The sequence below is a fragment of the Arachis ipaensis genome, chromosome B10 (assembly GCF_059453495.1).
Source record: "Arachis ipaensis isolate K30076 ecotype BB chromosome B10, ASM5945349v1, whole genome shotgun sequence".
NCBI classification, from domain to species: Eukaryota; Viridiplantae; Streptophyta; class Magnoliopsida; order Fabales; family Fabaceae; genus Arachis; species Arachis ipaensis.
The window spans coordinates 141,057,844-141,129,932 of record NC_142435.1 but is presented as its reverse complement, the minus strand read 5'-3'; the positions used below and the strand labels follow the sequence as shown (position 1 = coordinate 141,129,932).

Sequence of the window (72,089 nt, the reverse complement as noted above, 5' to 3'; positions counted from 1 at the left end):
TTTTATTTGCATCAAATATATCTCTGAGAGTTATTTTTTCAAAAAATTTAAGACCAATCAAATAATAATACATGACAATTATATTTATTTGCTTGTGTTAAATATTATTCTTGTAAAATTATTATTGCTAGGAGTATATTTGATATAAATTGAAAATTTTTAATACTTTTAGCAAATTTTATCGACAAAATATACTTTATTAAAAAAAAATATAACATGTGAACTTGACTAGAAAACAAAATTTTGAAAAAGAAAAAAAAATATAAAGAACCTTGTAAAGTATAAAGTACTAGTTAAATAAAAGAGTGAAGAGACCTGCCATCCAAGGAACCTGCAATTATAGAAAGCACATCGATCAGCTGTTACTCTCATAGCCACAGCTTGCCCTGAACCCTTCCTTCCACCAAAAACAACCTCACACTTTTGTTATAAATTATAATCAAATTTCATAATAAACAAACTAACTTCATATTTATAATTAAAATTCTATTCAAATTCAGATAAAAAGTTTACTCGTTAAAAGCAGAGGAAAGTGATTACCTGAGGGGAAGAATTCTCGAAGGTAATGTTCTCAGCAATGAAGTCTTCACCTTCCACAATGGTGCTGCCACAACCAAACGTTCCTCCTCCTATCACCTTTTCACCCTGCAACCTCATAGTACGGATTTGTTGGATGCATGACATTCAAATATGTCCCAACAAGTATATAGTTGATATCCCTAGTATCTATGTTACTGCCCTAAGTTTAATGTGTCGATTAAGATTTAATCTCCAAACTGTTTGCTAAATTGTTATTATTCTTAATTACTATTGTGTGAGTTTAATTTTTTATGCAATGATAATGTAAAACAATCATAATCATTTAATTAGATTCATACGTTTAAATGACTTTTAAAGTTATAAAATTATTTATTTTTATTTATGTGATAAGATATAATTAATTATATGTATACTGAATCATATTATGTAGAGCATAAATATGAATAATATTTAATAAATACTATATTGAAATGAAAATATGCATCAATAAAGCTTATTTGAGGGACAATTTTAATGTGCCTTAAAATTTTTGGAGAGTTATTTATTTATTTTATTGATAGAGCTAATTTGAATGTTCACTCAAAAAATATATAGCATGAGTAATGCTATATATATAGGTACAAATTTTGTTGTCAACTAAATCCAACTAATTTAATCGAGCATCAATAAAAATTATTCTCATTATTTTTATTGGATTTGAATCTTCTAAAGTTTGAATTTCACTTTAGAGAGTAAAGTGTGACCTTTCATCATTAATTTTATAAGTGAGACAAAAAAAAAATATGAAAGAGGAACTATTCAAGGTAAAAGATCACACTTTCCTCTCTAAAGTAAAATTCTCTAAATCTATTTTTATTTGTCACTCACTCAAATTTTATTATTCAATTTGGTTAGACTTCATTTAGAAAAAAAAAAATGTACGGATATACATTTATTATATAACACATGATTACATGCACCAAATAAAAATATAAACTGCCAACGAATTATAGCTTAAATGATATAGTCTTTCTATATTCATGTAGAGGTCGTCTGTTCGAGACTCCTGACTTTGAAAAAAATTAAAATAAAAAATAAAAACATTACTTTGGGGTGTTGGATTCTTGTAGCAGTGTTATTCCATGTGAGAACAGTGTCCTCAAGAAATATGCCGGCAAGCGTGATGAACCTCTTTGTCTTCGCCACATAAACAGGCTGCCTGTAGATTCCCGGGGCCACCCGGATCACCGTCCGGCGAGTGTTGCCTACCGGCACCGCATCGATCGCCTCCTGCACCGTCCGGTAGTCTCCTTTTCCGTCCTGTGACACCGTTATAACCTTAACAGAATGCGAAGCCTCCATTAATTGTAGTAGCTTCTTCTATGCTCTATAACTCTTTCAAATTCAACAATTCTCTCTGGCCTTTTATTCAGTGAAAGTAGCTTGTAGAGAACGCAGAGAATCTAAAGAAAATTAAAGGACTCGCACTACACACAATATATATTGAGATTCATATTCTTGGTTGGTCTGTTATCTTAACTTTTTTTTAAATATTATTATAATAATAAGTTAATAACACTTGCTCGTTTAGTTTTGGGCAGAATATATATTTTCCTTATGCTAATAATAACTTGGAGTTATATAAACATAGACCTAATTCTCATATTGGTTCTTTAAGTTATATTGGTAGCTCAATATGATTTTTTTAAATTTTCAATTTATTCAATTTGATTCTAGCTATAACTTAATCTCTGTGACTCACTATTAGTTTTTAATTATGTTTTTACTTTTTAGTGCTATATTGAGATAAATTAATAATGGTCACGTTGGACTCTTTAATGATTATCTAATGTGACAATTGAAAATTGTTTTTAATCTCAATTTGCTTTCTAAAATGCTTTTAAAAACCTTAAGTAAAATTGAAATAAGGATTTTAAATATTTTATAAGGAGAAAATTAAGACAGACACCAATTTAAATATTAACTCTAAAAATATATATATAATATGATTATTTTGGTAATTTCAGTTTATAAACATGACTTGAGTGCAAGTAATTGCATGGTTCACGGTGTTCAATTTTCGATTGCGTTTTGGATACATTATTATGATGCATAAGCAATTCCATGCTGAATTCATGATGAAGAGAAAATCCTGCTTAGCAAACTCTTTCAACAACAACAACAATCTTTCATCAGCCAATAATGGTCTATTGACTTTATGCAGTTTATGGATTTCATTTGCCTTTTGTATATGATTGAAAACTATAATAATAATAAATTCTTTTCAGTGCATCAAGTTCTTTTTCCCCTTTTAATTATTTGGTGTTAGACACCTAGTGCCGAAGAATTTAAATTAGGTATTCCACCACTAATAGTTATTAGTAATTTTGTTGACACAAATTATTTGAAAAAATAAAATATAAAGTATATTTTTTGTTCCTAAAATTTACTAAAAATTTTAAAAATATCCATAAATTTTAATTTGTTTTAATTTTATTTTAAAAATTTTCGATTCACATCAATTCTGCTCTTTTAGTTAACCTCGTTCAAATCATTAATAGATGTTAGTGATATGGCAAAATAAGGTGTCTGATGTGACAAGGAGAGTGAAATGCCCAAAATACCCTTGTGTGAGTAACCATTTGTCTCTCCTTTTTCAAATGATTTATCAGATTTTCTCTCCCTAGCCACGAAGAAAACAAAGCCAGAGAACATAGTCACACGAACACGAACAGACTTGGAGGAAGGAGAACGTCGCGTCATTCTCTTCAATCCGCAGCGACGACGTTGCAGGAGGACGCAGGTGGCAACGTCGTCGACACTGAGCGACGATTCTTAACTAGGGTTCAGAGTAACTGTTACACCGTTCATTCTTTGACAACGAGGGAGCAGAGACCTTCATCGCCAGCGAGGAGCAGATGGCGAGAAAGATGGAGTAGAACGCCGATTGCGAGACAAGGGAGACACCTACGTAGCCAGCCAGCTACCGATCGCCAACGAAACAACCATTATGAGAGGTCGAGGTAGCGCCATTCTGATCAAGATTTCTAACGAGGTAGGCAACCATTTCATTCTAAAAATGCATTGTTTGAACGATTAGGGTTTAGGTTGTTTTTATCACTTTTGATTGATATTTAGGATTTTATTGCAGTGAGGAATTAAGGGTTTCAGTTGATAATGCTCTGTTTTTATGAAAATGTCACGTGTGGGCATGCTCTATTTTTTTTTTGAATGATTAGTTACTTTGTTTTGAAAATTTTTTTATAATGGTAGGAATGAATGATTTCAGTATTAGGGTTCATCACATGGATAGATTTTGTAGTGGTAAAGGGTAAAATTGAGTAGATTGATGGTTAGATGACAACAGTTGATTGGTGTGACAAAGATAGATGGAGTATTATGGAGTTCTTTATTATTGAATTATTTTGCCAATGACTTATGTTATTTAGGGATCACTTTGATTATGACTTTTGTTAATTAGTGATCATCTTGGTTATGATTTATGTTATTAAGGGATCATCTTGATAATGACTTATGTTATTTTTTGATAATGACTAATATAATGGCTTTTTATGCATTTTTTATTAATGCACTGTTAAGATCGTCTCTCATTACTTGAGTTTATTTGTATTATCTAAGATAATTGGTGACAATAGTGTGTTAATGCCAATTTTAAATTCAAACTATTTTAATCCTTTTAGGAGTATTTGAGTTGATTACACTTTTAAAACTGATTACAAATGCCCCCACTACTATTACTTCTGCTAATTTCAACAGTTCTAGACGTATCAATACCCAAACCTCAAATAGGTTTCATCATTCACCCACAAATAAAATATAAAAAGCACCATAAACCAACCTACAACACCAAAGATGACACCCACAAACAGTTTCCATTTAGCATAAGCTAATTTAGCTTTTAAGGTAGAAATCCTCATCTTCAATCTTGCAACGTCAGCCTCTTGTGTTTTTGTAACTCCATGTACGCAAGCAAAGAAAGTGCACTCCTTTCCAATATGCAACATAAAAAAAAATACTTGAATAAACCCATGAAGACATATCAAAATAAAAGCACTGAAACTTACATCATAGTATACGCAACCCCAAAATCTCCGACCGAAATTCTCTAGTGTCTTCGACTATCTCAATATAGGGGGTTCACTACAGCTGCATGTAAGTATTCGTCGTCGCCTACTATTTTTTTTTTTTGTGATGATGTAGAGCCTTGGGAAGTCATGGGTTAGGGTTTCTTCCTTGTTTTTATAGAGAGAAGAAGAAGAAGAAGTTTAGGGTTTAGGTTGGGATTTTTACTGTTTAATTTTTTTAAATGACTCAAATACCAGTTGCCACATTAGAACCCATTTTTTGCCATGTCACTAACGTCTGTTAGTGATTTGAACATTGTTAATTCTTAGGGGTAGAATTGATGTAAATAAAAAATTTGTGAAACAAAATTGAAACAAATTGAAACTTAGGGGTATTTTTAAAAATTTTAGTAAATTTTAGGGACAAAAAGTATACTTTACCCAAAAATAAATATCTAATTGTGAAATAAATAAAAATTGAACTTCCAAACTATTCTGAGAGTAACCTAAAACTAGGTTGCTTTGCGCCTGAACATGAAGTCCAAACTCCTTTTGGGGCAGCGTCCGACGTCTACTGGTGTCGAAGTGCCGTTGTCCGAGTTCCTCATGAGGAGGCGGGGGGTGATACCTACAAGGGACTCTGATATTTAAATTAGTAAGGGTTTTAGGCAGGTTTTTAGTAGATTGGATTCGAATTATACCTGAGGGTGTCACGATATTTATAAGTGTAGATATGGAGTCAATAATAATTTTTTAGAGTGGTTCCACCTTTTGGTGGTGGGTAGATATTTTCCTTTGGTTAGGAAGGTTGTTAAGATTTTCTTTCTAGAGGGATAGGGAAAACTGTAGGAGTCGGTTACTTGTTTAGATAAGTAGATTTGCACCTGTATTGTTGTGACCGACCTTCATGAGGTCGGGTGAGAGCTGATTCGCTCGATGTCTGTAGATTGGGCTTTATTCATTTTGGGTCTAGCTAAGTAGTGGGTCAAGGTATGAACAGTGCTCCTGCTTGAGGCCGAACTTCGTTGGATCGGACTCAAGCATTTTTAGAGATCAAGCTAGATCTCCATCACGTCGGGTAAATCGCCTTTCATAAGGTCAAGTTGGATACTCAACATGTTTTATAGAACTGAAATATTGAGTCCTTTCGTAATCATTTGCACGTTTCTTTCGATTACTTTGGTAACCGTGCACATTATTAAATGGGAGGGATGACTTTATTGTTTTGCCCCTAGAATCTTATATATACTCAAACCTTTTTCTCTTTCTTCTTTTTGCTTCTTCTTCTGGAACCTTTTCCCTCTTTCCCTCTTAAGTCTTTTTGTTTTCCTTATTGTGACCCCATCTTCTTCTCAAGATTTCTCTATCTTGGAATTCTATTTGGAATATTCGTTTGTGCTTGCTTGAAGGCTTTTGGAACGTTCGTGCTTTGCTGTTGTGTGTATTCCGTTACTCGATCCTCAATCAAGGTTGGTTTTTCCTTCGTTATTTTTATTTTCTGCAACCATGTTTTCTTGCTGGATGATGTGTTTTTGATACTATCATTTTTTATGTTTGTGCAAAAAATAATTTCTTGCAGTAATTTTCCTAGTTGTTTTATAGTAATAATCTGTGTTCTTTTTCTTTCTTTGAAAGTTATTCCCCTGTTTATGAATTCGCGTTGAATGTGGGCTTTGTTTCATGCCCGCAAATAGTGCTATTTTTTGTTCTGATAACGGCACCATTTCAAATTCCAATAGGATGGATTAATCGCTTTGTCCTTCAGAGGGTTTAGTAGTCATGGTGGTTTCTTCCATTTTGTTGAAGATAAGCCGACTTCTTGCAAACTGTTTGAATATTTACATTGTTGTTCCTGGTGTTCTGACTTGTAGTGATGATTTTCTTTTGCTGTTTTGTAGGTATAGCTTTCTATGTCTCGCTCAGTAATACTCAACATGTCTTCTAAGGTTCTGTCCAACTTAGACTGAGTAGATATTACTATTTTTTCTATTGTCCCCGTAGTCGATAATGAGTACGTCGAAACTTTCCGTAGACAACATAGGCTATGTAAAGATTGAGGGGGTGAGGATAAGCATGAGATTGTGATTCCTGACCCTGAGGAGAGATTTTGCTTTTTCCGACTTGACAAGTCTGAATGTCATTTCATGTATGTGTATGAGTGTTTTTTTACTAAGTTGAGGGGGAGTCTCCCCTTTTCTAATTTTGAGTTTGAAATTCTCCATCTCTGTAAAGTTTCTCTTCTCAACTTCATCTCAATTCTTGGGGTTTTATGAAAATTTATCAACTAATAAGTCGAGAGCTTAATCTGCCACTATCCTCTAAAATTTTTTTTATCTGTTTCAACTCGCCAAACCATTTAGTTCCAAAAAAATAAGGCTGGATTTCTTTTTGAGCTGTTCAAGGTAGGAAAGTTTTCTGTATTTTTGAAGATTCTTTTCATAATTTTAAAAATTATTTTTTCAAGATTTGATCTGCATAGGGTGTACAACCTTTCTTTCTGAGTGAAAAAGATGAAGCCATTTTTAGTCTGTACTAGGAAGAGTTCCCAAATATTATTAAATACAATCTTGAGGACTTAGATGAAGTAGAGGAGTGTATAGTGGCCCTGTTCCAAGAGTGTTGAAGTCAAGCTCCTAACCTTGACACAAAAAAATTTATGTTAGGAAAGTTGAGTTACGTTCTTACCAAGCTAGGTAGTAATCCTTTGCATTTTGTAATATCCTCTTGTATTTATTAAGTTTATATAACCTGGATTTCGTTTCTGGTTTTGTAACAAGAATGACTAATGGATTGGGCGCTTTGAAAAGTATTCGTCAAACATTCAAATTAAGGTTCTTCCTGAACCTTCACCTCCTCCTCTTATTCCTCCTACTGGGTCCAACATTCAAACTACTCCTCATGTGCCCCCCTTTTCTCGAGCCGAGTTCCAAAAAACACACAACTTCCTCTTTTGAATCTGGTAGTTGTGTGACCAAGGTTTTAACATTGTAGCCTATTTTGAGGAGCACATCCTTCCCCATAATTTTATAAGCATGGATGATGTTTCCATAAAAATCATCTTCTTGTGTTGGCTCGAGGAGGTATACGGACGGCTCGGATTTGCCCTGCTTTGTTAAACAACTTGAGGAGACTCCCCTTGGTGTCACTCAGTGAGTTTTGACCGACTTTAGAGCTGAGGTGGCATCTTTGAAGGAGGTTAAGGAGGAGTTGGATAAGGAGAAGGAAGCTCTTATTTCCAATCTGTCAAAGTCTCTCTCTTTCTCTCTCTCTTGAGAGAGAGAGAGAGAGAGAGAGAGAGAGAGAGAGAGAGAGAAGCAATCTGAGGCTACGTGTGCCATGGCAGAGGGTTTGAAAAAGAAAGCCGAGGAGAGTTATAGTCGGGTCTTCGGGGAAAAATTAGATTTGAAGGATGAGGTCGCCAAGTTGAAGGAGGATTATGCCACCTTTGTGGAGTCAGTGGCCTGAGGTATGGATGAAATCACTGAGAACTTGAAAGCTCAGTTCCAGGTTATTGCTCCCGACGTGGACCTTTCTTCTATTGATTCAGAGAAGGTTGTGATTGATGGGAAAATAGTCCTTCCCATGGACGATGATAGTCCTTCAGGAGACCCAAAGACGTCAGATGCCCGAACTGAGGAGATCTCTTAGAGCTTTCCGACTCGGATGGATGAAGATCTTCCCTCTTCTTCAAACCCTTTGGCTGAGGCTCTCCCTGCGACTCAAGATGAAGGTGCTGCTGATCTAACCACTGGTGAACAAGAATGTTCTTAGTTTATTCTCACAAACTTATTGATATTCTCTGGCCCAGTTTATGGGTCTTTAAACAAACTATTTTGTAATAGATGTTGATGGATATTTTGTTTTTGTTTGGGCTCGTCGGAAACTTTTTCCACAATTTATTTTATGGAAACTTTTATGTGACTTAACAAAATATATTTTTAATGTCTTCGCTTTATTTGTTTGAGTTGCTGTAGCTTTGTGACTTAGATAAAATTTTGACAAGTTATTGATGACTCTCTTTTGAACTTGATTTAGTCGAATAATTTGTTTTGGTGGTGTCGGCCGGTGGAGGTTGAATACTTAGTTGGATCACTCTTTTACGAGGTCGAAACTATGTGTTTCCTTAGTCGGGAAATTTTATTAGTTAAGTACCGACTTTAAATAGTCGATTTTATAAAGTTACTTCTGTGATTCATTTTAGACTCGCATTTTTTACTAACTTTCTTTTAAGTAGCTTTAATGAAGTTAGGCCACGATCTGCTTATATAACTTCGTACACTAATTTGGACCTTGTCGCTTCATCTTGCCGACCATCTAGGTCGGACAATAATTTTTACATTTTTTCGAGCTTAAATTAGTACGTGTGGTAGAACAATCAATGGAATAAAGAATAAATGATCATTAATGAAAATAATTTACAAGTGTTATTTGCTACTAAGAGTTTTCTTTACGTCTAACTTCTAGCCCTTGTTATGTTGCCTCGTTAAAATCCCCTCAAGGAAAATCCTTTTTGAGAAAAAACCATGAATTCAAAAAAAAAAAAAGTACATCAAGAAACAAGGTTCGCTTTCTAACTGTAGTACCTTTTTATGTTACATGTGTGCCATAACCTTGGGAGTTCGTTTCTTTGTAGGTCAGACACTTTGAAGTAACACTTTCCCAAGACTTGAATGATCTTATAAGGTCCTTTCCAGTTTGCAGCCAACTTTTCTTCGCCCGACTTCTGTATGCCGATGTCATATCGGATCAATATGTGGTCGTTAATGGAAAAGTTTCTTCTGATGACTTTCTTGTTATACCTTGTGGTCATTCTTTTGTTCAATGCTTTCTCCCTTATCCGGGCTTGATCTCGAATTTCTAGAAGGAGATCGAGTTCTTCCATTTGAGCTTGGATGTTTTCCACTTCATTGTAGAATCTAACCCTTGGACTTTCTTCGTTGCCCCCTATGAGAATCATGGCTTCTATGCTGTAAGCAAGTCAGAATGGAGATTTTTCGGTTGTTGAATAGAGATTTATCTAATATCCCCACAAGACTTGAGGAAGCTCTTCGGCCCATGCACCCTTTGCATCTTGTAGTCTGATGAGCGGATATTTTATCCACTTTTTGCCATTATTTTCATATATTATTTTTAGCATGTTTTGTTTAATTTTTATTAAGTTTTCATAGGTTTTAGTGTTAAATTCACATTTTTGGAGTCTACTATGATTTTGTGTGTTTTTGCGCAATTTCAGGTATTTTCTGGCTGAAATTGAGGAGCTAGAGCAAAAGTCTGATTCAGAGACAGAGAAAGCATTGCAGATGCTGTGCGGATCTGACCTCCTTGCACTCGGAAGAGCTTTTCTAGAGCTACACAAGTTCAAATGGAGCAGTCTCAACGACTATGAAAAGCTAACTTCCAGAGCTTTCCATCAATGTATAATGGTCTATACTTTGCTTCAGAATAGAAGGTCCAAAACTGGCGTTCAACGCCAGCCTCTTGCCCCAGTCCAGGCGTCCAGCGCCCACAAGGAGGAGACCAGCGTCCAAATGCCCAAAGAGGACCCCCTAGCCAGCGTTCAACACCCTAGAGGCCTTCTAGCACGTAGATCTCATCAAAGTTCAGCCCAAACACTCACCAAGTGGGCCCCAGAAGTGGATTTTAGCACTAAAAAGACTGTTTTACCTTTCTTATGTAATCCTTAGTCATTAGTTTAGTATTTAAGGGATTTTTTACATAATTATAGAGGATTTTAAGCCATATTTTGTTTATGATTGTATTTTCTATCAGTATGAGTTTCTAAACCTCCTAGGTTGAGGGGAGGAGCCCTGCTGAATTTTATGGATTAATAAAAGTACTACTGTTCTTTCTCAATTTATGTTTGATTTTCTATTCTAAGATGTATTTTCGTTCTTCATCAATATGAATGCGTTGAACTGGCATAAGGTTATCACATTCTACATGGGTTCAGAGTGAGTCTTTCATCGGACAATGATGAACTACCAGCTTGATTATACATCTCTTAGACGACTAATCCATGACTTCGTTAGGGACTTCTCGAGACACCAGTTCTGCCGAAGTACGGGGAGATTAGGGTCTCTGTGGTAGAGGCTAGAACCCAAACGTGCAGCATTCTCTGATCCAGAAGATCTGACCTTGTCTGTGATATTTTGAGTAGGATCATTAAAGAGAATAGACTGCAGGAGCTTCACCCTCAATCAGAATGGATCCGCACTAACCCTGGGGTTCAGATCTGGAGGAGAATTGGCGGCTGCTCAAACCAGCGTCAATCACATACAGCTTGCCATAGAAGAAATCATTCACAATTGTAGAAGACAGTAAGATCAGAGTTAATCCAGAAGGACAAAGTATCTCCAAGCTTTAATCACCTTCTTATCATATTTTATACGACTTTTGAGTTCTAAGTACCCTTTTTCTCTTTATCTCTTTTATGCAATTAAACAAACATACCTACATCTCTTATTCCCCTGATTAAGATCTGCAAGATAACCATAGCTGCTTCAAAATACAATCCCCGTGGGATCGACCCTGACTCGCTCAGGTATTACTTGGACGACCCAGTGCACTTGCTGGTTCAGTTGTACGAAAGTGTGGGAATTTGTGCACCATAATCTTCACTTGAACCCGGCCAGTATGACTTTATTCGCAGCTTCTGCTTGTCCATTGGTCTGAGGGTACTCTATCGACGTGAATTGAAGCTTAATCTTGAAGCTTGCCACCAAACTTTTAAAGGTTGAGTTGGTAAACTGGGTACTATTGTCCGTAGTGATGGAGTATGGAACTCCAAACCGGATAACAATGTTCTTGTAGAGGAATTTCTGACTTCTTTTGGTCGTGATAGTTGTCAGGCATTCCGCCTTAACCCACTTAGTAAAATAATCAATCCCGACTATGAGGTATTTCACCTTTCCGGGTGCTTGAGGAAATGGTCCGAGTAAATCTAGGCTCCATTTTATGAATAGAAAAGGTGAGGTGATGCTGATAAGCTCTTCTGGTGGTGACACATGGAAATTAGCATGTTTTTAACAGAGTTGGCATTTCTTATCAAAGTCGGCCGCTTTCCTTTGTAAGGTCGGCCAGTAGAAATCTGCTCGCAAGACCTTCTTAACTAGTGACCTAGCTCCCGAGTGATTTCCACAAATACCATTATGGACTTCTTCTAAGACTTCTTTTGTCGACGAGGTCGGGATGCACTTCAGTAAGGGTGTGGAGATTCCTCTTTTATAAAGTACATCGTGGACAAGAGTATAGTTCTGGGATTCTCTTATGAGTCTCCTTGCCTCTTTTTCCTTTTTAGAGAGGACATCAAATTTGAGGTATTCGACGATAGGGGTCATCCACCCTAAATTCAGATTTGTGATTGTTAATGCGTCCGACTTGTCAACTTCTTTGATTACTGATGGGGTGTAGAGAGTTTTCTGAATTAGACTCTTATTGTTGTCCCCTGGCTTGGTGCTGACCAATATGGAGAGGGCATTAGCTCGACTATTTAATTTCTGAGTTATGTGCCTGACCTCTACTTCCTGAAATTGAGCTAATTGTTCTAGTATTTTTTCTACGTACTTCTTCATGTTGGAATCTTTGACTTGATAATTCTTATTTATCTGAGAAGTTATTTCCTGAGAGTTGCTAAACACTATAATTTTTGCAGCCCCAACTTATTTGGCTAGCCTCAAGCCAGCAAGCATGACTTCATATTCTGCTTGATTTTTGAAAGCTGAAAACTCAAATTTTAGCAAGAGCTCTATCTGAGTTCCTTCGTCATTTTTAACAATGATTCCTGTTCCATTTTCAGCTTTTTTTTATGATCCATCTACATATAGATGTCAGGCTATAGAATCTCTTTGGGCTCCTCAAAGCATGAAATAATGATTGCAAGTCCTTTAACTTCACATCATTATGTTATGCAGATCTGGACCATGGCTTTCCAAAGTTACAAATTTTTGCACCACTATCACAGTGTTATAGTCAAATGATTATAGTTGTCAGATGATTATAGTTGTTAACCAAAAAGATTTTTTTGACCAATATTAATTCTTAACTTACCTTAAAACACATGTTATCCAAAAATAAAATGAATTTTTTAGAGAAAAGCAAAAATAATAAAATGAGAAGAGAAATGAGGTTCTCCTTAAGTTAACAGGGATGGGATGGGACACTAATGCGCTACAAGCTTCTTACTTTATCCACACCGTTTTCACACGTGGTGTGTTCTGTGTGAAAATCACTAGTTGATTTGACTTTTTTGTATGGTAGGTGACTAAGAGCCATCAAATTTAGAGGTTTCCCTTTGAGCTCGAGAACCAGTTTAGCGTGTTTAAGTCAGTAACGCAAAAAAAAAAAAACAGTTGTTATTGTGACAAAATAGTAGCTAGATAATATATTTTTAAAACAGTGACAATTTGTTAATTAGGTCTTAAAATAATAGTAAATAGATAAAAAATCAATAAAAAATATTATGGAAAAACAACCATTTGTACTCATAAACTTTGCGAACGCTGACAAAAGTACCCATCAAACAAGAAAACTAATGTTGTACCGATAAAAGAAGGGTTTCGTATGACAAAAATACCCAAACCCTAATTTTGTATTGACTTTTTAATAAATTCCCAAGTTGCCCTCCTTTATCTTCAACCTCAACTCTCTTTCTCTTTCTGTTTCTTTGAGCTTCTCTATGTCTCCCATGACCACTGTTTCTTCTTCTCAAAATTTTCAAATTTTCCAAACTTTCACCACCATCTCCTCGACCACATCGCCGCTTAGTACCACTGTCTTGCCCTCCTCCTTGACCTTCATTGTAACCCTTTCACCTTCACCGCACACGCCTTCTCCCTCATCCACGATGCCTGATTCATCCTCTCCAACCTCGCCAAGAAGGCCACGTACGACGCAGACCTTTGGTTACTCACCTCCACTCCTCCTCCAGTGTCGGCCGTGACTCAGCAGCAGCACCACCACCATCACCAGTATGTGCAGAATCAGACAGCGGCCGAGTTAGCTCGGCAAACTCGAATGGCTGTTGTTGCGGCCTCGAACGACGCGGTAGCAATAGAGTCGAGTTTTTGGACTTTGTGTGCTTACTGCTACGTTATGTATGAGTACCCAGGGTTTACGAGGAGTGCACCCTGCGGTGCCAGAGTTGCCACAAGGGGTTCTAGGCAGTGGTAATAAGGTTGCCGCCACTGAACGGGAAGGACTCATTGTTCTGCAGCTGGGGTTTGGTTGGTTGGTTGTCTTATGGTTCTTTTCTGATGTCTTTAGTTTGGTTTGTTCTGATTTTTTGAATGTTCTTGTTTTTGTATTGATGTTGTTCCTAACTTCTAATGGTGGATATATATATATATATATAGGCTTGCGTCATCCACCTTCCCCTTTGTTACTACTATTGGGGTGCCATCATCTTTCTCCACTAGCAGATCTAGAGTATCTGTGTCTTACTTTGTTGGAGTGTTAATTATGTGACATTGAGAATGGAATTTGAATTCAAAGAGAGGGAGAGAGAGAAAGAGAGAATAGGCTATGGAGGTTGAAGATAAAGAGAAGGACAATTTAGGAATTTTATTAAAAAATCAACAAAAAATTAGGGTTTGGGTATTTTTGTCGTACAGAACCCATCTTTTATGAATACAACGTTAGTTTCTTTGTTTGATGGGTATTTTTGTCCGTGTTTGTAAAGTTTATAGGTACAAATAGTTATTTTTTCAAAATATTATTAATGCACTGAAATCAATTATTAAAATCAATTACTTTATATTTGTTTATAAATACATTATAAATATATATGTCATTTAGTTTATTTTAATGTGTATTTTGTATTTTAACCAATGTTCTGAAAATCGATTCGAACCGGTCGAACCAAAAACTGTTAGCAAATACGGTTCGGGCAGAAGACAAAACCGTCAAATCCAAAAATTGGAATTGGACCGTCGAATCGATCGGTCGAATCGAACCGTGACCCGGCCAATTTTTGAAACTTTGCCAAACGTTGTGTTTTGACTTGGCTCCAAAAAAAGAACCCTAGTCTTTCACCCAGACACCCAGAGCACAGACCCACTCTCGAGCCTCCCCTCCAGCCCTCCACTCTCACCTCTCGCTATCAATTCCCACATCTCCAATCTCCACCTCTCACTCTCACCTTCGTCCAGCCACCGTCGCTGTCACAAGGTCCGTGGTAGTCACCCACCGTCGCAAGTTTCTTTCAGCCAGCTTTCCATTCGCGCAGCCAGCTTTCCTTTTAGCCGTCAAAATTGTAGCCACCGCCAACGCCAGTTGTCTTCGCGAGTGTCTTCCCGCCGGTGCCAGCTCTGTTCGACCCTTCCACCCCAGCCACTGTCCCTGTCGCTGCCAGCTCTGCATTCTTCCCTGTCTTCCACTAACCCTAGGTATAAATCTAATTTGTTGTAATAATAATTGTTGAAGTATGATTAATTGTTGGTTCTAACGTCTAAACCTTATTGTTATTACTTGAAGTATGATAATTGTTATTTCTACATTCATCATTTCATTCAGCAACACCATTCGTATATAGACTGGGTCAACACCCATTTGAAGCATTATTAAATGATTAATTGTTGAAGCTGATTGCTTTAAGCATGATTAATTGTTGAAGCTGATTGCTTGAAGACTGAAGCATGATTAATTATTGAAAAACTGTTTGCTTGAAGCATGATTAATTGTTTAGATGTTGTTTGTTGAGATTATTGGGTAGTGGGTTGCTGCGATATTGTAATTGGATTGTATTGTTATTTTTATTGATTCTGTTCTGAATCTGATTAGTGATTTTCTGGATGTGAAATCAATCAAAGAAATTAATTTTATGTTGTTGTCGAAATTATTGCTAAAAATGGATTTGTTACTCTACTGCTGCTGTTTTTTAATTTTTGAGCATGCTATTTTTTAATTTTTGTTGATAGATTTATTGATTTCAGATTTTAGGGTGATTATTTGTTGCTATGTTTTAATTTTAAATCAAATTGATGCTTTCAAAAAATTAACAAACAGCAGATGTCCCATGTTATTGATTTAGAGCAAGAAAATCATGAAGATGACGCTGTTGTTGGAGGTCTTAGGAGTGATTATGATGATGGTAGTGTATTTTTCTGATGCAGAAGACGGTAGTTCAAGCCACTCTCATTTCTAATGTTTTTTACTTCATTCTTTAACCGCAAAATTTGGTTTTTGATGCTTTTAATGCTGAATTTGATTGATTCTGTGGATATTTAGGCACCCTTTTATTTATGATTTATGTAATTGAGAATTGGATTGTTTGGTACTGCTCTATATGTATACTTGTTCTATGTCTTGGTGCTGAGTCTCACAAATATTCTCAATTACTTATAGCTATGGTTTCCTTCTTGAATGGGATCTTATTTTTCCAAAAAAATCATAGAGGATTAGGGTTGTGGATTTTTTAATTGAGTGATGAGTGTAAAGCTAAAAATGATGATGACAAAAGTGGAGTTAAACCCCAAAGTAGTCCCTGAGATTCACAAAATGCATCGATTTAGTCCCTAACTTCCCAATTGCACTAATTACGTCCTCCAGATTCCAAAAAATGCATCAATGTGGTCCCTCTTGAATTTTCCGTTCATATTTCTTGTCGGCGGGAGTGACGTGGCGAATGATTGCCACGCTGTAGACCCAAGCCATCATCCCCAACTCTATAGTTGCCGTCCCCTTCTATCCGTGTTGGCCGAGCAACTTCTTACCCTCCTCACCGTGATGCTGGTAGTTCTTGCCTATTACGGTACTTCTCGCAGTCTTTCTGTGTTGCTTTGCTTCTCGCCGTTCTCGCCGAAATTCTAGTAGGTGAGTCCTCTCTTTGCTGTGTTCTTGCTACGTTGTATTCATTTGTTAATTTGCTTAAGTAATTTCTTAATTTTTTTTGTTCTTGTTCTTCCGGCATTGAATTTTTTTCACCTTCCATCTCCTTGGTTGCAGGAAGCCACATGGAAAGGTGACACAAATTGAAGACAGAGAAGAAGGATCATATTGATTTGGCATAGGTTACTTTGTACTATCACTATTTAGCCCCTTACAGTATCGTCTTAGGCTTTTCAGAATTCTCAAGCTCATAGTTCATCGATATTACAAATTTCACAGCCAATAATCTCCAACCTCAGCAAGGTAAATCATTAAGCCACCTAAAATGGGAGGCCATGGCGGCCTCAACATTCTCCCGCAGAAGCGGTGGAACGTCTACAACTACGAGAACAGGGAAAAGGTCTGCCGCGACGAGGAGCAAGCCGCCAAAGACGAGTAGATCAAGTGCGACGAGGTCAGAAAGCGCGACGCCGAGCTCCGCCTCGAGCCCTTCTGCACCGCCAAGCGTTTGGCTCCTCTCGTTAAGGCCAAGGCAGAGGAAAAGAAGGGGGAGGAAGAAGAAGAAGAACCGGAATTGAAGAATTCGGGTGACAACAGACATATTAACTTGTTCGAGGGGATTAAGATTTTCGATCTTGTACGAGAAATCGAGAAGAGGAAGGAGTTGTTAGGGGAAAGGGAAGGGTGGAAGAAGGAGAAGAGGATGAAGAAAGAAGAAGGGAAGTCCTCCGGGGTGGTGGTGGGTCCCAAGGATGAGAAGTATAGGTTAGGGTATGGGGTAGCAGGGAAGGATGTGAAGATGCCTTGGTATCTTGAGATTTGTAATGGCGCCGATGAGAAGGGCGGTGGGGATGATAGTGATGGGGAAGTGAAGAATGAGAACAAGAAGAAGAATGAGAGGAAGACTTTGGAGGAGTTGAGGGAAGAGAGGTTGAAGAGGGAGAAGCACGAGAAGGAGCGGGAGAGGAATGATTGCCAATACGACGGCGTTTCCCATCCTCGTCACTCCCGCCTGCAAGCAATATGAATGGAAAATTCGAGAGGGACTACGTTGATGCATTTTTTGCAATCTGGAGGACGTAATTAGTGCAATTGGAAAGTCAGGGACTAAATCGGTGTATTTTGTGAATCTCAGGGACCACTTTAGGGTTTAACTCGACAAAAGTGTTTGAAAACATATTTTAAGAGTGTTTTAAAAAAAACTGAGTTTATAAATTGATTATAATTTTGGTGTGTTTATTTATATTTTATTTATTATTTTCTTATAAAACAATTTTTTCGATTTAATTATAATCGAACCAATTAAATTTATAAACTAATAAACCAATAAATAAAATAGTTCGATGATCGGTTTAATTTTCAGAACCTTGATCTTATGTAGGAATGGCTTAATTATAATAAATTAATAATGCCTAATCACGTTTTAACATTTAACTACAATTAATGTATACAAAACGTTAATGTCGATGTCGTTTCATCGATCTCGTTATCCTGAACCTTCGCTCCATTGTTTCCGCTTTCAATCAATCAAAATCAATTCAATAAAATCCCACTCATTCTTCTTCTATCCACAATCATCGTTCCATTTGTCCTGAGAGAGAAAGAACCGATCTGATCAACAAACACAATGTCGTACCTCAGTGGAAGAAGACGCAGCGGCGACGACACCGTCGACGACTGGGACGAGTACGATCCCACCCCTTACGGCGGCGGCTACGACATCAGCCTCACCTATGGCCGTCCCTTCCCTCCCTCCGATGAGACCTGCTACCCAATCTCCGGTTCCTCCGAGGCCTTCGACTACGATCGCCCTCAATACTCCTCTAACTCCGAACCCTCCGCTTACGGTGACGAGGCCCAAGCCACCGAGTACAGCAGCTATGCCCGCCCTAAGCCCCGTCCTGCCCCCGCCGGCGGAGCCTCTGGATACACCGGAGGATCGGGTTATGATCGGCCATCTCCAGACTACGGCAGAAGACCCGACAATGAGGATTCCGGGTCAGGATACGGATCCGGTTATGGTAGGAAGCCAGCATCTGAATACGGATCTGGATATGGTGGTAACAAGCAAGAGTCTGAATATGGATCCGGCTATGGTAGGAAGCAAGAGTCTGAATATGGATCCGGTTATGGTAGGAAGCAAGAATCTGAATATGGTTCTGGCTATGGTGGTAACAAGGAAGAGTCAGAATATGGATCCGGTTATGGCAGGAAGCAAGAATCTGGATATGGTTCTGGCTATGGTGGTAACAAAGAAGAGTCTGAATATGGTTCCGGCTATGGTAGGAAGCAGGAATCTGAATATGGATCTGGCTATGGTGGTAACAGACAAGAGTCTGAATATGGATCTGGTTATGGTAGGAAGCAAGAGTCCGAATATGGATCCAGCTATGGTGGTAGGAAGGAAGAGTCTGAGTATGGATCAGGTTATGGTAGGAAGCAAGAATCTGAATACGGATCAGGTTATGGTGGTAGAAAGGAGGAATCAGAATATGGTTCTGGTTATGGTGGTAGGAAGGAAGAGTCACAATACAGCTCTGGTTATGGTGGTAGCAAGCAGGAGTCGGAATATGGTTCTGGCTATGGTGGTAGGAAGCAGGAGTCTGAGTATGGATCGGGATATGGTGGTGGTAGGAAGCAGGAATCTGAGTATGGATCCTCCGAGTATGGATCCGGGTATGATGTCAGCCGGAAACAGGAATCTGAATATGGATCCGGGTACGGTGGTGGACGGAGACAGGAATCTAAATATGGGAGGAAGAATGAGGAGGAGAATGTCAGTTATGGGACGAGTGAGTACGAGGAGAAGCCAAGCTATGGTTATGGCCGCTCTGAGGAAGAGGGGTACCGTAAGCCCAGCTATGGCGGCGAAGAGGGCGAAGAGAGCTTTGGACGCAAGAAATATGTAAGTCATCAATCACATTTCATGAATTACTTGGTTGCACATTTAAATTTTGATGTATTGCAACTTTCTGATAATTGCAATTCTTTGTATAGTGTAGCTTGTTAGTATGTAGCTTATTAATTTCATAGACTCATAGGAGCTTGTTTTGCTTTATTGTTTGTGTTTCAAAACTTTAGTTAGATTGTTCTTTAACTGCATTGTTACTATGGAGTTGGTTGATTGCTTTGATTAGTTGATGTAATGCTGTTCGTTTATATTTTGGTGGCACTTTTGGAGAAGCTCGTAACGATTTGTATAACTTAATGGCGCAGTTTAGATATTGTATTTGTTCCATGGTTGAAATGATAACGCATTTTGAGCTTGAATGTGTGAATTTGTTCCTGTTTCCTATGAAGTAGAAGGATTTTGCAAGTATTTTGTGCTCATCATTTCATATTCTCCCTGTATAATCAATACTTGTTCTTGTTGTGCTTTCATAATTAAAAAGTCTAAATAATTTTAGCAATTTCACCAAATACTATTTTCTGTAGCTTATGCTTATTTATTGAAGGTAACTTTTGCTTTGTATTACCAAACATAACTGCTATAGCTTTTGAAAAGCAGCAGTAATCCCAACCGGTCACCGTAAATTTAAGTGGTTTTGTATTCAATTTCAAGACTCGGATATACATTTATTTAGATTTTACCTTCTTTATTCCCTTGTACCTTTTCAGGCAGATATGAGAATATGAGATACTATAATGGAGGAATGGGTTGTATTTTCTCATTTTCTGCTCTGTTTAGATGATTAATACTTTAGATGAACCCTTGATCTTTGTAGTTCAAACTTCAAAACCTCCAATTGTGATCATATAGTGACCTCTAATTCTCTTCAAACTTTCTTTATTAACTTTTCTCTGTTTGAATAAATTATTTAACTTCAATTATGAAATTTCCCGATTTTCTTTTGTAAAATAGTAATACCTGCTGTTCGCATTATTAGTTTACTCATACACTGAAGTGCTATACCTTATTTGGAACCTTTTAGTGTATACATGATGGAAATCTGTACATGTAATGGTGCAAGGCATCTATATGTGTATTCGTCGAGTTCTCCCCTGGATGTTTTTTGCAAAACATATACAGGTCAATTGAATTTTGTGTTCTGGATCTAGCATCATTTGTTAAAATTCCATGAAGGTTGGATTGTGCTTGGAACTAATTCCTTGGTATAGTTGGGTTCAAAATTATATCTAGTATTGGCAAACAATGTCCACCTTTATATGAAGTGATTTTCCCTATCCAAGTTATCTGCATTTTAAAATGCTTCCTAATAATTTGAAGCATTGACATTTTCTAAATACAGTTTTTTTCGATTCAAATTCATATTAATCTTGTGTTCATTTCCCACCATTGCAGGGAGATGACTCTGATGATGATGATGATGAGAAGAAGAAGCATCGCAACAGGCATCATCATCGCTATGGTGATGATTAAATCAAAATACCTGTGGTCACTTTGTGAATGGAGGTCATCCCATAGTTCTCTACTAAATAAAGGGTTGGCCCATTATTGTGTCACTTTTCAGTGTGTTTTGGCTGTTACTGTGATTTCTTGAGCTTTGAAGAATTGTTTCCCTATATTAAATGTGTTCTCTTTGGCTTTCTTGTTCTCAACTTACATATAAAATCATGATGATAATATATTATATAGACCTAATGTTTGAGTTTGGTGTTAGCAGCTTTCTATTTCATGATCACAAGTACTTATCTTTTAAGATACTATTCAGTTCAGTACTTCAGTAATGCACTTTGTATTTTTGTATAAAAACATCATTTAAAGACTACGTTAACACCCAAATCTTTCTAAACACTAGCTATTAACCTTTCTAAACATCATCTAAATACTAAATAAAAGAAAATGTATAAACAGTCAATATTTTGTTTAGAATGTAGTCATTTTTTTCCCATTTAATAACTCAGCATTGCTAGGGGGGATTTTTTTTATTTAAATTAAATAAATATAGTATTTACCAAAATAAATAAACATTGAAAAAATTATCAAAATACATCCTTAGTCACGTCTCGAGTATTGAAGGTCATTATCCAAAATGGCCACATCTCGAGTGTACTGACCTCGTGTTGTGATAGGGTGTCTGCGAATCATATCTCGGATACAACTGTGATATGAATATAAGCATATCTCGGATACACTGCACCTGAGATGTGCGTTTTCTGATTCGGGTCAGTGCATCCGAGATAAGGGGAAATTATCATGGTATTACCAGATTCGTCCTCTATTTGTTTACCCATTTTGGTGAATGCTTTTTTACGAAAATATTGTAACGTTGTAGATAAAAAATGGGCCCATAATATCGAAAGTAACTAGTTATACAGAAATCATGTTTCATTACACATTAAACACATTTAATAACAACCATTACATCAAAGTGACAACATTGAAACCAAATGGCCTAAACCCTAAATTGCATGCGTCGTCATGGATCCGAGTGGGGCGCATTGGGACACCCACGGCAGAGCCCACATCTCTTTCGCACGCTCAATGGCATCTATCTCATTCCGGATCCGAGTGGATACCGGCCTTCCCGATGCCTTCCTTCGCATGGCTGAGTTGGGTTTCAAGCGTGCACCGTACCCTCGCAGCTGCACATGCTGCCAGGGCGTGTCGACATGGGTAATGCAATGACTGGAACAGGCCGCAATCGCATGTACGCTCGGTCAGACGAACGCGATATGAAGTCTGTGACCAACCATCCACCGACTCTATCTCTTCCACGGATGCCCTACGATCACAATGGGTGACTTGCATATCTTGGGTGCAATGTATTCGAGATATGCTTATGTTCATATCACGGTTGCATCCGAGATATGATTCGCAGACACCCTATCACAGCACGGGGTCAGTGCACCCGAGATGTGGCCATTTTGGACAATGACCCTCAGTACCCGAGATGTGACTGAGGATGTATTTTGGTGATTTCTTCAACGTTTATTTATTTTGGTAAATACTATATTTATTTAATTTAAATAAAAAAAATCTTTACTAGGGAGTCAGCAATTTTTTAATTTTTGGGCCAGCAAAAAACCAACATTGGTATTTTTTACACCAAATAAAAAAAAGCTCAAATGCATATAGAGAGCGTGAGTACACGCTCTTCTTCTTCACAAAATCCCACTCTCTCTCTCTCTCTCGACACTCTTGCAATGTGCCCTCTTTCTTGCTCTCAATGTTGATGAGCACTCTCAATGCGAATCAATCTTCTTGAGCTCGCTGTCCATCGCCAGTAGCGTCTCGAATAAAAGCGGTGTAACTCTCTGCGACAACATCTCTCAGCTCTCTATACATTCACTTTCGTTTCTACTGATGTGTTATGCTTCTGCAAGGTTAAAATTTGTATTACTGAAAAATTTTAATATGCAGGTTAATTAGTTTTGATTTCTGTTCATTTATTGCTTTTTGCAACTCTTTGCTTCTCACTTTCATTTCTAGTGTATCTAAGCTTTGGTATATGTTTTGTATGCAGTGAACCAACTGGGGAAAGCTGCATCATGAAGTTGGACTCTGCAACCAAAACAGACTGGCTTAGCATCATTGTAATATTAATCTTTTTGTTTAACTCAAAATTTGAATTGTCATAGAACTACTCTTTAAACTTGGTAGGTGTAAAATAGCATATATATAGTTCTATTGTGTATTTAACCCTGAGTCTCTGTCCTAGATAATCTGTTCATTATTCGTGTCATCATTCTGTATCAATTCAAAATATGTAAGAAAAACTCATAATGGCACCCAAAAATATGACTTAATATTTCCTATCTATTCATGAAAATCTTTAAGCACTCTATCATAAATATCTTTTGATTTTGATTTTGATTCATCATATCTTGTTTATGAAACTTAGGTACTTTTAATTTATAAATCTTTGGAAAAATTCATTGTGCCATTATATTAGTTACTTAACTGGTAATTGACTTTTGACAATGGTTATTGTTGGCAGAGCTTTGTTGTGGCAATACTGGCAATCGTTACTGATGCGTTATGCTTCTGATCGGAAATGTACAATTGATTTGTAATGTGACTAGATTTTTTGTGTTTGTGTTAATAATATGTTTTATTGGTTATCAAACAATACATCAATTGACTATTAATCTTTTTTGCACCCAATCAATTGACTTATGTGCTTTCATAAAACATGATTAATATGCTGTGATTATTTGAAATGGAAAAAGATCCAGATATTAAGATGCCGCGAAAAAGTACAAATACAAAGAAATCTGGAACAGAAACAAGAAGGAAAATACAGCAGAAAGCTCTTGAAGAACTAGCATCTCGGGTACATTGTGTGTTTATTACTTGCAAAGTTATTGTTTTAGCACCTACTGAATTTTATCTATCTGATTTTATAACAGTTCTTTGCTTTTTTGTTCTCTTCAATAGTTCAATTTGTACTTATCTATCAGATAATTTATAACAATAAAGCTTTGTTGCATGATATGAAACCACTCTTAGACCTATTTAGGGTGCGCTTGCTTCTGATTATTCGGAAAGTAATTTTACAGTAAACTTGTGTCCTTATAAATGCTTAGATTTCTCATAATTAAGATCTTGATTATTAGTTGTGGTCCAGTTTCGTTGTTTCTGCTTGTAAAATCCGTAAAATTGGCGAATAATTAACCAATAAATTAAATTTTAATAAAAAAATTAGAAATATAAATTTTATAATAAAATAGAATAGAGCTAATTAAAAAAAGAATTTTGACACCAATTTTAAAGAATTTGGCCCAAGATTAGGCCGGATGGACCGAACCGGTTGGACTGAGCCCAAGGCCCAACCCAAGCCACCTATACCCATGAGCTTTAGCTCATTTCTCTTCCATTCACATATGAAACACGCTGGAATCAGTTTTGGGGAGGAAGAAACAAGAACACCAAACCTAACCCTCACTTAATCTTCAATCCTCCGTAACTTTCAATCCGGAGCTCTGATTGATGAGCCGTTTATGGCCACGCGTTCGTCTTAGAGTCCTCTTCAATTCTATTTGAACAAAGTGGTAAGTCTCTCTCCAATTCGTTCCCAGTTCTCTGTGCCCCTTTATGTGAGAAATTGGTTTGAGTTTTGAGTGATTTTAATGATTTTGGTGGTTTAGGTGCAATTTAACATTGGATAATTGTTGGATTATACTCCAATCATCAATGAGTAAGGTAAGGAAACTCTAAACCTTTGTGGTTCGTCTAATTTTGTGTGCCCTAGTGTTAAATTGTTCAATTGTATGAACTAGTTTGAGTTTATGTTGAATTAGAGTTGAAATTGTTAAATTGGAGCTTGATCGAATACATTGGAGACTTGGTGGAGTTTGGATGCCATTACTTTGGGGATTTTGGATTCTTGGAGCTGTATTTGGTTCCTCTTTGATGGTGTCTCAGGTAATACGTGGAAATTAGCCAATGTATGATTTATGTTTCGCATATTTAATATATAATGTTCTGTGAAAACTTAGGTTAGGCGACCATAGGATAGGTTGGAACGTAAATGAATGTTTAATGATTAGTATCCTTGTGATGATTTGTAATACGAGTTGTGTGTTTGATTGGAAGACTGCTATTCATGAAAATATTAGGATGTGAATTGATGAATTGATGATTATTGACTTGATGACATCAATGTATATGTCTAGAATTGGTGAATTATGATTTTGTTGATGTAATTGAGAGATTGATGCATGACTTTGTTGATTTGAGACATGGAAAACCATGGTGGTTGTTGTGGTGTCGAGGAAGATGTGTTGTGTTGAGGATTTATAAGTATGGTAAGTTGAATTGAGGTTGGTTTTTAAGAAAGTTGAGGTTTTGAAGTTTTGTGAAAAATTGATTTTTGGCTAAACTTCGACGAGTCATAACTTGGTTTTCGGATCCCCAAACTATTTCAAATCTATTTTATATGAAAATTAGGTCCGTGAAGTTGACGCCGTTCGAAGAACGGATGAAAAATGTTTTAAAACGAAAAAGTTACACGCGTCGGAAGTTTAAGGTCCAAAATGAGAATTCTGCAGCTTTCTCAGACTTAGTAAAATTTTTGGAAAAACGTACGCCCACGCGTATGCGTGACCTAAGATTTGCGTACACGACCAGTCGCTCGTGATGCGACCAACCTTTTCGGGTTGGGATTCTCGCGTACGCGAGCAGGGGACTTGTGCTCGCGAGCAAGGATTTCCGCACGCCCACGCATACGCGTGGCCCCTGTTTCAACAAAAATGGATTTTTTGTGTTTTTAAGTCAAATTTCAAACTTTTAAACCTCTATTTTCACTCTTTTAGCCCCAGATCATAGTAGTAACTCTAGTAGTAAGTTGAAGCTAAGAAATAGGGGTAACTTGGGGATGAAGTAAAGGTTAAAAGTGATGAGTTATGAGATTGTGTATGTATGACGGCTATATGATGTCATGGCTATGACGAATGATTATGTAATGAATGCGAATGGTTATGAATATTATACGGCTTATGAATTTAATGTTATCTGAGATATGAGTTTTCCTAGGTATAGAACCGTGGCTTACCACCACGTGTTCCAGGTTGAGACTCAATACTCTGTTGACCTTACGTCGTAAGGGTGACCGGGCACGTATAAATTCTCGGGAATGGATATCCCCCATTGAGTAAGTTATATATAAATGTATGAATGTATGAATTATGAATGAAATGAGAAAAAGCTATGCATAGACTCATGGGGATGTGCGACAAGGGACAGTCCAAGGATTTCGGACTTGTCGGGTTGGCTTGATAACCGACAGATGAGCCTCATCAGCCATAGGACAGGCATACATCATGTGCATTATGTTTGTTTGTTTGATATGCATTATTTGAGAGTGCCTAACTGTATATATTTTGTTAATTGCTATATTCGTTACTTGCACTACTTGTCTCCTACCTGTGCTTGTAATTGTCAGTTTGTCTATCTGTGCAAACTCACTGGAGACGGAGGAACGAAGGAAAGGTGGTCAGGTTAAGGTTAAGATTAAATTAAGATGAGTTTAGATTTTTCCTAGATACCTACCCCTTTTTATGGTTTCTGTTTAGTATTTTAAGCTTTATAATTTAAGTGTCAGCGTTCTAGGATTGTCTTTGACATTTCTAGGTTATATATTATGTGTGTGGTGTCTTTATCGTGCTGAGAACCTCTGATTCTTACCCCATACTGTGTTGCTATTTTTCAGATGCAAGTCAGGAAGCTCCTCGGTAGGCATCTGGACTTCTGAAGTGAAGTGGTTCTGGGTTCTTTTGTTGTTTAGCTTATGTATATATGTACTTAGCTTTCTCTCCGAATAACTTGTTTATTTTGTTCCTCTTAGAGGTTTAAGGAGAGTTAAGGTTTTATCTTTGTATTTTGGGTTGATGGGAGATGTATATATGTATGTAAATATTCTCCGGCCAGCCTTGGCTTCGCAGGCTGAGTCAGGAGCTAGTTATTTTATATTCTTGACTCTCTATTCTCACTTTCTGTTTACTTATACTTATGAACCTTAGTTTTATTCGCACGCAAGTAATCCCGTTTCCTGAGCGTTGCGCTTTTATTTTCGCGAATTTTGTTTCACCCATTTTTCAAGACTCCTAGTTTATTATATTCTTTTTGCTACTATATGTATATATCTTATTTTAGAGATCATAATGCCACACCACCTCTGCTTTACGGCTTAAGTGGCTCTGTGTAGTAGGCTGTTACATTGCTACTGCTGGCTCAAGTTGTCTTGCTACTTATAAAATTTACACAAAAATATGAGAAGTGAGAATTGATTTTTTTGTCAGTTAAAACAAAAAAGAAAAGTTGAGTTTTTGTGAAAAGAAGCAAACCAAAGACCCCCTTAATCTATGCATGGTGTGACTAAGTATAATCTTGAATTACATTAAAAAATTAGATAGGTAAATTCGTTGGTTTAAGTTTCAATTATTTGGTTTTGACATGTAATTATATGTATGCTAGATAGTGTGTACGTGGAATTTATCCGTGCATATGTGATGTTCATAACTTTTGAAGTAGTTCATTAGTCATACTTTTGCACCCAATTTAATGAGATTTTGCATACCTTACTCAGCACATTTGGCACCCTTCTTAATGAAATTTTGCACACATGAATCAGACAGTTTGCACTCACTTTAATGAGATTTTGCACACATGAATCAAATAATTTACAGTCACTTTTATCAGATTTTACACACATGAATCAGACAGTTTACACTCACTTTAATGAGATTTTGTACACCTTACTCCTCACAGTTTGCACCCAATGTAATGAGATTTTGCACACACATATATAGACAGTTTGTACCCAGTTTAATGAGATTTTGCACACATGACTTAGCATAGTTTGTCCCCTTTTGTATCTGTATTTGAATGCGAGTATTATTATTATTATTATTATTATTATTATTATTATTATTATTATTATTATTATTATTATTATTATTCAAACAAATCATGGTTAAATTGGGTGAAGATTTTTTACTTTATGTTTGCAGAAATTGATAGAATGTCATTCTTCTCCCAATTTATTTTTCACCAAATCATAAATTCACTCACAAAAAAGCAAAAACTTCAAGTTGATAAAATGAAATTTTCATCCTTGAAGACTATTCAAAATTGGAAAGTTGATAGGCGATTATTCCTCGCACTTGCTAAAGCATATAACACAACAACAAGCAAACTAGAATTAGAGGTGGGGGATATCGATGTGACAACAGACAAAATTGGGGCAGCTCTAGGATTACCTTCAATTGCTAAAAGCTTTCCGAAAGAAGAATGGGCTTCAGAGCAAGAAAAATTGGTTGCCCCGTTCAAGTCTGTAAGAAGCCCATGGCTACAAGAAATATTATATTCACAAATATTACATTCAAGAGAATATAATGTTTCAACATCTAACGGGAGAGATTACTTTAGGAGAGCATTTACAATGTTCATTATTAACTCATTTTTTGCACCAACAAGTAGCCCTGTCACATCCCCAAAGTACTTACGTGCCATTGTTGATATAGAGAACATCACAAGATACAATTTGACAAGATTTGTGCATGATGAGCTTATGAAAGGGGTTGAAAAATTCAAGGAAAAAATACATTAAGTATTGATGGTTGTCTTTATATTTTGATGGTAATCAATTTATTGTACTTATCTTTTTTTTTTCTTTTTCGATTTCTCTTTTTGATGATAATCATTACATTTACTATTTTGTTTGTAGAGTATCTATTACCACAAAGGCGCATTTGGAGATAAGGAAAATTATATGGGACCTCCACCACCATGGGTTGCTTATTGGGGGATAAAGAAAAACTTGACAAGAAGTTGATACAGGAGTCATCAAAACAAAGTCCAACGGTTTGTTTTATCCATTCTATCTTGTTAATTTAATATAGGTTTTTTTTATCTTGTCACATTCTTCTCTTTTCTTACAAAACATTTATTTGTGTGACTATTATTGTTACCCTTTTAGTTAAGTAAGGTGTTGATGTTAAGTTTGCAAAGAATACAACAAGAGCACCAACTAATTTGGCTAAGAAAAGGGAACGAAGGAGCTTAATAAAGATGATAACACAATGAAGGAGAAGAAAGAATGGTAAATAAATAAAGTTGTAGGGTGTTATAAATGAAAGGGCTGAAGCCTATGAGTTTTACAAACATTCTTTACCACTAATTAAACTTTTGGTACTACTAGATTTTTTTAATATTTTGCTATTATTTTTATGATAGCTTCAAAGCGCAGTAATTCTTGTTCTAAGGTCACCTTTAAGTTTATAGATTTGGACTAGTTTAATTTCTTATTTATAGATTTGATGAAGAAAATAATTACAACAAAATGTCAAAGGAAGAAGGCAATGTGTCAAATGAGCAAAAAGATAAAGGAAGGTAAAATTAGTTTTGATTTATCTTTTGTGATAAAAGAGAATGTAAAGTAAAATATAAAGTATATGCTTCTTTCTAGTGATGCAAAGCAAGATGTCAAAACAAGATAAAAAATAGTGTATATGCTTCTTTATAGTTATGATTTCGTTTTTTATTTGTCGTTGTGCAAATCTAATTATTGTTTGTATTGATTTAATAGGGAAGAAGAAAAAGATGAAAACAGTACGAGATCGCCAAATTAAATTAGTTGAAGAAGTTGAACCAAACAAATTAATGACGCCTAGCAATATGGGTATAAATTATAGTTCTTGGTGTTTGTTGTTTCTTATTTTGATTTTAGTGTAATTTTTGTTACATAATACTATTTGTTATTATAAGTATTCCACGCTGTTTTGGCAATGATTTATGTGAGTATATATGAAATTTTGCAACTACTTTAATAAGATTTTGCACACCTTACTCAGCATAATTTACACCAAATTTAATGAGATTTTGCACACATGAATCAGAAATTTTACACCCACTTTAATGAGATTTTTCACTTTAATATTCTGAGTGAAGTGTGCAAAATCTCATTGCAAAATGTTTGATTCATGTGTACAAAATCTCATTAAATTGGGTGCAAACTCTGCTGAATAAGGTCTGCAAAATCTTATTAAAATAGTTGCAAAATCTCATATATAATCACATTATTCATAGTCAAAACAGTGTAGAATACTCATAATAACTAGTATTACATAACAAAAATTACATTGAACTATCAAAACAAGAAACAATACACTATTGCTAGGCATCATTAATTTGTTTGGTTCAGCTTCTTCTACTAATTTTATTGGCGATCTCGTGTTGTTTTCATCTTTTTCCTCTTACCTATTATATCAATATAAACAATAATTAGATTTACACAACGACAAATAAAAAAAAATTATAACTATAAAAAAAGACATACACTATTTTTACCTTGTTTGGACATTTTTTTTCTCATCTTGCTTTACATCACTATAAAAAAGCACACACTTTATATTTTACTTTATATTTTCTTTTATCACAAAAGATAAATCAAACTAATTTTTACTTTCCTTTATCTTTTTCCTCATCTGACACATTACCTTCTTTCTTTGACATTTTATTGTCATTATTTTCTTCATCAAATTCATAAACAAGAAATCAAAATAAAACAAATCTATAAACTTACAGGTAGCCTTAGAACAAGAATTACTGAGCTTTGAAGGTAGCATAAAGATAAAAGCAAAATATTAGAAATCTCTAGTAGTACCAAACGTTTAATTAGTGATAAAGAGTGTTTGTAAAACTCATAGGCTTTAGTCCTCTCATTTATAATACCCCAAACTTTATTTATTTACCTTTCTTTCTTCTCCTTCATTGTATTATCATTTTTATTAAGCTCATTCGTCCCCCATGCTTTTGTTGTGTTCTTTGCAAATTTAGCATCAACAACACCTTGCTTAATTAAAAGGGTAATAATACCGTGCAATAATAGTCACAAAAATAAAGGTTTTGTAAGAAAAGAGAAGGTGACAAGATAAAAAAAATCTATATTGAATTAACAAGATAAAATAGATAAAACAAACCGTCGCCCTTTGCTTTGATAACTCCTGTATCAACTTCTGGTCAAGCTTTTCTTTATCCTAATAAGCAACCCATGATGGTGGAGGCCCCATATAATTTTTCTTATCTCCAAATGCGTCTTTATGGTAATAGATAATCTACAAGCAAAATAGTAAATGTAATGATTATCATCAAAAGAGAAATCGAAAAAGGAAAAGAAAGATAAGTACAATAGATTGATTACCATCAAAACATAAAGACAACCATCAATGCTTAATGTATTTTTTTTCATTGAATTTTTCAACCCCTTTCATAAGCTCATCATACACAAATCTTACCCAATTGTATCTTGTGATGTTCTCTACATCAACAATGGCACGTAAGTGCTTTGAAGATATGACAGGGATACTTTTCGGTGCCAAAATTGAGTTAATAATGAACATTGTAAATGCTCTCTTAAAGTAATCTCTCCCGTTAGATGTTGAAATATTACATTATCTAGAATGTAATATTTCTTGTAGCCATGGATTTTTCACAGACTTCAACGGGGCAACCAATCTTTCTTGTTCTGAAGTCCATTCTTCTTCTTCTGAAAAGCTTTTACCAATTGAAGGTAATCCTAGAGCTTCCGCAATTTTGTCTATTGTCACATTGATATCCCCCACCACTAATTCTAGTTTGCTTGTGGCTTTGTTATATGCTTTAGCAAGTGCGAGGAATAACCGCCTATAAACTTTCTAATCTTGAATAGTCTTTAAGGATGAGAATTCCATTTTATCCACTTCAAGTTTTTTCTCTTTTGTAAGTGAATTTATCGTTGTGAAAAATAAATTGGGAGAACAACGATATTCTATCAATTTCTGCAAACATAAAGGAAAAAATCTCCACCCAATTTAACCATGGTTTGTTTGAAAAATAATAGCAATAACAATAATAATAATAATCATAATCATAATAACAGTAGTACTCGCATTCAGATACAAATACAGATGGATGCAAACTATGCTAAGTCATGTGTGTAAAATCTCATTAAATTGGGTACAAACTGTCTGATACATGTGTGCAAAATCTCATTACATTGGGTGTAAACTGTGATCAGTAAAGTATGCAAAATCTCATTAAAATGGATGCAAACTGTCTGATTCATATGTGCAAAATTTGAGTAAAGTGACTGCAAATTGTTTGATTCATGTGTGCAAAATCTATTAAAGTGGGTGCAAACTGTATGATTCATGTGTGCAAAACTTTATTAAGATGGGTGCAAAGTGTGCTAAGTAAGATGTGCAAAATCTCATTAAAATGGGTGCAAAAATATGAGCAATGAACTACATCAAAAGTTATGAACATCACATATGCACGGATGAATTTCACATACACACTATCCATATCCAGCATATATATAATTATATGTTAAAACCAAATAATTGAAATTTAAACCAACGAATTTACCTATCTAATTTTTTAATATAATTCAAGATTGTACTCAGTCACACCAGACATAGATTAAGGGGGCCTTTGGTTTGCTTCTTTTCACAAAACTAAGCTTTTCTTTTTTTCTTTAATTAACAAAAAAATCCGTTCTCACTTCTCACATTTTTGTGTAAATTTTATAAGTAGCAAGACAACTTGAGCCACCAATAACAGAAACAACAAAATTGGACTACAACCAATAATCAAGATCTTAATTCTGAGAAATTTAAGCATTTCTAAGGACACAAGTTTACTGTAAAATTACTTTTCAAATAATCAGAAGCAAGCGCACCATAAATAAGTGTAAGAGTGCTTTTATATCATGCACCAAAGCTTCATTGTTATAAATTGTCTAATAGATAAGTACAAATTGAACTATTGAAGAAAACAAAGAAGCAAAGAACTGTTATAAAATCAGATAGATAAAATTTAATAGGTGCTAAAACAATAACTTTGCAAGTAATAAACACACAATATACCTGAGATGTTAGTTCTTCAAGAGTTTCCTACTGCATTTTCCTTCTTGTTCATGTTTCAGATTTCTTTGTATTTGTACTTTTTTGCGGCATCTTAATATTTGGATCTTTTTCCCTTTCAAATGATCACTGCATATTAATCATATTTTATGAAAGCACATAAGTCAATTGATTGGGTGCAAAAAAGATTAATAGTCAATTGATGTATTGTTTGATTAACCAATAAAACATATTATTAATACAAACACAAATAAAAAACCGAGTCACATTACAAATCAATTGTACATTTCCAACTAGAAACATAACGCATCAGTAACGATTGCCAGTATTTTCACAACAAACCTCTGCCAACAGTAGCCATTGTCAAAAGTCAATTACCAGTTAAGTAACTAAGATAATGGCATAATGAATTTTTTCAAAGATTTATAAATTAAAAGTACCTAAGTTTCATAAACAAGATATGATGAATCAAAATCAAAATCAAAAGATATTTTTATTATAAAGTGCTTAAAGATTTTCATGAATAGACAGGAAACATTAAGTCATATTTTGAATGGATACAGAAGGATGACACCAGTAATGAACAGATTATCTAAGACAGAGACTCAAGGTCAAATACACAATAGAAGTTTACAGTTACCAAGTTTAAAGAGCAATTCTATGACAATTCAAATTTGAGTTAAACAAAGAGATCAATATTACAATGATGCTAAGCCAATCTATTTTGGTTGCAGAGTCTGACTTCCTGTTGCAGTTGTCCCAGTTGGTTCACTGTATACAATATATATACCAAAGCTCAGATACACTAGAAATGAAAGCGAGAAGCAAAATGTTGCAGAAAGCAATGAATGAACAAAAATAAAAACTAATTAACCTTCACATTAAAATTTTTTAGTAATACAAATTTTAACCTTGCAAAAGCATATCGCATCAGTAGAAACGAAAGGGAATTATAGAGAGCCGAGAGATGCTGTCACAGAGAGTAATGCCACTTCTATTGGAGACGCTACTGGCGATGGACAGCGAGCTCAAGAAGACTAATTCGCGTTGAGAGTGCTCATCAGCGTTGAGAGCAAGAAAGAGAGCGCACTGTAAGAGTGTCGACAAAGAGAGAGAGTGGGATTTTGCGAAGAAGAAGAACGTGTGAGGTAAAGAGCATGTACTCACGCTCTCTATATGCATTTGGATATTTTTTTATTTGGTGCAGAAAAATACTAACTGGTTGTTTGCTGGCCCAAAAAATACAAATTTGCTGGCCCAAAACAAGAAATGTATGCTATAAAAATATTTCATGTATAACTTGGCCTAAAATATTTTAGATTATATGTATATGCACGCATGCTCAAATTAAAGTAATTAGAGTCATAATAGTATTAACAGTTTGGAATTTGGTAGGAAAAACATCATATTTCATGTTCAGATCACACCCTATCCCCTGGTGTTAGAAATTCTTAGCAGCACCTAACATTTTGGTAAGGTTCTATTCAACACTCATGTAGCTTACTAAAGAAGCTGCATCAGTTAACTATAAAGTACAACTGATTATCCTTTATATATACCTTAAAATAGTAATTTTTACATCAAAAGTCTATTTAAATAATTAAAAAAAATAACATGGCTAGCAAAATAAATTCATAAAAAATAGTATGTCCATGTGTCTTTTTTACCTCTATTTCCATCATGTTTATTCTCCTCTTGATTGAATTGTCCTTCTTGCAAGGAGTGCCTTGACATGTATTTGATTCACCCTTCAGATGTTAAAAAAAAAAGTAATCATTATTTGGTTACTGCAGCAAGAAGTGCCATGCATGCACTACTCATCAATAAGAAAATGGTAAAGTAAAATTTTCATTACAATTATTTCATCCAAAAACAAAAGGCAGCTCAAAAGTACTACACACATTATTACTATCATCACATATACACTACCCTTATTAAAATAATAAGGTTGGAGAATTCTTTTTCAATTAGATAGCTTAGTCAAAATCATCGGCTTCAATTCAGCATTGATGAACTTATACATTGATGAACTTGGTCAAAATGTATCTTGGAATTTCTCTCACACGTTCATGCCCTAGGACAACCAAGCTATGACAGCATAATATACCTCTTGATTCAAACATTTGACACTTGCATGTAATATCCTCGTTTTCGCATTGTAGATAACTTCATAAACCTTCTCTTTAGAAGTAGATACATCCTCCAAATAGAATAGACTTTAGATGTAGAAACTAGTTTCATAATGTGCAAAATACAATTTACTTTCTTTCTAAATTGCTTTTGTACTTCCTTAAACTTTGCATTAGTATAGACACCTTGAAATTGCTTCTTTATTAAGGAATTAGTGGCACAAGGTATTATTGATTTATAGTCTTCAACATCAGCCTTTCTTTCTTGTTCCTCCTTCCATCCAAGGCAATTGTCATACTGTTTGACAAATTAAATCAACAAGCTCTTGTTATTTAAAAATTTATCAAAATATGAATGCATACTCCCACTTCGTTGTGTGGATTGCATACCAACCCAAAAAAAGTGGTAAAAAAAATTGGAACCCATCAATGTCTTTCTTCATAGATATCTATGTATCATAGTAAACAAATATACATAAAAAAAATTCTTGTGAGCAAACTTAACAAAAGTGGATGCAAATGTTGCCATAAACAAGTTAATAACACATTGAAACTTAGAAAATATTAGAATAAGAAAATTATACTAGAGGCACATTGAAACCTGTTAGAATTCTAGCAAATAGAATATGATAGCCACTTTATACTTTCAAAATACTGATATACTAATTCCTATGTGCAAAATATAAAAATTCATGTGTAGAGAAGTACCTGATAGCCATTTGTTATTGTCTAGACCATATTCAATCAAAAAATCGTCCCATTGACTTTGAAAATCATCTTCTGAAGTACACTCCCAAACAATATTATTTAAATCACTTTGTAACTCTTTATATCTCTTGTATCCATTGAATTTTTTTGGAATCTTTTTCAAAGTGTGTCAAATGCATAACCTATGACGTGTCCTGGCATCACATTCTCAATTCCAGCTCGCATTCCGAGGCATTGGCTTTTAGGCGCCTTTCCATGCATACATCTAAGCCAAGCATTAAATAACCAAGTAAACGAGCCGAAATTTTCCTTAGTCATTAAACCACACCCAAGAAGCACTAAGTTACCATGGTGATTAAGCCCCACAAAGGAACCAAATAGCATATTGTAACGATTAGTTTTATAAGTAGTATCAAACGAAACTACATCACCAAAGTACTCGTATGCTGCTCTACTTCGAGCTTCAGCCCAAAATATAGTTTTGAAACGCTTGATTTGATCAAGTTCAAGATTAAAATAAAAATCAGAGTTCATATCCTTTATCCGTGTAAAATACTTCAACATCTTCCTAGCATCCATTTCTTCCGTAACATTGCGTACCTTTCTACTGAAATAGTTCCTAACATCTTTTTCCATTAAGCTTATCTTAGAGAAATCTCCCATTTCATCCACCAACACTTGAGATGTTTTGCTTGGTCTCACGCCTGCTTCATCATTCCTCTCAATGACTCGACACATGTACATATTCATCTCTCTATTAGGTGTCAACAATTTTGCCATCTCCGGATCACAAGGATGTGAATGATCCAAACACACCTTGGATATAACCCAAAGACCCTCCTTATTCAACCTAATAGAAATCCTCGCGGGGAAATTGTAGTTGGTTCTAGAGTTGGTCTTTTCTATTGGTGAAACTCTAGACTTGCGTTTTCCTTCCCTATTGCAAGTGATCATTTGATTCTTAGGAACCTTATCTTTACCAACTCTTCGGGTAAACCTTATCTTAATAACAAAACCAACGCGCTTGGCATAATTCTGATAAAATTGATTTGCATCATCAAGGGTTCCAAAACACATGCCAACCTTGGGCACATCTTGTACAAAAGTAAGCATACATCAGATGGTAAAGCAAAATCTCATTAAAGTGGGTGCAAACTGCCTGATTCATGTATGTAAAATATCATTAAGGTAGATGCAAATTGTGCCGAGTGAGTTGTGCAAAATCTCATTAAACTTGGTGCAAACTATCTGATACATGTGTGCAAAATCTCATTAAAGTGGGTGCAAACAGTTTGATTCATGTGTGAAAATTTTCATTAAGATGGGTGCAGACTGTGCTGAATAAGGTGTGCAAAATCTCATTAAAGTAGATGCAAAATGTAATGAGTGAAGTATCTCAACTACTCTTAGGTATTGAATCAACAAAACCCTTTTGCTTAAATAAGAATCATTAACAAACTTCTATGATCTATCATAACCAAAGATTTAAGCCAATTAAAAATTTATTTATCATTAAAACTTCTACGATCTAGTATAGCATCATTGAATTTCATTCATTCAAAATAAAAGGCCAACATCAAAGTGTTGATGCTTCTCCATAAAAAAATAAGAGAAAAGAATGGGATGATCAACATAAATCCAAAAAATAGCTAAACAAAACCAAACAGAAATATCAACTTTCTTAGCATAGTCGGTAGGATGGGCATCAAATGCCACAATGGTAAAAAGAACCAAGAATGCAATAGCATAATTTACTTTTTCTTGGATTTAGATACATAGAGAACACAATACGTGAGGATGTATACTACAGCAATCCTTTTAACAAATGACACTAAAACTTAAAAAAGGTGAAGATTTGAATGTATGTACATGGAATGATCTGCTAACAAACATTCCTTCATGACCAAATCTGCCTAGTTCTGAAGATTTGAATTTCATAATTTGGGAGAATTCAACAGTATAGTAATTATACTGAAAAATATTTGTGCCAACAAGTGTAGGGAACTAGTGAGGTGTGAACAGGAGAAGAAATAACACAAAACAAAACAGAGAGGAGCTGCTTCCAGTTTGCACATCCATTGAATTGTTACAAATTTGATGCTTCTACTTCTACTTCGGGTTCTTAGCAGCTAAGGTTAGATCAGTTTCATTGAGCATGCATCTTGTCTTATTATCTATGTTCCTTTCTTATTTATTTCTATGCTTATTTCATATAAATTAATAAATTATTATGTTGTTAGGAGGCCAAACTAGGTGAAACACTATTTGAAGGTTAATGTATAACTCATAATTGCATGTCTCATTTTTAATATAGAAATTTTGAATTATGGTTAAATGGATGTAAATTTTCAGTATGTTTGATGCTTTAACATGGTGTCTTACACTGAAATGTAGAAAGACAACCGCAGTACATAACTGAAATTACAGTGAAAAATCAAAACAAGCAACAAACACCACCATTTTTTATATTTTCTGTCTTAGACATTTCATCAAACAGTTGGTTTGCGTGAACTGTGCATTGTTGCATTATGAAAACCAAAATCGAACAATGTATAATTTGGATTTTATACATTCAATTTAAACTCTATTATGAAAAACATAAATAACATACTTTGCAAGCTAAAAAATTCATAATCATAATCATCATGGTGTTCATTGATGCAATATGAAAGCCATTACAAAAATCATGAAATTAGAAGAGGGAGAAACTGCTTACTTCAATATTCTATTCTTCTAAAACTGATTTCACCATTGACATGGAGCGAGAGAGTGAAATTCTGAGTTGCTCTGCAGTTGAGAAGGAATGAGCGATAGAGAAGAGAATTTCTATGCAAGAGTAAGAAAGTCAACAACCGGTGAGAGTGTCACATCCTCCATTAATCGAGACCTTCATTCTCCTCTTGGAAGAGTGCAAAACACAGCGGCACCGATGATTTGAAAATCGGACAAGTCAAGTAAAGGAGCCGCGATCTTGAAGAGGTAAAGCTTCATAACCTTCGTCAATGGAACTGCGAGTGCAGAACCATGTTAACCCTCATCAAAGAGGCTAGAAGCTGAGATATCCGCCTAATGCCTTGGAGAGGAGCGTGAGAGAGATTCGTTTGTGTTATCGTATCGAATCTTTTCAACAACGCTCGTGAGGCTTTCCGTATTATGATGGTATAAAAATACTTGCTGGCTGAATGATGGTTAGGTTTTTATATATTTGCTGGTCCTGAGACTTTTTGTCAATAACTAGATGGATGATTGGGAGGACTGAGTACAAAAATAAATAATTTCTCCTTACATAATACAATTTGAAGGTCATAATATATGTACCAGCGGCTGCTTACATTACCTTAACAAACCAGATCCTGGTTGTCAATTAGCTTCTGATTTTAATAAAAAAATAATAATAATAATAGTAACTGTTGATTTAACTGAAACCAGCTCTGATTGATTATATATTATGCAATATGCATAGTATATTCAAAATATGCACCCTACCGCTGTATCAACAAACCCTTCACGCCCTCCCATTGTGTGGAAGAAAAACTCAGTAGCAGACAATCCACTGTAAAAAGAATTGGCAACAAAACCTTTAGCCTGCATCAACAGTGACATACCAGTTTTCGATGTCAGAAAACAGAATATGTAATGCACAATAATAGCAACAGCTACACCAGTTCTGGTATCAGTTACAAACAAATAATATTAAATGAAAACAATATTCTACAATAGTAGTTTACTACTGTCCCGTCCTGATAATAAAGTGAAAACAATTGCTTGTGACGACAATATATGACAAAGCTTCGAAGTCATCTACGAATTCCAAGATAGCTTCTCATGTATAGGTGTGTTACATAAATGTGTATGCAATACTCTGTTTGTTGTTAATTCACAACTGTGAATCACTTCAACATTAATATTATCAATGAACAAATACAACAGCAGTATGGATGAAAAAGAAATTAACTGGGAAATTGAGTCTCTATGAATATTAAATAAGAATAGAATTACAGAAATTAGACTAATTGGTAATTGCTACAACTAGGAGATTTTACTATAAAGAGATTTTAAACCTACAAGTATACTTTTATGGGCAACTTTAAAATATATACACTAGTGGATCAAGGGATTAACAGGTATATCTCACCCTTCCCCAACAATCCTACCAAGCTCCCATCCGTGCTGAATTCACCAATAGTCAGAGCAAGAACAAGAACCTTGCTTGAAACTATGAAACCGATATCGATCTCGGACCACGATTTCGCGGTTGTATACATAAGATGCAATCTTCATAGCAGAATGACAGTCTTGGCAAATCCTTAGGTTCTTGAAAATGTGTATTGGAGAACCTGATGGAGTGCTTGTTAGGCCAAAAGCAAGTGCAAGCTTCTCACTATGAGTGAACAACACTTGTTCTACCTCCTCCAATGCCTCAGTGCAATCATCCCTGGTGGAACAACCAAACAAAACCTGAGAACTTGTATTGGGAACATAGCCACCCAACCTCAACCGGTGAATCATGTCATCTAGCATCATGTAAATCCCTGCAGTTTGCGGGTGAGACTTATCGCCGGCGATGAACTGATGAAGCTGGCCACCAACATACATTGAGCTCGTTCCTGGCACCTTTTTGATACCCCTTTTCTTAAGAACCTTCCTGAAGAAATTTGCCTTTTCCTCTTTCCCAGACAATGCATACATGTTGGAAAGCAAGACATGATACTCAGTGTTATGTGGATCCATCTGAACCAACTCTCTCATAATCTGTTCCCCAAGCTTCACCTTCCCATGTGTGTAACAAGAGCCAAAAAGAGACCCCAGAACAACTTCATTTGGAGCAAATGGCATGCTTTTAATAAAAGCTTCGGCTTCTTCCAATCGTCCGGCTCGACCAAGGAGGTCCACCATGCAAGCATAATGCTCCATTTCCGGATTTATCCCATGAATGGACTCAAGCTCGTTGAAGTACTTCCAACCGAGATCAACCATACCCGAATGACTGCAAGCACTCAACAAGGCCAAGAAAGTCAAAGCATCAGGGCTCACTCCTTCTCCGATCATGGAATCAAACATATCCACCACATCCTTTCCCTTCCCATGCATGGCCAACCCACCAATCATGGCATTCCACGCCACTACATTTCTCCTTGGCATGTTCCTGAACACAACCAAGGCAGCACCAATCCTCCCACACTTTGCATACATGTCAACCAACCCAGTCCCCACCATGACACCCACATCCCACCCAATTTCCTTCACAGCATACCCATGAACCCACCTCCCCAAGCTCACATCCCCAGACCGCGAACAAGCCAAAAGAATCGAACAAAGGCTCACACCATTCAACACAAACCCACACCCAAAAATCATCTCCCTCAAGCTCATAAGCCTCCCTAGTCATCCCATTCTCAACATACCCCACAATCATCACAGTCCAAGCAACCTCATCCCTCTCTGGCATTTCATCGAACACCTTCCGCCCATTCTCCAAACCCTCCCCTTTCACCACACCTTCCAAGACCACAATCCAAGACACCACACTCTTCAACCCCATATCCTCGAAAACTCTTCTAACCCCATCCACAAGCCCACACTTCACATAAACATCCATCAAAGCATTGCAGACTCTAACACACCCAGAAACCCCAAGCTTCACCACAAGTGCATGAAGCTGCAAGCCCGTTTTGACGCAGCCGAGATGGGAGCACTTAGTGAGGACGCAGAGTACGGAGACGGGGTCAAGGGGGAGGGGGAGGGAGCGCATTTCGGAGAAAAGGCGAAGGGCATGGTTGGGGTTAGTGGCAGAGATGAGGGCAGTGTAGTCGACGGAGTCTCTGTGGGAGTTGGGGATTTGATGGAAGAGGTGGATGGCGTGGGAGAGGGAGAGGGAGAGGGAGGAGAGAGAGTAGAGGTGGAAGAGGGCGTTGAGGAGGAAGTGGGGGTCGGAGGAGGTGGGTGGCAGGAGGCCAGAGATGAGGGCGGCGGCGTGGAGCTGGGTGGCGGGGCGGAAGGAGGAGGTGCGGGCGCAGCTGCGGAGGAGGGCGCGGAGGTGGAGGGCGGGGGTATGGTGGGCGTGTGGGAGTGTCCTTGTCATACCATTTACGGATTTACCACTTCAATCAATTTTCGAAGTGTGTACGTATTAATAATTTACTATTAAAAAATTATACCAAATTCAGTCATTAAAATAAAATATAAAATATTAAAAAATTTATTAAATTTATTATTTTTTTATCGAGAATTAATTATTAATATTTAAAAATATAAATTAAAAATACATTATTAAATTATTAAATTAAAAAATTTAAATTAATAATTAAAATAATTAACAAAAAATATTTTAAAAATATTTATTAAAATATAAAATATATATTAAAAATAATATATTCATAGATAAATATAATATATATAGTATAGGTTATAAAAATATGTTATAAATAAATGTTAAATTAAAAATATTTCATCTAATACATAAATTTTTTATTATTAAACTAAGATCATTAATTAATAATTTATTATTTTTATTTATATAAAAATCAATTCTATTTTCCCAAAAAACATCTACTCTACTAAAGCATAATAGCATTGGAAAGCTTTCACAAATATCCAAGGTTTTGAAAATTGGACCGAACCGGCCGGTTCGATCGGTTTAACCGCGAACCGACAACGTAAACGGTCTGGTCCTCCTGTAGAAACCGTCTTGGGAAGAACCGCCAAAGAACCCGCGAACCAGTCAAAAATTGGCCGGTTGGACCGAACTGGTGACCGGCCGGTTCTGCATAAACGTCGCCGTTTTATTGTTTTTTTTTAAAAAAATCCTAAACCTGACCCGACCCGTGGAGCACCCTGCACCCCACCCCCCCCCCTTTCTTCCCCCGAACCCATTCACTCATGATTCAGCTGATTCTGAATCATATTCATCTCACAGTGAGAGAACAGAGAAGAGTGAACCCTAGCCGCCCAAATCCTAACCTGCCACCGCGCCCTCCTTCGTCGCCACGGTCACCAGTCATCAGCGCGACTGCCGTCGCCTGGTCGTCAGCCCAAGTAACCCTCCTTCTTCGCCTGGTTCCTTGCCCAGTAGCCCTCCATCTGCGTCGTCTTCATCTTCTCAACACCAGCAAGCAGTAGCCCGTCTCATCGTCTTCATCGTCACGTGGTCCTCAACAGTCAACACCAGTAGCCCTCCGTCGACCCCAGGTGAGTGACTCGTCCTCTGCTCATCTTCTTTGTTCTTCGCCTCTGTGAACTTCTTCTGTTTGTTGGTTAGCATGAGAAATAAATAATTTGTTTGTTGGTTAGCAGATTTCTGTTTGTTGGTTAGCATGAGAAATAAATAATCTGAAAATTAACTGGCTGGTTTGCAGATTTTTGTTTGTTGGTTTGCAGCTCAATTTCTGTTTGTTGCTCAATTTTTGTTTGTTCCTCAATTGCTGGCTTTGTTTGTAATTGCTGGGTGAAAGTTTAGTGTTTTGTGATTATTGGTTAATGTTTTGGTTTGGTGTTCTCTCTTTTTCAGATTTTCCTTCTCTTGTATTTCTGCATGTTGCTGAATTGGTAATCAATAAATTTGCCTTTTTGCTATAAATTGGGACTTTACTAGGATTTGTTAAATTTGTTGCTTGTTGCTGAATTTGTTGCTTCCCAGTCACAGCATCAGAAAAGAAGCCGATGAATAAGGTTTTAAACTGTGAAATCATGTGTTGTTGCTTGAATTTTAGGAGAAAGAGCAATGTAATGTATTCCTATTTATGATTCCATAAGACCAAGGTTAAATTAACAATTCAGGTGGAGTTGAGTTTTGTTTATGAGTAATTAAATGCACGAAACAAGAATAGGATTGCTAATTAAATTTGGAATTTCTGATTAGTGACTTGTTAAGGTGCTGTTGTTGTTATGCTGCTGTTTTGTTATGGCACTGTTGTTGTTATGCTGCTGTTTTGTAATGATTGTTGCTGAATGCTACTCTGTTTTCATTGTGTTGTAGTTGCTGGTTTTGCTTTGATTTGTAGTTGCTGGTTGTGTTGGTTTTGCTAGCTTTGTTTGTAATTGCTGGGTGAAAGTTTAGTGTTTTGTAATTGCTGGCTTTGTTTTCTAATTGCTGGCTTTAGCTGAAGAAATTGGAGGGGCTGGATGAGGAGACATTGATGCCTCAGAAGACACCACCACCATCAACATATTAATAAGATTATATGAATTTGATTGATGACATTTAATGTAGTTTTTTAAATTTGAAAACTATTTTAATATTTATGTTATACTATAATTAATTAATTATATTTTAGCATGTTTATTTATTATTTTATTTTAAAATGATTTTTTTCGGTTGAACCACCTGTTAGACCGATTAGACTAGTAAACCAATAAACCAGTAGCTAGAGCGGTTTGATGACCGGTCCGATTTTCCGAACCTTGCATATACCACACCACTTTAGTGGAAATCTGCTATTCCATGTACGGTCCGTTTTCAAGTTAATCATTTTTTTTACTGTATACGGAAATTACTAAAAAATCCCTAAAATGATACCTAAAATGACAAAAAAGACTAATCTAATAAGCGGCTTTCATGATACCCTGAATTGAGTCTGCGGCGAATTGAGCCAAACTATTGTTCCAATGGCTTGAAGTTATTGGATAGCATTTCGGACTTGTAGAGCTGGACAAATCCTGAAAAATTTATTGCAAATTATTTGGCCATAATTTTACCATTTTTTCTCACTTGTGCCCAATCATAATTTTTCTACAATACAGTTATCCTCCAAATAAAATTCAAAAAAAATACTAAAAAATTATTAAAATTTATTATTTTTTATTATTAATTAGTAGAATAAAATATGTTGTTGGATTATTAAACTAAAATAACTGAATTGATGGCTAAAAATAATGACAAAAAACAATAAATTTTAATATCGCTAGGGAGTTAGTAGGTTTTGTGATTTGTAGTCATTATTAGCTAGGGTTGTCCATAGATCGGATCATATCCGCAGATCCGCGGTATTTATCCGCATCCGATCCGATAATTGCGGATATGATCCGATCCGCAGACTGATCGGATCGGATAGGATCCGATCCGCACCTATTAAGGATCGGATCGCGGGTTTCTGTGTTGTATCCGCGGATCCGCAGATCCGCACAAAATAATTAAAAAATAAAAAATAAAAAATATATATACCTTAGTTACTTTGTGTTGCAGCCACCTAACCTAACCCTAATCTCATTTTCACATTTTGCACTTCACGCACGTCTTCACCCTTCGTCCCTTCCCTTCCTTGTTCCTTCCTTCACGGCGCTGAAATGTGAAAGCCTAACAAAGTGAAACCCAAAACTCCAGACCCCCAATCTCACCCATTCACCCCGCCGTTCACCCCGCCGTTTACCCCCTGACCCCTAATCTCTCAGAGTCTCACCTATTCTGCCGTTCACCCCGCCGTTCACTCCTGACCCCCAATCTCTCATACTCTCACCTATATTCTGCCGTTCACACCGCCGTTCACCCCCCCGTTCAACCCGGTGTTCACCCCCGCCGTTCTTGCCTGCGCTGGTCGGTGTTCTCGTCAACGTTGACGACGATGTTCAGATCCTTGAGCAGGCTGTTATGGCGTTGAATCTTGGATCTGGATCTGGATAAAATCGAAGACGGCGAGCTCTGGTGGAAAACCTTGATGCTCAAGAACCAGAGCAACACTAGCAGCAGCTGGTTGGATTCTCTAGTGGAAAACCCCCCAATCTCTCACTCCTAGGCCCTAATCTCTTCAGTCTTCACCGTGTTCATGACTTCAGGTAATTTTCATGAGTAACCTGCTAAATTGAAATGCTCTATTTCTCTGTTCTGTATTTGGACTCAATTTTTTAACTTATTTTCAATACATAATAGTAACCTGTTGTAATTACCCTTACTGTTATTGTGTTTCTTAAAGAATTCTGCTCATGTTATTGTTTATATGAAATAAGCAGAAGCCACTTGGGATACTACCTGTTAAAGCATTATCCGACAGAACCATAGTTACAAGATGATGTAGTTTGCTGTTAAGGAATGTCAGTGATCCAGAGAGGTTATTTCTGGACAAGTCAAGCTTCTGCAGCCGGCTCAAACCATTGAGTTCCGAAGGAATTTTGCCATTCAATTTATTTCCAAGCAAATTCAGGTATGTCAAGTTTGAAAGAGTACTCAATGATGAAGGGATTGAACCAGATAAACTGTTATTAGCCAAATAATGAATTCTGTGAGATGCTGGTGTTCTATTCTATGTTTGTATGATTTATGTAATTATGTTAGATATTTCTTGTAGGATTGTGTTGCTTGAAATGGCTGATAAGCAAGCAGTTACAAACAATACAAGTGGATCTGAAGTAGGGAGCATTCCTACTCCACCAAATGTTGCTGCATCGACACCTTCTGAGTCAGCAAGGGGAGGGGAATCAGTGACTAATCCAGCCTCAAGTGATGCTCCTACTGCTGGGACAGAGACACAGACAGGCCAGCCAGGTAAACGAAAGGCTAACAGGCCCGCTTCTATTGTTTGGGATCACTTTAAAAAAAATGCGGAAGAAACTAAAGCTCAATGTAAACATTGCTTGAAATGGTTACAATGTCATAGTCGTAGGGATGGCACTTCTAATCTAAAAAAACACATTGGAACTTGTGCGAAGAACCCAGATAATCATGTTGATAAAAAACAAAAAACCCTTGTGTTCACAAATTCTAATTTAGATGAGCCACCAACATTGAAGGCAGTAGACTTTAACCAGGAGCGGTGTAGGCTTTCACTTTGTAAGATGATAGTAATTGATGAACTCCCATTTAGGTTTGTAGAAAATACTGGATTTAGGGACTTTTGTGGTGAGATGCAACCTCAATTTAAAATCCCGAGTCGTCAGACAGTTGCTAGAGATTGTATGCAATTGTATATAGAGGAAAAGACCAAACTTAAATCCCTCTTGGAGTTGAACCATCAGATGATTTCCCTAACCACTGATACTTGGACTTCTGTTCAAAACATGAACTATATGTGTGTAACTGCTCATTACATTGATGATGGATGGACATTGAATAAGAAAACATTGTCTTTTAACTTGATTGTTGATCATACTGGTGCTACCATAGGAAAAGCGTTAGAGAAGTGCCTGAAAGATTGGGGTATTCGGAAGCTTTGTACTGTAACTGTAGATAATGCTAGTGCCAAATTTGTTGCTGTGAATACTTTGGTTAAAATTATGCGAGAATGGAATGGTTGTACTATGTTGGATGGGGAATTTGTCCATCTGAGATGTGCTGCCCATATTTTGAACTTAATTGTTTGTGATGGTTTAAAAGATTTAAGCTCTTCTATTGCTAGGATAAGAACTTCTTGTAAGTTTGTTAAGTCCTCTCCATCTAGATTAGCAACTTTTAGGAGGTGCGCACTTGAAGCAAACATTACTAGTCGTCAAATGATTATTCTTGATGTGCCAACTAGGTGGAATTCTACTTATATGATGTTGGAAGTGGCTGAAAAGTTCGAAAAGGCATTTGCTCGTCTTGCGAGAGAAGATGCTCATTTTGAGAGATATGTTGATGATGAGGGGGGCCTCCTAGTGATGAAGATTGGAGTAGAGCTCGTATTTTCATGCGATTTTTGCAAATTTTCTATCATGCAACTCTTTCATTCTCTAGTTCTTTGAATGTTACTTCAAATACTTTTTTCCATGTATTGTGTAAGATATTATGCACTTTAAATAAATGGATTGTAAGTGATGATTTGGTGTTGCGTGAGATGGCATCAGCTATGAAAGCCAAGTTTGATAAGTATTGGGATGATTCTGATCACCGTTACTCTTCTTCTTCTTCTTTCACTTCAAGTGACAAAGCCAATAAACCATCTTTAAATTATCTAGTGCTTGTTGCTGTGTTCCTTGATCCCCGTTATAAGTTGGAATATATTCAGTTCACTTTGTCTGAGATGTATGGTGAAGGTGAAAAGTCTTCAAGGATCTTCAAAAAATTGAAGGATATTATTACTAAATTGTTTGAGCAATATACCTTATGGAATCCTCGCCCCCCTGAAGATACTCAAGATACTAGCTTTTCTTCCGATACTACACCAAATCCTAGTTTAGACACGAGTGACATTGATAGCATTATGATTGAAGACCCTATGAGCAAGTGGAAACAAACACAAAGGATAAAGTTAAGTGAGCTCAAGAAGAATGAGATGGATAGGTATTTGGAAGATGAAGTGGCAGAAGATTTTAGTGGATTTGATATATTGAGATGGTGGAGAGGAAAGACTCTGAGGTATCGAATTCTGTCTTGCATGGCTAGAGATATATTAGCCATTCCTGTTTCTACTGTGGCGTCTGAGTCAGTTTTTAGCACCGGAGGTCGTGTCCTTGACCCTTATCGTAGTGCTTTGAGTCCCACCACTGTAGAGGCTTTAATTTGTACTCAAAATTGGTTAAAACCTGCTAAGATTTTGGTTGAGCTTGATGAAGGAGATGCTGCGGTTGATTCAGGTATATAATAAATTGGTTCATTTATTTTTCGTCATTCTTTATTCTTTATTTTATCCCATTGGCTTTGACATATTTGGTTGTTTAATTGAATAGAATTTTCTGGAGTTACTAGTGCTGGAGATCCTGAAGTTCAAAGTCAATTACATCCTCTTGAACCATCTTAGGTATTATAAGTTTATAACTAAGTACTTGTATTAGTGTATAATAACTTAGACTATTTTTTTGTTCAATTTATTCTAACATGTTTCACTAATTTTTCAATATGTATTATTTTAATAGGACTACACGATTCATGGTTGCTGCTGATGTCTGCTGCCTGCTGATTTAAGAAGGGATGGATTAAGTTGTTTTATTTTTAAGTAGCAAGAAACTTCATTCTCAATGTTCTTTCAACAATCTTAGATTTTAGTGTGTTATAATCTTGGATCAAGTTGTTTTATTTCTGCTGATGGTTGATAAGCATTTGCAAATTGTTTAGATTTTAGTGTGTTATAATGTTGCTGTTTTATTTTAAATGAGGCTTTTAGTATTTTAGTGCTTGTTGTTTTCACTTATTGGAAGTGTTTGTTGGAATGTTTGTTATTATATTTACTTATTTGTTAGTTTGTATGTTTTAGTTAGTAGTTGTTAAACTTGTTATTTATGTATTGTATTGTTTTATTTGTTATTTAGAAAAAAATTGATTAAAATTATTTTAGGAACAAATAGATTTAAAAGTGTGAAAGAAATATTTTTTATTGAATTTTTTACTTAAAAAGATAATAAAAAAATGAGCTTAATCATGCGGATATATCTGCAATCCGATCCGATCCGATCCGCAAATGTGCGGATCGGATCGGATCGGATCCGACACAAAAAAACGCGGATCTTGTATCCGATCCGATCCGATAGGAATTGTGCGGATCGGATCGAATTTTCATCCATATCCGATCCGATCCGATCCGTGGACAGCCCTATAATATTAGCAAGGTTTCGAAAACCGAACCGGTCAATAAACCGATAAGGTAACTGGTTTAACGGTTCAATGGTTCAACCGAGGTTCAACCAGAGTTCAACCGGTTTAATTAAATATAAAATATTTTTATAATCAGCAACCATCACAAACATAAACACAAACTTGCACAAATTAAATACAATTAACAACTAAATATGAATTATTAACAGAAATTTATACAATTTTTAATCACATCAACAAACCAACATACATGCAATTTCAGAACACATTAACATTTAACAATTACATCCAAAAATTCAGAAGCAAACTCAGAAGTTAAAACTTAAAAGTTACATGCAATTTCAGAACACAATCAACATTTAACAATTACATCTAGAAATTCAAAAGACAAACTCAGAAATTAAAAGATACATGCAATTTCAGAACACAATCAACATTTAACAATTACATCCAGAAATTCAGAAGACAAATTCAGAAGTTAAAATCCATTACAATTGGACAATAAAATCAGAAATCAACAAAAAAATTAACAAAAAACCATCAACAATCAACAAAATTATTTCAGAAAAATTAACTCAAAGCTAGAAAAATTAACTCAGTCAGAAGGACAGTGGACTTCAACAACTGTCGGAGGATGAAGGTGAAAGCAAGGGTTGCTACTGTGAGTAAGCAACCGTGGAAGAGATACAGAGAGCTTGAAGAGAGAGATGCGACGGTGAGAAGAGCTCTGAGCACGGCGACGGCGAGAAGAGGGCCGATCTGAAGAGTGGATGGTGGCTGGGTGTTGCTGTGGAAAAAGGATTAGGGTTGGGTTCAAGATCTGAGAGTGGAATGCATTCTCTGGAGACTCGTGTGCAAGGCCTTGAGTTTGCGTTGGATGAGATCTCTTATGATTTGGCCGTATCAAGTGGAAGAATGTCTAAACCTGGTGCTCCTAGGTATGCATGTTGCTTGCTACCAGGTTCTGAAATTTTAAGCGCTAAGTTCTGGAAGAGAACACAGAGCCGGTATTCATCCTCCCAATTATCTAGATCTGACGGCACCCAATTGCTTGCCGCAGTCCTCCACCAAGATGACATGAATGCTGAAACTGAGTTGAGAAGCCATAGACTCAGGCTTCATAGCGATGGAGGAAGCTTCATAACCAATCCTCTAGCAGAGATTAATACTAATTCCAAGAAGATATCTGGTTTTGCAAGAGCAGAGCCAAATTAACAAAACAGAGGGAGGATGGTGGCTGTGGCTTCCAAGGGGGTTTGGGGCTGGATTCTTATCCAGAGATCAAATTTCAGAGAGGAAGAGAGGGGTGGGATGAGGGTAAGAGATAGCGGCTAGGGTTTCAATCTTCAGGGTATTTTTGTCATATATATAACACTAGAAAGCGCCGTTTTGAGTGTAGCTATGAACCGGAAATCCCTTAAAAACCCGGCCGATTCTGGCGGTTCACCGGTTAACCGTCGGTTCGGCCGGTTTTCTGACTGGTTTTTTGCTAACCGGTTTTTAGAGTTAACCGAACCGACCATATGACCGGTTTTCAGTTAACCCAGTTGAACCGGCCAGTCCGGTTCGGTTTTCAGAACCATGATTATTAGTCATTATTAATATTTTTAATGGTGTAAAATTACATCTAATAATCTAAGATTACTCACTTTTCTTTTGTTAATTAAGTACTGACTAAATTTTAATAAAAATACTAACCTCTTAAACTTTCTCAATTACACTCTAACAGTCTAACAATTTTCAAAATTCAATACACATTATTAATACAGTACTTTTATCATCTGAAACAATTAAAATAAAAATTTAATTAACTTGTGTTCTAAAAAAATAAGGACACATTTTAAAAAAATAACAATAGAATTTTTTTAATACTTTTGATGTATTTAATGCATTAAAAATATAAAAATAAATCATTTTTGTAATAATTTTTATAAAATATATATTTTTTAATTTTTATGGTATGCTTAATTTATGTTCTTAAGGCACAAGTTAGCAAAATTCTTAAAATAATACTACACAAATAAAATAATAAAATTTATATATTTAAGGTGATTTACATAAACAATTTAAATGCACTTTAATATTACATCAATGTTCTAAAATAAAAAAGGATAATTTTCTATATGTGATTTGCTTGTAAGTTTTATTGGATATGCTTTATATATTGTTTTTGGATAACCCTCCCAACAACTAAGAGATCCATTCGAAAAACACAGAGACTAGTTGAAGTAATGAGCTCCTAATATACCAATATTGGGGCTCATTACTTCAATCGAGATAATGAAAAATTATTTCGTCTTTTTAGTTGGAGCAATTACTTAGAAGTACATTTTTTGAAATAACCCTTCCTAAAAGATCCCATGATCTTGAACTGATCTTACCTGAGATTGCAAATCCCAAGTTTATCTAGAAAAGCAGATATAATTATATTAGTGTCTATAATGATTTTTTTTATAATACTAATCGATAGGGCCTCGTTGATAATTGCTACAAAATCTCGTACATTAGAATCCATAGTTATGGTTATGTATCCGAATCCATTAGTAGGGAACATTCTCCTTTCCAAGTGAAATCTCCTAGTATATGAAAGAGTGAAAAAGCACTTTCGTTGTTGTAGAATAAGAAGCCTTCGTATCTTAATGCATGTATTTAATTTATTCGGAGCTATTAGAGCGGGATTCACTTTTTAGGGAATATGAGTCGAAACAATAACAAGAATATTTCTAGTGGAACATCTTTCATAATTGCTAGAAAGATAGTTCACTAATAAATCAAAAGATAAGTAATTTGACTCATTCACATCTATTGAATAATGGAGATGCAATAACCGTTGGTTGATTAGGACATCCTAACTTTAGAAATAAAGAGGGGCATAAACTTTTTGTAAGATATATGCTTAATTTTTTTGAGATATTTTCAGTTGTTTTAGAGCCAATATTCCTTTTCGAAATATAGTATTAAACAAGTGTAATTGCTTCTACAGAATAAATGTAAAAACTAAAAAAGAATTAATTTAATAAAACGTAAATTATAGTATCATAACTATTTTTTTCTCCACACCCATAAATTTCTTTAATTTCTATTCATATTTTGTACTGTTGTGAACATACATTTTTATTTATATAATTTTTTTATGTTTTTAATATATAAATATTATAATTGATTGAATTTATTTGACCTAAAGATATTTTTATTTTTTACTTTAATTTTTTTTATGATATTAAAATGATTATTTATTAGATATTATTAAACGAGTATATTTTACATACTCTATTCAATACTTAATAAAACAAATTAATTAACAAAAAATAGAAAATAAATATTTTTATATCTTATAAGAATAAAGATAACTTCTTTATTTGACAAAAATTTATTAATATCTTTTAATTAAAAAAGACTAATTATTATATATTATTAAATATATAATATTATAATTAATTGTAAAAAATTTTAATTTTCAATCTCTTTTCTACTAAAATTTTAGATCCATCCTGTCCAAAACTTTTTTTTATAGATAAATTGTGATAAGTGGCTGGATACTAAGTTTATCATAAAGATTCATAGTAGTACCAAAATTTAATAACACAAATTACACTAAACCAATTATCACCATTTAGTAAGAAAATAGAAATTTTAAGATCTAATCAATCACCAAGATTTAGTAAGAAATGACAGCCACTAAACTATAGTAATAGATTCTCATTATTTAGTATATTTATGTAGAAAAATAAATATATACAATGATTCTTATCGAATCAATCACTTACAATCATTTATAAAATCTTTATATATTTTATTTGAGATTAGAGATGAGAGTAAGTTAAGCCAAACTAACCCCAAAATTCAAGTTCAGGTCATCAAAAATTCACGATCCGAACTTAAACTCACGAATTGATTAAATAATAATATAAATATAATCAATAATTTTATATATAAATAAATTATAACTTATATATATTATTTATCTATCAATTATAATTTATTTCTTATTTTAAATTATACGTGAAAAGATCGATGACTATAAAATTTTATATCAAAACATTAATTAAATTTATTACGTTTTAGTTCATCTTTTATTCAACCTCTAATAAAATAAAGAAAAATATTTCAATTTAGATATGACAAGATAAAAAGTAATGCACACTCGTTTTAATAGGCTTTAGTACTAAAAAACCCGGAAATTGGGGACCTATGGTGGCCAATAGACTCCCAAAAGTTTAAAAAGTTTTTAGTAGTTAGTAATATTAGTTTAATTATATGTTAATATGTAAGTGTGTGTTAGTATGTAGTGTCTACTTATGAAATCTTTTGTTAATGTACTATAATGACGGATTAGTATAATAATTTTTATCTATTTATGAGTAGTGATAATAAAAATAATATAAATTAATAACTTAAAAGCTTAAATAATAAAAATATTAGTCCAATATTTTAGTTGAGACTCAAGATTAATTTTTTTGTGTGTTTATATTTATTATTTCTTGTACAAATGCTTTGATATCTTAAATGTTTATATAATTATTTATTTATAAATTTATTGTCGAATATACTTTTTGAATCGGATTTGAGTCATGCTTAGTGTAGACTTAACTTGGCATGCATAAAGACATAATTTATAAATAAAATACTCATTTTAAAGTAAAATTAATAAAAAATATTATAATTTTATATTGTAATTGATATTTTTATAATATATAATGTTATTTTTATTTTAAAATAATTTTTATATAAATATTATATAATTATTAAATATAATCTTTAAAAATAAGATTTTATGAATTTATTATATAAAATTTACAAAATTATATATATTGAATTAATTGACCTAATATAAATTGTTGTTTTTAAATTGTCACCAAAACACACTTGTTTTTATTTTAAGTTAGACTAAAATTTGAATATTTAAAATAAGTCTAACAAAAATATTAATATTTTATTGCAATACACCAATCACTGTTACAAATTACAATAATCTACACGGTATTTTGTTTCTATATCCAAGGTCCATCAAACCATTAAAAAAAATTTCTTAACCCAATATTTTCCAATCGGCTCCCCAGGCAATTAGGCAACGGACTTCCCACTATGGCTTGATGCGTTTAGGAAAAAACAAGGGTAATTGACAACATGGTGCTTTTGGACAAGGGTATCACAGGTTGAAGGTTTTTCTTGCACTCTCTTTTTATGGAGTATATTGCAGATTTCTGGCAATCAATCATGTCCATTACAATATTTTAATATAGATCTGGACGCCTATAAATAATGAAATAGCAGATTTTCAACAAAGTGATTTGGTACATGTGAAAACTTTCCAATAGCATCAAAGACAACAGCAGCGCTACACTCCCAGGACAGTTTTAAGGCCAATTCTACTATGTAGATGGTATATTGGTATCTATATGTATAGATTTGTGGTGGCAGCCTATTATTATAACAAGTGGCATAACAGGAGACATGATGTGAAGTTTGATAGAAGCGTTGCAGAGAAAACTGAATGCAACACGTGAAGAGGCTGGTAATTTGGTTTGATAATGATATGTTATGTTGATTAATTAATTTAGGTTGATTACGGGCCCGAATGTTGGTCTTTTCTTCTTTTTGGACAAAAAGTAGGTTTTGTGTTGCAGGCCAAAAATTGTAAAGAAAGAATATCATTTTATATTCTTGCTACCTATTACCCAACAAACCAAAAAAATCAATGCAACTATAATTACCCAAATAAAAAGAAAAAAAAAGAGAACCCCTGCAACTACTAAGACGTTCCAATTTTGGACCTTTATACAATCATCATCATCCATACACAGAAAATTGATTAAAACAAATAAGTAGGTGATTCTAATAATAATAATAATAATAATAATAATAATAATAATAATAATTAAAAATAATTTTAAGCAATATTTAATTAAATCTGCATACATTATATAAAATAGTTTATAATTAATTTTAATTATATTAATTTAATGAATCATTTTAAATCAAAATAAGAAATCTATAATAGTAAATCAAATAAAAAAGTTTTTGGTGACTGACCAATCAAATAAAAAAAGTTTGATTTGTTTTATATTTATTTAGATATCTAAAAACACCCAAGTATGTAACACTTACAACAAAATTGATTCTTCTCTTATAATTGAAAATTGTTTATATTATTAAATACTATTAGAACATCTTATTATACACAGTATAAGCGGAAAAAAAAAACAAAAAGAGAAAGACATAATAATAAATAAATATTAAAATATTATTTGAACATACTATTATTAAGATATAATATAAATGAAAAAATATATATATGAATAAATACTAAATGTGTAACTTAAAATATTATTCTGATAAAATTGTTTATATAATTTAAATTATAAATATTAATTATTTTTTTATAAAATTTTAATTTATAAATAAACTATTTAAAAATATCTATATACTATACCCAACAAAAAATTTAAAGGCCAACAAATGATTAAAATTTTAAAATAAAAAAATAATTATTGCTAGTTTGCTACCAAACACCAACGTAGTCAAAATATTCTAATAATAGACTAATAATTATAGTAGGTATGTTTGCACCCTAAAATTGTTATTATAGAATATGTTCGAATGGAAAATTTTGAATATAGAAAAATAAAGAATTAATAATCCTTTTAAGCATATCTCAAATTAATAGAGATATTTATATAAAGTTTGGAAGATATATTTAATAGAAGTTAATTTTGTTGTGATGTTAGTGTGAAGTTGCTTTAATTACAACTAGTTTTTAACGAATTTCACATTTTCAGAAATTAAAAAAAAAACGTTGTCATTTGGATCCTTTATTTTGCTTATTTTGAGTTCATCCCATATTTTTTTATACTACAAATAAGTCTATGGAAATGTCACTCAGCCTGAAGGCAAAACCATAATTATTAGCCAGTTGAAGCTGTAAATAGTTGAAGCTGTAAATATAAAAATGAAATGAAATGATAGTGGAAATATGTTTAGTGGCAGAAGAAGAAAATAGAAAGATATGGAAGGAAACTATAATATTACTAGTGAGAGACGCTGCAATAAGCGCTTACGTATTAGTTGTAGGGGTGCTCTTCTTTTTCTTTTTATTTGGGTAATTATAGTTGCATTGGTTTGTTGGGTAATAGGTAGCAAGAATCTAAATTTATGATATTCTTTTTTTATAATTTTCGGCCTGCAACACAAAGTCCACTTTTTGTCCAAAAACTAAAAAAGACAAACATTCGGGCCCGTAATCAACCTAAATTAATTAATCAACATAACAAATCATTATCAAACTAAATTACCATACTCCTCACATGTTGCATTCAGCTTTCTCTGCAATGCTTCTGCCAAGATTCACACCTGTTGTAATAATAAGCTGCCACCACAAATCTATACATGTAGATTTGTCCCCATCATCTATACCAAAGACTTTGCCCAGTTTTAATAATATATTACAGTGATAACTTTTATCACATAAGAAAGCACCCGTGAAGATGCTAAACCGTGTCATCTTCATTGGTCCAAGAAACGATATAACTAAAAAAAAAAAAGCTTTTTTATATAATTAAACATGGGAAAAATTTTAATTCCAGGAATCTTGATTTAATGACTGGAATACGCATGACCAACTCAACTTTACCACTCACGAAATGGAGTTCCATACCAACTCGCAACTAACGCCCACGAAATGGGGGGAACAGTAGCAGGCATTTCAACTTCATGGCTACCACAAAAGAGATGAGGCACATCAAAGACGGCGTACACGAATTGGGCGATCTCAAGCCCACCGGCCACGAAATTGGCCAATTAGCTGGCGGCGACCACAAAGTGGAGAGGTTCGTTGCTGGCGCCCACGAGTTGGCTGTTCTAAACGGCAGCAACAGCAAGCTCACATGCATTGGCTATGTCGAGTGATAGGGGACAGTTGGAAAGGGAGCCAAGAGTGGTATAAAAGAGGGGTGGGGAGAGCTTTCATGCACGGTTAAATTGGAAGAGGGGTAGGAAAAAAAAGTGGTTAGCATGGTAAATGAAACCTGAGAGGAGGTGAGCTTCTGGTAGTGAGTTTTTCAATAAAAAAAATTAACTTAATATGATTGGGGGTGTGGTGAACGTGGAGGAGAACTTGAACCGGTTGGACGAACAATCATATAGCGGCACATTTATTCCATAAGGTTTGTTTACGCTATTAATCCGATTGCTATTGTTAGGGATTGTTAGTAATATTTTTTCGATATTTACCTTTTTTACAGAGTATTTGTAACTGTTGTCTTTCTTGGCTTCTTATGTTGTAGCCCACACGTGTTCTTACTCCTCATTGCACACTCGTTGATGTTTTCATGTTAGAGCCTGGGATCCAACCATGGAAATTAGGCGGGAGAGGCTCGACCCTTGTTTGAGACGCACTGGATTTGGATTTTATCATGCTTCTTTGATCAAGCGCTTCGAGTACGACAATCCACTTATTAGTGCCTTTGTGGAACGGTGGCATCCGGAGACGCATAGGTTTCATCTCCCTTGGGGTGAGTGTACCATAACTCTGGAGGATGTAGCCATGCAGCTAGGTCTACCTAGCGGTACGTTAAGGTCATGGAGTAAGTTTTATCAGAGAAATATTTGGGAATGATGATGGTCAGCCTGTTAGACGTTGAGGTCATGGAGTAAGTTTCATCAGAGAGATATTTGGAAATTGTGTCATGAACTTCTAGACCTAGCTGCATGGCTACATCCTCCAGAGTTATGGTACACTCACCCCAAGGGAGATGAAACCTATGCGTCTCCGGACGCCACCGTTACACAAAGGCACTAATAAGTTGATTGTCGTACTCGAAGCGCTTGATCAAAGAGGCATGATAAAATCCAGTGCGTCTCAAACAAAGGTGGAGCCTTTCCCGCCTAATTTCCATGGTTGGATCCTAGGCTCTAACATGAAAACATCAACGAGCGTGCAATGAGGAGTAAGAACACGTGTGAGCTACAACATAAGAAGCCAAGAAAGACAACAGTTACAAATACTCTGTAAAAAAGGTAAATATCGAAAAAATATTACTAACAATCTCTAACAATAGCAATCGGATTAATGGCGTAAACAAACCTTATGGAATAAATGTGCCGCTATATAATGTTCGTCCAGCCGGTTCAAGTTCTCCTCCATGTTCACCCCACCCCCACTCATATTAAGTTAATTTTTTTATTGAAGCTCACCTCCTCTCAGGTTTCATTTACCATGCTAACCACTTTTTTTTTCTTACCCCTCTTCCAATTTAACCGTGCATGAAAGCTCTCCCCACCCCTCTTTTATACCACTCTTGGCTCCCTTTCCAACTGTCCCCTGTCACCCGACACAGCCAATGCATGTGAGCTTGCTGCTGCTGTCGTTTAGAACAGCCAACTCGTGGGCGCCAGCAACGAACCTTCCCACTTCGTGGTCGCCGCCAGCTAATTGGCCAATTTCGTGGCCGGTGGGCTTGAGATCGCCCAATTCGTGTGCGCCGTCCTTGATGTGCCTCATCTCCTTTGTGGCAGCCACGAAGTTGAAATGTCTGCTGCTGTTCCCCCAATTTCGTAAGCACCAGTTGCGAATTGGTATAGAACTCCATTTCGTGGCCGGTGAAATTGAGTTGGCCATGCATATTTCAGTCATTAAATCAAGCCATGCGTATTCCTGAAATTAAAGTTTTTCTCATACTTAATTATATAAAAAAACCCAAAAAAAAAAAAGGAGCAGTTGAGGTACAGAAACTGATCTGAAATGCAACAAAAATATATAAACAAAAAAAAGGAGAAAAAAAAGGGCGGACGAATGCAAAAGCGACAGCCGGGGAGCAGAAAAGAAACAAATAAATAGAACACGCAAACAACCAAATAATACCCTTGTTAAACGGCTGAGCGGCGGAGAAACAGCAACAAAAACATAAATAGGCACCGAAAACCAAACCAGACGACGAACCGTTTTAGATACGAGTTCAGAGGTTCGTTCAACAAGGTATAAACCAGAATAGCCAGATTATAATAAAAGAACATAAAAATCATAAATAAGCACACAAAAATAAAAATATTCTAATGTAAATCCAAAAAATGGACAAAAATTAAACATTGGTAATCATCTGCCAAATCACATTACATAGTCCGACGTAGGCTGTGGCTCGTATAAGGGCAACACAAGTCTCAACTCTCAAATTTCCAAAGGCAAATAGCCAAATATCAGAAGTCATCTTCAAAGTTTACCATCAATCGTCAAAATCCACTAAAACTTGCTAGAGTTTTTTTTTTTCAATGGGATAATTATCACATTCATTTCCATTTCCAAAATCTTGACCAGAAGAATCAAGACATAGAATCATGAAATGTAATAGCGCCAGATCAATATCAACATCATCTAACAAGTAACAACACAACAGCAGGCAGCAGCCGCAACAAAAACTCGAGCAACATATCAGCAATAACAACTCAACACCACAGCAACAGAAAATTACAAATTAAAAGTTCAATAAAAAAAACAAAGAATACGAACCAGAGCAAGGGATCATATGACCTACCCGAACTGAGGAAACGACGGAAGAACGACGCAGCCGAAGCAAGGGACAAGACCGCGCGACGGGAGTCGACGACGGGAGGAAGGAAAGAGACTGAAGCTGTGAAGCAAGAAACGCGACGGAGCGGGATCAGAGAGACAGAAGGAAGCGAGGGAGAATGGAGGCTGGGGGTTTAGGGTTTGCTGCGTTTGGGGACAATTAGGGCCAGTAACAAACTTTGGATTGCACACCAAAGGGCATTTTAGTAATTCTATAATTTGCTGTGCTCATTACCTAGGAAAAAGTATATTTTGTTGTTAATGAAATGCTAACATGAGATAACAATTAAACTGAGAAGATAAAATGATTCTCTCTGGTGTGACATGTTATTAGAATAGAAAATTAAAGACCAATTTGTTCATAGAATAAAACTTAACACTTAAACAGATAAATTTAATTTTTATTTCTATTTAGTAACAAATTTAATAACTATTTGTATTATTAAATTTTAATATTATATTCAAATAACTTAGAATTAAAAGAAAACAATTTTAATTCCTTTTAGAATATAAATTAAATGTGTGATTATTATATATTAGTTCACAAATTTTTTTAATTAAATATATGTTTTTTAGAGTTGCAAAATTCACGTAATTATATCTTTATTTTAGTGATAAACTCTTCTGTTTATATTTGTAAAATAAAATAAATATCTCATTAACAAGTTTCCAAAACATTAATTTGTTATTGTATGATACTATGATCACATATTTACAATTAAAAAAATGGTTTAAAAAAGTTGTTAACGAAATATTTTATTATTGTAACAAAAATGAAAAAATAGAAAACTTAAGTGCCATAGTCAAAATTACCAAATTTAAGAGGCCAATATATACTTATATAGATCTGAATGTGGTAGCAGATCTACATGATTCCGATATCCTAGAGGATCAATAACAAATGTTATGAATCATTCTTACCCGGTGTTATAGTTACATTCTGCTTGGAAATTGAGTCTGTATTAATATTAAATAAGAATAGGATTACAGAAATTAGACTAATTGGTAATTGCAACAATTGGGAGATTTTACTTTAAAGATATTTTAAACCTACAAGTATACTTTGAAGGGCAACTTTATACATAGCTTTCACTAAAATATATACACTGGTGGATGGATGAATTAACAGGTATATTTCACCCTTCTCCAACTAGGGGTAGCAAACGGGAAAGCTCGCCCTACCCTATCCCGTCCAGCTAAAAGCCCTTTTTTGGCATGCTGGTCCGCCCTGTCTCGTCTAATGAAACGGTTCTAAAATTCCACTCCACTCTATCTAACTGTGGGTTGGCGGGCTGACGGACTGGCAGGCTAAGCCCGTCAAATTTCCTCTTTTTTTATTATTAACTATTAAATAATATATATAATTTTACAATCATTTTAATAAATTTATAATTTCTAAAAATATAAAAAAATTATAATTTTTATATTCACAAATATTAAAGTCTTTGTAATTATAAATATCTAATAAACATAATTATAAAATATGTTTTCATCCAAAACATAATTATAAATATTGTTTCCAAAGCAAAATAAACATAATCTAAAACACAATTATAAATATTGTCTCCAAAGCAAAATAAACATAATTCAAAACATTCAATTTTCATCTTCATTCTCTTGGAAGTTGGGTTGGGAGAAGTTGGATTTTGACAAAAAAAAATTACAAAAATCCCCCTTACCAAAAAAACACTAAGCCCGACGGGGAAGCCCGTCCCGCCCACCAAAGCCCATGGTTTAAGCAGTGTGGGTTAGGTGGGCTTTTGCTATTTGGCAGTCCCAATTTTTCAACCCGGCCCACCTTTTTTGACGGGTTACGCGGACCAGCCTGACGGGTTTAGGCCCGTTTGCCACCCATATCCCCAACACTCCTACTAAGCTCCCATCCCTGCTGAATTCACCAATAATCAGAGCAAGAACAAGAACCTTGCTTGAAACTATGAAACCGATATTGATCTCGGACCACGATTTCAAGATGCAATCTTTATAGCAGAATGACAGTCTTGGCAAATCCTTAAGTTCTTGAAGTCTATGAGTTTTACAAACATTCTTTACCACTAATTAAATTTTTGGTATTACTAGATTTTTTTTAATATTTTGTTATTATCTTTATGCTAGCTTCAAAGCCAGTAATTCTTATTCTAAGGTCACCTTTAAGTTTATAGATTTGGACTGATTTGATTTCTTGTTTATAGATTTGATGAAGAAAATAATGATAACAAAATTTCAAAGGAAGAAGGCAATGTGTCATATAAGAAAAAAGATAAAGGAAAGTAAAAAGTAGTTTTGTTTTATCTTTTGTGATAAAAGAGAATGTAAAGTAAAATATAGAGTGTATACTTCTTTCTAATGATGCAAAGCAAGATGAGGAGAAAGATGTCAAAACAAAGTAAAAATAGTGTATATGCTTTTTTATAGTTTTGATTTCTTTTTTATTTGTCATTGTGCAAATCTAATTATTGTTTGTATTGATTTAACAAGGAAGAGGAAAAAGATGAAAACAGCACGAGATCGCCAATAAAAATAGTGGACGAAGCTGAACCAAACAAATTAATGACGCCTAGCAATATGGGTATAAATTATAGTTCTTAGTGTTTGTTGTTTCTTGTTTTGATTTTTCAGTGTAACTTTTGTTATGTAATACTATTTGTTATCATGAGCGTTCCACACTATTTTGGCGATGATTTATGTGATTATATATGAGATTTTGCACACTAGTTTGTATCCAATTTAATGGGATTTTGCACACATAAATCAGATATTTTGCACCCACTTTAATTTAATTAGATTTTCCACTTTAATGTTCTGAGTGAGGTGTGCAAAATCTCATTGTAAAATATCTTATGTCTATTCTTCTTCTTTTGGAAAGCTTTTACCAATTGAAGGTAATCTTAGAGCTGTCCCAATTTTGTCTGTTGTCACATCGATATCCTCCCACCATTAATTCCAGTTTGCTTGTTATTGTGTTATATGCTTTAGCAAGTGCAAGGAGTAACCGCCTATAAACTTTCTAATTTTGAATAGTCTTCAAGGATGAGAATCTCATTTTATCAACTTCAAGTTTTTGCTCTTTTGTAAGTGAATTTATCGTTGTGAAAAATAAATTGGGAGAACAACGACATTCTATCGATTTCTGCAAACATAAAGTAAAAAATCTTCACCCAATTTAACCATGGCTTGTTTGAAAAATAATAACAATAACAATAATAATAATAATCCTAATCATAATAACAGTAATACTCGCATTCAAATACAGATGCAGATGGATGCAAATTATGCTAAGTCATGTGTGCAAAATTTCAATAAACTGAGTACAAACTGTTTGATACATGTGTGCAAAATCTCATTACATTGGATGCAAATTGTGATGAGTAAAGTGTACAAAATCTCATTAAAGTAAGTGCAAACCTTCTGATCCATGTGTGTAAAATCTAATTAAAGTGAGTGCAAACTATTTGATTCATGTGTGCAAAATCTCATCAAAGTGGGTGCAAATTGTCTGATTCATGTGTGCAAAATTTCATTAAGAAGGGTGCAAAAGTATGAGCAATGAACTACTTTAAAAGTTATGAACATCACATTAGCATGGATGAATTCCACGTACATACTATCCAGCATACGCATAATTACATGTAAAAACCAAATAATTGAAACTTAAACCAACGAATTTATCTATCTAATTTTTTAATGTAATTCAAGATTGTACTTGATTACACCAGACATAGATTAAGGGGGCCTTTGGTTTGCTTCTTTTCACAAAAACTCAACTTTTCTTTTTTGTTTTAACTGACAAAAAAAATCAATTCTCACTTCTCATATTTTTGCGTAAATTTTATAAGTAGCAAGACAACTTGAGCCAGCAGTAGCAGAAACAACGAAACTGGACTACAACCAATAATCAAGATCTTAATTCTGAGAAATCTAAGCATTTTTAAGGATACAAATTTATTGTAAAATTACTTTTCGATTAATCAGAAGCAAGCACACCCTAAATAAGTCTAAGAGTGGTTTTGTATCATGCACCAAAGCTTCATTGTTATAAATTATCTGATAGATAAGTACAAATTGAATTATTGAAGAGAACAAAGAAGCAAAGAACTATTATAAAATCAGATAGATAAAATTTAGTAGGTGCTAAAACATTAACTTTGCAAGTAATAAACACACAATATATCCGAGATGCTAGTTCTTCAAGAATTTTCTGCTGCGTTTTCCTTCTTGTTCCTATTTCAAATTTCTCAATATCTAGATCTTTTTCCATTTCAAATAATCACTACATATTAATCATGTTTTATAAAAGCACATAAGTCAATTGATTGGGTGCAAAAAAGATTAATAGTCAATTGATATATTATTTGATTAACCAATAAAACATATTATTAACACAAACACAAATAAAAAACCTAGCCACATTACAAATCAATTGTACATTTCCTACTAGAAGCATAACGCATCAGTAAAGATTGCCAGTATTGCCACAACAAAGCTCTGCCAACAATAGCCATTGTCAAAAGTCAATTACCAGTTAAGTAACTGAGATAATGGCATAATGAATCTTTTCAAAGATTTATAAATTAAAAGTACCTAAGTTTCATAAACAAGATATGATGAATCAAAATCAAAATCAAAAGATATTTTTATTATAGAGTGCTTAAAGATTTTTATGAATAGACAAGAAACATTGAGTCATATTTTTGGGTGCCATTATGAGTTTTTTCTTGCATATTTTGAATGGATACAAAATTATGACACTAGTAATGAATATATTATCTAGGACAGAGACTCAGGGTCAAATAACAAAAGAAGTATATATATGTTAGTTTACAGCTACCAAGTTTAAAGAGCAGTTATATGACAATTCAAATTTGAGCTAAACAATAGAGATCAATATTACAATGATGCTAAGCCAGTCTGTTTTGGTTGCAGAGTCCGACTTCCTGATGCAGTTTTTCCCAGTTGGTTCACTGCATGCAAAACATATACCAAAGCTCAGATACACTAGAAATGAAAGTGAGTAGCAAAATGTTGCATAAAGCAATAAATGAACAGAAATAAAAACTAATTAACCTTCACTTTAAAATTTTTGAATAATACAAATTTTAACCTTGCAGAAGCATAACGCATCAGTAGAAACGAAAGGGAATGTATAGAGAGTTGAGAGATGTTGTCACAGAGAGTAATGCCGCTTCTATTGAATACGCTACTGGCGATGGACAACGAGCTTAAGAAGGCTGATTCGCATTGAGAATGCTCATCAGCGTTGAGAGCAAGAAAGAGGGCACGCTGCAAGAGTGTCGAGAGAGAGAGTGGGATTTTGCGAAGAAGAAGAAGAGTGTGTGAGGTAAAGAGCATTTACTCATGCTCTCTATATGCATTTGGGCTTTTTTTTCCTTTGGTGTAGAAAAATACCAACTGATTGTTTGCGGGCCCAAAATTTAAAAATCTGCTGGCCCAAAACAAGAAAGGTACGCTATAAAAATATTTCATATATAATTTGGCCTAAAATATTTTAGGTTATATGCATATGCACGCATTCTCAAATTAAAGTAATTAGAGTCATAACAGTATTAACAGTTTGGGATTTGATAGGAAAAAACATCATATTTCATGTTCAGATCACACCCTATTTCCTGGTGTCAGAAATTCTTAGCAGCATCTAACATTTTGGTAAGGTTCCATTCAACACTCAAATGTAGCTTACTAGAGAAGCTGCATCAGTTAACTATAAAGTACAAGTAATTATCCTTTATATATACCTTAAGAAAGTAGTTTCTACATCTAAAGTCTATTTAAATAATTATAAAAAATAGCATGGCTAGCAAAAATAAATTCATAAAAAATAGTATATCCATGTGTCTCTTTTACCTCTATTTCCATAATGTTTATTCTCTTCTTGATTGAACTGTCCTTCTCGCAAAGAGTGCCTTGACATATATTTGATTCACCCTTTAGATGTTAAAAAAAGTAGTCATTATTTTGTGTTACTGCAGCAAGAAGTGTCATGCATGCACTACTCATCAATAAGAAAATGGTAAAATAAAATTTTCATTACAATTATTTCATCCAAAAATGAAAGGTAGCTCAAAAATACTACACACATTATTACTATCATCACATATACACTGCCCTTATAAAAAAAAGAAGGTTGAAGAATTCTTTTTCAATTAGATAGCTTAGTCAAAATCGTCAACTTCAATTCAACATTGATGAATTTATATATTGATAATATAAAATAATATTTTATCTCTTTTTCAGTTATCTCACTTTTTTCCTTCTTTGCCTTGGTCTTCTTTTTTATCATCTTGTCTTTTTCAAATCCTAGCCTATTCATTAGATGACCTTTAGTGGACATATAAGGAGGGCTTTTAATATCTTGAATGCTTATTGTGCAGCCTCCTACAAAAATGGACAATGCATCTTTACCACTATATTTACCACCATCTTCTAATGGAAGCAAATTGTCTAACTCATTGGCATTAGATAATGAGTTAGCAACATGCTTTTGACACTCCGCCATAGCCATATCAAGATAACGATGTAGGATATCACTTGTTTCCTTTGATTGGGTTGCAAATTAAGCAACATTGTTCGAATTGGAGCATAAATCATCAAACATCTCTGTTTTTGGGTTCAACAAACTTGGATCATGGCTATCCTTAATATTACTATGTCTCCGCTTCACAAGTTTGCTCTAATGCTCCAAAATGTATCTCCTTAAAATTTCTCTCAAACATTCATGCCCTAGGACAAGCAAGCTATGACGGCATAATATGCCTCTTGATTCAAACATTTGACACTTGCATTTAATATCATTCGTTTTTGTATTGTAATTAACTTCATAAACCCTTTCTTTATAAGTAGATACATCCTCCAAATAGAATAGACTTTAGATATAGAAACTACTTTCATAAGGTGCAAAATACAATTTACTTTCTTTCTAAATTGCTTTTGTACTTCCTTAAACTTTGCATTAGTATAGGCACCTTGAAATCGCTTCTCTATTAAGGAATTAGTGGCACAAAGTATTATTGATTTATAGTCTTTAACATCAGTCTCTCTTTTTTGTTGCTCCTTCCATCCAAGACAATTGTCATATTGTTTGATAAATTAAATCAACAAGCTCTTGTTAGTTAAAAATTTATCAAAATATGAATACATGCTCTCACTTTGTTGTGTGGATCACATACCAGCCCAAAAAAAGTGGTTAAAATAAATTGAAACCCATCAATATCTTTTTTCATAGATATCTACATATCATAGTAAACAAATATACATAAAAAAAATTTGTGAGCAAACTTAACAAAAGTAGATGCAAATGTTGCCATAAACATGTTAATAACACATTGAAGTTTAGAAAATATTAAAATAAAAAAATTGTACTAATATACATGTTAGAATTCTAGCAAATAGAATATGATAGCCACTTGATACTTTCAAAATACTAATATACTAATTCCTATGTGCAAAATATAAAAATTCATGTGTAGAGAAATATTTGATAGCCACTTATTATCTTCTAGACTATATTAAACCAGAAAATCCTCCTAGTGATTTTGAAAATCATCTTCTGAAGTAGACTTACAAACAATATTATTTAAATCACCTTGTAACTCTTCATATCTCTTGTATCCATTTTCTGGAATTCTTTTCAAAATATGTCAAATGCATAACCTATGACGTGTCTCTGGCATCACATTCTCAATTTCGGCTGGCATTCCGAGGCATTGGTCAGTTATAATGCCTTTAGGAGCCTTTCCATGTATACATCTAAGCCAAGCATTAAATAACCAAGTAAACAAGCCTCAATTTTTCTTAGCCAATAAACCACACCCAAGAAGCACTGAGTTACCATAGTGATTAACCTCCACAAAGGAACCAAATGGCATATTATAACGATTGGTTTTATAAGCAGTATCAAACGAAACTACATCACCAAAGTACTCGTATGCTACTTTACTTTGAGCATCAGCCCAAAATATAGTTTTGAGACGTTTGTTTTGATCAAGTTCAACATCAAAATAAAAATCAGAGTTCATATCCTTTGTTAGAATATAATTAGGATCAATTAGGATCAATTAGCATTATTTAGTATATCTGAATATTTATTATAGGAGATTACGTCTTTATTATTATAATTCTCTTAGTACCTATAAATACCCTTTTATATTGTATCATTCGAGACAACTTGAAAACACTCAATAATACACAAATCCTTTCCCCACTTTAGTCTCTTGTTTCTAATATGGTATCGGAGCTATGGTATCCTCCTTGAAGAGGATAAGTTATTTTCCTTGCGGTGAAATTACCGTAGTTTTTGCATTTTTTTCTATGTCATTCTTCTTTCCCTTTTGTCACCCCTTTGATGCTTTTTCACCTCACCGACTAGCCTATTTTCTCCGTCTTGTGTTTTTTCGAGTCGAATGATCAAACACCATTGTCATCCACTGCTTACCTATTCTCATGAAGAAATCATATAGTTTTCGCTCTCTTTTGGCAGTTCCGTCTACATTTTCTTGTGGCAGTTCCGTCTGTGTTTCGTCTGTGTTTCCTTGTGCCAGTTTCGTCTGCGTTTTCTCGTGGCAGTTTCGTCTGCGTTTCGTCTGTGTTTCCTTGTGGCAGTTTCGTTTGCATTTTCTCGTGGCAGTTCTGTCTGCATTTCGTCTGTGTTTCCTTATAGCAGTTCCGTCAGCGTTTCTTTCCGGTAGTTCTGTCTGCACTTCCTTCAGACAAGCGGCAGTTCCGTCTGCGCTCCCTTCAGACAAGCGGCAGTTCTGTTTACGCTTCCTTCAAACAAGCGGCAGTTCCGTCTACGCTTCCTTCTGGCAGTTCCATGTGCACCCGTTTTAGAGAGTTTATGCATTTTTTCTCTTTTTTTCTTTATTTCGTTGTTTTAAATAAGTTTCAAACTCAAGTTGTTACTTGAGTTTGAGGGGGATGTTAGAATATAATTAGGATCAATTAGCATTATTTAGTATATCTGAAAAAATATATTTTTATATTTTTTAATTGATATTATTAATCTCTTCTACCAATATTTTTAAGTACTAATTTCATGCTAAAAGTTTGGATTATTGATATTATTAATTTTTTTTATTATTTTCAGAAAATATATTTTTATAATTACAAATACACGTATCTTGTTTACAGTGTAAACGAGATATACACGTGTCGCGTCTACCTCAAGGTAGTTAAAATCGCGACTCTACTCGTAGAATCGCACCATTTTGCAATTTTGTTTCTCCCTCCCGTCTCGTTTATGCTTCTCATCTTCCAGGAAGCAACTCCGTGCTGAATCGCCAGGAAACACGCTCAAACTCTGGAATCGCGAGTTTCTGGCGAGGTTGCATTCCAGTTTCAAGAAAGCTCCAGAAGCGGTTTTCTTGGCCCAAATTGCAACCAATTCAAACCCTAGAGCCCAATCTGAAGTGAAGAAGGTAAATGTCCCTACAAATTCTTCTTGAACCGTTTAGCTTAGCAATTTTTCCTCAATCTATAACTGTCTTTTCAGTTTTCACCTCATTCAATTTATCACTTTTCCTCCCTCTAAACTCTAAACCCCCTCTGAATTCTGAAATCACCAAATCGGAGAAGAAAAGTTGTGTTACGTGACACGTAAGGCTTGTCGCGGTGCCCCTGTGAGTGTATCTCTGCCTTTCTGGCTCTCTCTGACTGCAACTGTGACTGCATTGGAAGGTTGCTGACTTAGTGTTGCTGATGCTATGTGTCATTGACTGTCGATGTTCATGGTTGGTTGTTGTTGCCTACTGCGCTCTTCGCCTCCCCTGTTTAGTGATTGTTCATTTTACTAGTTTGTGTTCACAAGTCACAACAAAGCTGTTCTTTACTTCTTTGCAGGTTGAATTTTTTTTGTTGAATTTTATTTAGCTGAAAATTTGAATTGTTAATTTATTATTATGGCATTGGATATAGTTTGCTCACTATGACTACAACAAAAAAGGAACAATTTCAGCCAAAGATTTCGCACTTTCCTTGGTTGCAGTTGCTAATATCAATCATATAAACAAACTGTTGGATATGGTGGAGGAAATGAACGATGATTCACATCTCAGAAACATAAAAATCACATTTCAAGAGTTTGAAGCCTTTGCAGAATTGCGCAAGCAGTTGGAATTCTTCTCCCTATCCATATTCAGCTATGGGAAAATTAATGGAGAGTTGACAAAATCTTATTTTCAAAGAGTAGCATCACAGGTATGTGGCATCACTATTACAGATGCAGTTGCTGACATAATTTTTCATGTTTTTTATGCTAACCGGGATGGAAATTTGAGTGCTGATGAGTTTATTAAAGTTATGCAAAGAAGAGAAAGCAGTGCAGCACGTGAAGGCATGGGGAGTTTGTTATCTTGCTTTTGGAACTGTGCAACAAAGCATTCATCAACTAAGCTTCAAAGTTAATGATGAATTAATCTAATTAAGCATTGCAATGAACTCAACCATATGAAGCAACACAGGATGAAGCTTCATCATTCATTACCTTAGCAAGGAAAACTTGCCATAAACACTATCACCATCACATGATTTTGTTCTGTACTCAGAGATGTACAGTGTTCAATTTTCATTTTTGTCCAAGATCTTTCCCTTTCTGGGAATTTGTCCTCATATGATCATTTTTGTACATATTGATAAACCAACTACTATTAAATATTATTGCTTCTCAAAAAAAAAAATTTCAAAAACTAAATACTTATGCTACAAAGTGAAGGGATACTCTGTGAAGGATGATTGAAAATTTTATATTATGGTATAATGCACAAAGTAATTAATTATTCATTGCAGTAGTTTAATTACTTTATTTATTACTTAGCTTTATTTTATGTCGTATAAATCTGTGAGTTGTGAATTTGTGTTTTGATTTGTGATTGAGCTTTGTTATGAATTGTGACTTTTGATTTGTAAATTTGTGTTATAAGATTTTTTTATAATTTTTAATTTTATATTTTACGAATCACGTTTACGTTCCGTTTTATGATTCAATGACTTATGATTTTGAACTAACTTTTCGAGTCAAGGTAAAAACTACGAATTCACTACCTTGGTCTACCTGTCTTATCTCGTTTACACTGTAAACGAGATACGCACAAAATTATCTCGTTTACAGTGTAAACGAGATAAGATAGTGGAATGGATTTTGATAATAATTTTTTAAATTATTTATTTCGGTAATTATTATATTTATTTAATTTATTAAAATAAAAAAGCCCAAATTTCTATGATCTATCATAACCAAATATTTAAGCCAATTAAAAATGTATTTATCATTAAAACTTCTATGATCTAGTATAGCATCATTGAATTTCATTCATTTAAAATAAAAGGCCAACATCAAAGTGTTGAATGCTTCTCCATAAAAAATAAGAAAAAGAATGGGATGATCAACATAAATTAAAAAATAACTAAACAAAACCAATAACAGAAATATCAACTTTCTTAGCATAGCTTGTAGAATGGGCATCAAGTGCCACAATGGTAAAGAAATCGAGAATGCAATAGCATAATTTACTTTTTCTTGGATTTAGATACATAGAGAACACAATGCGTGGAGATGTATACTATAGCAATCTTTTTAACAAATGACATCAGAACTTAAAAAAGGTAAAGATTTGAATGTATGTACATGAAATTGTTTGCTAACAAATATTCCTTCATGGCAAAATCTGCCTGGTTCTAAAGATTTGAATTTCATAATTTGGGAGAATTCAACAATATTATAATTATACTGATAAATATTTGTGCTAACAAGTGGAGGAAACTAGTGAGGTGTGAACAGAAGAAGAAGTAACACAAAGCAAAACAGAAAGAGAAGTTGCTTCTAATTTGCACATTCATTAAATTGTTACAAACAGTTACAAATTTGATACTTCTACTTCTACTTCGAATTCTTAGCAGCTAAGGTTAGATTAGTTTTATTGAGCATGCATCTTGTCTTATTATCTATTTTTTTTTATTTATTTCTATACTTATTTCATATAAATTAATAAATTATTATGTTGTTAGGAGGTCAAACTAGGTGAAACACTGTTTGAGGGTTAATGTATAAATTATAATTGCATGTCTCATTTTTAATATAAAAATTTTGGATTATGGTTCAATGGATGTAAATTTTTAGTATGTTTGATGCTTCAACATAGTGTCTTACACTGAAATGTAGAAAGACAATAACAATACATAACTGAAATTACACTGAAAAGTCAAAACAACAAACAACAAATATTTACACTGAAATTCGTTTGTGTTATCTTGTTGTATCTTTTCAACAACGTCCATGAAACTTTTCGTATTATGATGGTATAAAAATATTTACTAGCTGAACGATGGTTAGGTTTTTATATATTTGTTAGTGGTGAGACTTTTTGTTAATAACTAGATGAATGATTGAAAAGACTCGGTACAAAAATAAATAATTTCTCCTCTTATATAATACAATTTGAAGGTCATAATATATGTACAAGCGGCTGCTTACATTATCTTAACAAAAGTAAGATTAGTAAAGATAAATATTT

The 72,089-nt window shown here is 34.7% G+C and overlaps 4 protein-coding genes, 1 long non-coding RNA gene and 1 pseudogene across 6 annotated transcripts in view; 2 read left to right on the top strand and 4 right to left on the bottom strand.

Annotated features, from left to right (window-relative positions):
* LOC107621594 (pectinesterase 31-like) overlaps positions 1-1,979 on the bottom strand; it is a 5,199-nt gene extending 3,220 nt beyond the window's left edge. The window contains exons 1-3 of one of the 2 annotated variants that reach the window (XM_016323627.3): positions 1,627-1,979; positions 541-645; positions 316-393 (exon numbers count right to left, since the gene is read on the bottom strand). In XM_016323627.3, the coding sequence (XP_016179113.1) occupies positions 316-393; positions 541-645; positions 1,627-1,881 (438 nt within the window). In that variant the 5' untranslated portion in view covers positions 1,882-1,979. Of the gene's footprint in view, positions 1-315; positions 421-540; positions 646-1,626 lie in introns of both variants that reach the window. The other variant, XM_021113812.2, reaches the window with a different exon arrangement.
* A 14,773-nt stretch (positions 1,980-16,752) lies between these two features.
* LOC148581933 (uncharacterized) lies at positions 16,753-17,454 on the top strand (annotated as a pseudogene).
* A 396-nt stretch (positions 17,455-17,850) lies between these two features.
* LOC107622741 (glycine-rich protein) lies at positions 17,851-21,048 on the top strand. The gene is made up of 2 exons (XM_016324754.3): positions 17,851-19,332; positions 20,731-21,048. Exons 1-2 carry the CDS (start codon positions 18,055-18,057, stop codon positions 20,806-20,808), a joined length of 1,356 nt encoding a protein of 451 aa, XP_016180240.1. The 5' UTR covers positions 17,851-18,054; the 3' UTR covers positions 20,809-21,048.
* A 13,820-nt stretch (positions 21,049-34,868) lies between these two features.
* LOC107621418 (protein FAR1-RELATED SEQUENCE 5-like) lies at positions 34,869-38,660 on the bottom strand. Its single transcript, XM_016323440.2, has 2 exons — positions 38,289-38,660; positions 34,869-36,666 (listed from the first exon to the last, which is right to left on the bottom strand). The coding sequence occupies exon 2, from the start codon at positions 36,647-36,649 to the stop codon at positions 35,732-35,734; it is 918 nt and encodes a 305-aa protein (XP_016178926.2). The 5' UTR covers positions 36,650-36,666; positions 38,289-38,660; the 3' UTR covers positions 34,869-35,731.
* Positions 38,186-41,655, bottom strand: LOC107621419 (pentatricopeptide repeat-containing protein At5g15340, mitochondrial). Its single transcript, XM_088484351.1, is given in 3 exon segments — positions 38,186-39,157; positions 39,708-40,937; positions 40,939-41,655. Coding segments are annotated over 2 exon segments (1,905 nt in total). The 5' UTR covers position 41,655; the 3' UTR covers positions 38,186-39,157; positions 39,708-39,748.
* Positions 41,656-56,245: 14,590 nt separating this feature from the next.
* Positions 56,246-59,808, bottom strand: LOC110268325 (uncharacterized). The gene is made up of 3 exons (XR_015880970.1): positions 59,534-59,808; positions 58,090-58,659; positions 56,246-57,301 (listed from the first exon to the last, which is right to left on the bottom strand). It is a non-coding gene; the product is annotated as an uncharacterized LOC110268325 (long non-coding RNA).
* Positions 59,809-72,089: the final 12,281 nt, after the last annotated feature.

Coding starts and splice junctions, on each gene's coding strand:
- LOC107622741 (XM_016324754.3), top strand. CDS start 18,055: ATGTCGTACCTCAGTGGAAGAAGACGCAGCGGCGACGACACCGTCGAC. Junction 19,333..20,730: donor GCTTTGGACGCAAGAAATAT/GTAAGTCATCAA, acceptor CCACCATTGCAG/GGAGATGACTCTGATGATGA.
- LOC107621418 (XM_016323440.2), bottom strand. CDS start 36,649: ATGTGTTTTGGAACCCTTGATGATGCAAATCAATTTTATCAGAATTAT.